Source organism: Carassius auratus, unplaced genomic scaffold (assembly GCF_003368295.1).
Source record: "Carassius auratus strain Wakin unplaced genomic scaffold, ASM336829v1 scaf_tig00020199, whole genome shotgun sequence".
NCBI lineage: Eukaryota > Metazoa > Chordata > Actinopteri > Cypriniformes > Cyprinidae > Carassius > Carassius auratus.
In genome coordinates, this window is record NW_020525010.1 from 85614 (window position 1) to 150278 (window position 64665).

General features: G+C 35.4%; 4 protein-coding genes and 2 long non-coding RNA genes across 8 annotated transcripts in view; 2 read left to right on the forward strand and 4 right to left on the reverse strand.

The window, feature by feature from the left end:
• LOC113076370 (BRCA1-associated protein-like) overlaps positions 1-9053 on the forward strand; it is an 11915-nt gene extending 2862 nt beyond the window's left edge. Inside the window, exons 4-12 of the mRNA XM_026249015.1 lie at positions 750-939; positions 1245-1358; positions 1695-1843; positions 4290-4365; positions 5714-5852; positions 6969-7078; positions 7174-7263; positions 7373-7476; positions 8289-9053. Of these exons, the coding sequence (XP_026104800.1) occupies positions 750-939; positions 1245-1358; positions 1695-1843; positions 4290-4365; positions 5714-5852; positions 6969-7078; positions 7174-7263; positions 7373-7476; positions 8289-8658 (1342 nt within the window). The 3' untranslated portion in view covers positions 8659-9053. The remainder of the gene's footprint in view (positions 1-749; positions 940-1244; positions 1359-1694; positions 1844-4289; positions 4366-5713; positions 5853-6968; positions 7079-7173; positions 7264-7372; positions 7477-8288) is intronic.
• Positions 9054-10652: 1599 nt separating this feature from the next.
• Positions 10653-26980, reverse strand: LOC113076372 (N-alpha-acetyltransferase 25, NatB auxiliary subunit-like). The gene is made up of 24 exons (XM_026249018.1): positions 26923-26980; positions 24570-24655; positions 24173-24311; positions 23900-24018; positions 22834-22908; positions 22625-22732; positions 22467-22545; positions 21692-21803; positions 21471-21560; positions 21114-21286; positions 20915-21027; positions 19876-20083; positions 19316-19405; positions 19054-19234; positions 17692-17791; positions 17454-17605; positions 17247-17372; positions 16923-17166; positions 15324-15453; positions 14598-14663; positions 14168-14265; positions 13972-14082; positions 13702-13848; positions 10653-12762 (listed from the first exon to the last, which is right to left on the reverse strand). The coding sequence occupies exons 1-24, from the start codon at positions 26978-26980 to the stop codon at positions 12640-12642; spliced, it is 2928 nt and encodes a 975-aa protein (XP_026104803.1). The 3' UTR covers positions 10653-12639.
• A 1055-nt stretch (positions 26981-28035) lies between these two features.
• Positions 28036-30368, reverse strand: LOC113076365 (uncharacterized). The gene is made up of 4 exons (XR_003281165.1): positions 29974-30368; positions 29779-29892; positions 28492-28596; positions 28036-28330 (listed from the first exon to the last, which is right to left on the reverse strand). It is a non-coding gene; the product is annotated as an uncharacterized LOC113076365 (long non-coding RNA).
• Positions 30369-36289: 5921 nt separating this feature from the next.
• Positions 36290-40880, reverse strand: LOC113076373 (transmembrane emp24 domain-containing protein 2). Of its 2 annotated transcripts, XM_026249019.1 has the most exons (5): positions 40574-40880; positions 39568-39760; positions 38722-38742; positions 38141-38248; positions 36290-37209 (listed from the first exon to the last, which is right to left on the reverse strand). In XM_026249019.1, the coding sequence occupies exons 1-5, from the start codon at positions 40751-40753 to the stop codon at positions 37085-37087; spliced, it is 627 nt and encodes a 208-aa protein (XP_026104804.1). In that variant the 5' UTR covers positions 40754-40880; the 3' UTR covers positions 36290-37084. The 2 variants fall into 2 exon arrangements, with proteins under 2 accessions (XP_026104804.1, XP_026104805.1); XM_026249020.1 differs by lacking the exon at positions 38722-38742 and having other exon boundaries at positions 40574-40879.
• A 1042-nt stretch (positions 40881-41922) lies between these two features.
• LOC113076374 (tyrosine-protein phosphatase non-receptor type 11-like) lies at positions 41923-52554 on the forward strand. Of its 2 annotated transcripts, XR_003281166.1 has the most exons (17): positions 41923-42161; positions 43544-43666; positions 44338-44532; positions 44654-44846; positions 45311-45430; positions 45837-45950; positions 46071-46167; positions 46282-46361; positions 46438-46596; positions 47585-47716; positions 47797-47951; positions 48682-48749; positions 48826-48977; positions 49951-50063; positions 50771-50855; positions 51210-51271; positions 51397-52554. XR_003281166.1 is itself a non-coding variant. In XM_026249021.1 (16 exons), exons 1-15 carry the CDS (start codon positions 42148-42150, stop codon positions 50838-50840), a joined length of 1785 nt encoding a protein of 594 aa, XP_026104806.1. In that variant the 5' UTR covers positions 41923-42147; the 3' UTR covers positions 50841-50855; positions 51397-52554. The 2 variants fall into 2 exon arrangements, 1 of the variants encoding a protein (XP_026104806.1); XM_026249021.1 differs by lacking the exon at positions 51210-51271.
• Positions 52555-52937: 383 nt separating this feature from the next.
• LOC113076375 (uncharacterized) lies at positions 52938-55430 on the reverse strand. Its single transcript, XR_003281167.1, has 2 exons — positions 55177-55430; positions 52938-54500 (listed from the first exon to the last, which is right to left on the reverse strand). It is a non-coding gene; the product is annotated as an uncharacterized LOC113076375 (long non-coding RNA).
• Positions 55431-64665: the final 9235 nt, after the last annotated feature.

Here is a 64665-nt window from a genome sequence, read left to right on the forward strand (position 1 = left end):
TCCTTCACAAACTAAATTTTCTCTGCAATAAGCAGCAATGATACCTTCAAATGCAGACAGCCATGCAATAAGCTTGGCATGTGATGGAAAAAAAAGTTTGCACACTAGTTTTCCAATAGATTACTACTCTGCTACTATTTTATTCTTTTCATTTAATTTATTTTACGAACACAACTTTTGTGATATTTCAAAATGTACTGAAATACTTGGGGAAGTTGTTGCCACTCACACACTCTGCTCAGGACATTGTGTCCGTTATTAAGGAAGTTTACAATTCTATTGCTTAAAATACTGCTAGAACAATTTTTGTTCGCACAAAAGCCTTTGAAATTATTAGGGTCAAATTCATCTCCACTCTTGTGAACTGTGACTCCATGAAAACAGCCTGAACTTGGTACAAGGTTGAATCATTAGAGCATAGCTGCTGAAACACAGAGAATGCTGTCAGAGCCGCTAGATTTGTGACATTCTTGGCTTTTAAATTTGTTGTTGTTGTTGTTTTCTTTTGTCAATTTTCCTACGTAATTGGGAAACGAAGTTGGCTTTGATTATTTGTAAGGGTGTTTTTGTAAGCTTACAGACTTTGTCATCAGAGATCATATTTGTCACCGAGTTGGTTTGCTGGGATTTATTTATATGAATTTTCAAAATGTTATTGTGTCAAAAAAACTGAATTTGTGGAATTAGAACAACAGATGCTTTGTTGCATGGTTGATTGGAGCCGTTGGTCTTGTTTTGTGTGTTGACAGTAAGATGACGTCGCTCACAGAGGACGTGCGGCGGAGCGCGATGCTGTGCATCCTCACCGTTCCAACCACCATGACCAGCCACGACCTCATGAAGTTTGTGGCTCCCTTCAACGACGTCATGGAGCACATGAAGGTCATCCGGGACTCCATGCCCAACCAGTACATGGTGCTGGTCAAGTTCAGGCGTCAGGTTAGTGATTTGGACAGAAACAAGAACAATAACAATGCATGAAGTGAAATCTGATTGGGCAGGATCTAAAAAGTCCCCAGTCTATCTAATCCTCACTAATTTGGTTTATATCACAATCCTCCAGAAAAAAAACGTTCATGCATTTTCTGGTGCTGCCTGCATATAAACTTCACAAGAAGTTGATCTGCCTCCGATTCTGACCGTAGACACATTTTGCCATGTGATTTGCAAAATAAACTCATAGTTTTTTTTGATGTTCAGCATTTTATGAATGGATGGTCATTGTGTTTTTTTATTTTCTTTAGGCCGATGCTGACAGCTTCTACACGGCATGTAACGGCCGTCAGTTCAACTCCATTGAGGATGCTGTCTGCCAGTTAGTGTATGTGGAGAGAGCAGAAGTCATCAAATCTGAAGAAGTAAGGCTCTGGAGCATTAGTTAGTAGTGTTTACTAAAGCAAATCTAGCGGCTCTAGATTGAATTATTAACTAGAAGTTCTAAAATGAATAATGAATCATATTATCATCATTAATGAAGCAAGCAGCTACTACGATTTGAACAAATGACACAAAGTTATACAATTCTTGGCAACGTAACACTATTTTAGACCGATGCATTGCTCGAGTGACCAGGATTGACCTGTTTTGTTGCTGACTAGCTGTTTTTGTTTAAACACAGCACTGGTTTTCATGCATATCAATAGCTGCAGTGTTCTGGAATGTGTGAATGATCTCAAACTCTTCATTATAAACAGGGGGCCAGTTTACCTGTGATGGATCTGACGGAGCTGCCCAAGTGCACCGTGTGTTTGGAGCGCATGGACGAGTCGGTCAATGGCGTGCTGACCACCCTGTGCAACCACAGCTTTCACAGCCAGTGTCTGCAGAGATGGGAGGATGCAACGTGAGTGCTGTCGTTCACAACCAAAGCCTGAAGATTCAACATGCAATCAAGATGACTCACTTTTTTAATCATTTTGAAAACAAAACATAGTTTTATATATATATATATAATTACATTTTGTTTTCAAAATGATTAGAAAGTGTATATATATATACATATGTTAGTTTGGTGGTGATATATCCAAGGCTGTGTGGGCTAGCAAAATATATATTAAATAGTAATACTAATTTGAATCATGCTGGAATGTCTGACCCTACCCTGGTTGTAATATAGTTATTATTGACTTTATTATATTATAACTTGATATTTAAATAATTTGTTCTACATTTAATTATAAACAATAAGTTATAAGTGTGTGTGTGCATATATATGTGTGTGTGTGTGTGACCCTGGACCACAAAACCAGTCTAAATGTATACATCTAAGCAAAATAAATAAGCTTTCCATTGATGTATGGTTTATAATTAGGACCTGACAATATTTGGCTGAGATACAACTATTTGAAAATCTGGAATCTGAGGGAGCAAAAAATCTAAATACTTAGGAAAATCATCTTTAAAATTGTTCAAATTAATTCTTAGCAATGCATATTACTAATTGAAAATAACGTTTTTTTTTTACTTGATATCCTAATGATTTTTGGAATAAAAGAAAAATCTATAGTTTTGGCTATTGCTCCATATATATATATATATATATATATATATATATATATATATATATATATAAAAGTAATGCATTACAATATTGCATTACTACCCTTAAACTCACATTTAGTCTAGAACTACATCATGTTCACACAGCACACAAAGCCTCTGCATTTCCAACTTTTCAGTCAATAAATAGGAAAGCAAAGTAACTGGTATTACTTTTTTGTAAAAGTAATTCAGATATTTTCTTGTAAATTAAAAAGTAATGCGTTACTTTACTAGTTACTTGAAAAAAGTAATCTGAATATATAACTTGCATTACTTGTAATGCGTTACCCCCCAACACTGTATATTTATGTGTGTGTGTGTGTGTGTGTGTGTATTATATTAATTTCTTTAGTTCATGCTTGGCAAATTTCATCCACACCCTGGTGTCACATTCTTCTCTCATGACGCATCAGAGCTTGACTGTGTTTGTGCTCATATTTTGCTCTCATATGTTATTTACGTGCGTCACTTTTAACCTTTTTGTCCTGATTCTTCATTGACGTGATACAGGTTTCATCGTTCTCTATTCTTGTTGCTGTGTTTGTGTTTAATTGTCATATTTGACCCCTGACCTGTGAGATGAACGTCACAGTGTCATGTTTCATGCGCACAATAGGAGTGCAGAAGGTTTCAGGTTTAAGTGTTTTGTTGCATGATTTGTTGGCACGTGTGATGTGTTTTGGTGACATATTTCTGAGTAAACCGATATTCAGTGGGAAATTAATGTAGGGTGGGACTTTATTTTATTCATCAGGATTTGATTGGACATGAAAAATAGGTCATGATATAATTAGTGAAGTTTGCTAATACATGCATCACTATTACTAACGCTAATACTATGAGCTAGTGATTTTAACAGACTACAAACTCAAGCTTTGACTCATAAGTATTAACTTTAGACTGAAGATGGGACATTTATAAAGAAAGTGAATGGTATTTTTGACATCACATTGTCTTTAAAGCAGTAGTTTCCTCCAAAATGAACAGAAAATGTACCCACCCTCAGGCCATCCAAGATCTAGATGAATTAAAAAAAAAAAAAATTGTATCATATTTGGAGAAATGTAGCATTGCATCACTTGCTCATGTTCTGCAGTGAATGGGTGCCGTCAGAATGAGAGTCCAAACAGAATTTAAAAACATCACAATAATCCACACCACTCCAGTCCATCTGTTAATGTCTTGTGAAGACAAAAACTGCATCTTTGTAAGAAAACAACTCCATCATTAAAATGTTTTTAACTTTAAACATTGTTTCAGGCTAAAATATAAGTCCTCTATCCATAATAATACTTCCTCAAGTGCATCTTGTCTGAATCTGGAAATAAATCTGCACAGATCAAGCACCGTTTAGTCCAAAATAGCTCTAAACAAATATGTGGCTGGATTTTGATGTGAGAGACAACATGAGATGGACTTTTTCAACAGAGGAAGTGTTATTATGGATTGTGATGATGCATTTGTTTCCTACAAACATGCGAGTTTTTGTCTTCTCAAGACATCACATTAACAGATGAACTGGAGTGGTGTGGATTACTTTATTTATTTTTATCCGCTGTTTTGGCTCTAATTTTGGTGGCACCCATTCACTACAGATCATCCACTGGTGAGCAAGTGATGCAATGCTACATTTCTCCAAATCTGATGAGGAAACCAACTCATTTACATCTTGAGGATGAGTTACATATTCAACAAATGTTCACTATTCCTTTAAGAGCACTAACAGCATGCACTTTTTCTCCCCGCAGGTGTCCCGTGTGCAGATACTGTCAGACTCCTGAACCAGTGGAGGAGAACAAGTGTTTTGAGTGTGGGGTCCAAGAGGTAAACAACTAATCCATTAAATCAATGAAAAAGAAGCTTTGGAGAAAACACATCTGAAAAATAGAACAGGACACAGTGATCTGCTGCCAGACAGGCACATGAACCAGGTTATACACTCACCTAAAGGATTGTTAGGAACACCTGTTCAATTTCTCATTAATGCAATTATCTAATCAACCAATCACAATGTAGTTGCTTCAATGCATTTAGGGATGTGGTCCTGGTCAAGACAATCTCCTGAACTCCAAACTGAATGTCAGAATGGGAAAGAAAAGTGATTTAAGCAATTTTGAGCGTGGCATGGTTGTTGGTGCCAGACGGGCCGGTCTGAGTATTTCACAATCTGCTCAGTCACTGGGATTTTCACGCGTTTACAAAGAATGGTGTGAAAAGGGAAAAACATCCAGTATGCTGCAGTCCTGTGGGAAAAAATGCCTTGTTGATGCTGGAGGTCAGAGGATAATGGGCCGACTGATTCAAGCTGATAGAAGAGAACCTTTAACTGAAATAACCACTTGTTACAACCGAGGTATGCAGCAAAGCATTTGTGAAGCCACGACATGTACAACCTTGAGGAGGATGGGCTACAACCACAGAAGACCCCACCGGGTACCACTCATCTCCACTACAAATAGGAAAAAGAGGCTACAGTTTGAATGAGCTCACCAAAATTGGACAGTTGGAAGACTGGAAAAATGTTGCCTGATCTGATGAGTCTCTGAAGATTTCTGTTGAGACATTCAGATGGTAGAGTCAGAATTTGGCGTAAACAGAATGAGAACATTGATCCATCATGCCTTGTTCCCGTTGTGCAGCCTGGTGGTGGTGTAATGGTGTGGGGGATGTTTTCTTGGCACACTTTAGCCTCTTAGTACCAGTTGGGCATCGTTTAAATGCCACGGCCTTCCTGAGCATTGTTTCTGACCATGTCCATCCCTTTATGACCACCATGTGACCATCCTCTGATGGCTACTTCCAGCAGGATAATGCACCATGTCACAAAGCTTGAATCATTTCAAACTGATTTCTTGAACATGAGTTCACTGTACTAAAGTGGCCCCCACAGTCACCAGATCTCAGCACCTTGTTGAATCAATGCCATGTCGAATTAAGGCAGTTCTGAAGGCGAAAGGGGGTCAAACACAGTATTAGTATGCTGTTCCTAATAATCCTTTAGGTGAGAGTATGTATATATGCAATATAATTATTTATAATGTAATATGAATAATAAATTTTTGCACATCATGTATAACATATATCCTACAAAGATGTATTTTTCAGTTTGTACACTTTATGGATTCAGTAACTTGCATGACCTTATATTTGAGACGCGTGTTATGTGTCACAGAATCTGTGGATCTGTCTCATCTGCGGTCACATCGGCTGCGGACGCTATGTTAGCCGTCATGCCTACAAGCACTTTGAGGAAACGCAGCACACGTACGCCATGCAGCTGACCAATCACAGGGTCTGGGACTACGCTGGAGGTGAGTGACCTCATAGAAATGCAGAGGTGCTAAAAAAACAAAATAATGACTGGGAAAATAATAATCTAGGATACAGTTGATGTGATTTTCAGTCACATGCTTGAAAATAACAGTTAAATATTTACTTCTCTGATAAATAATTACAAATATTACTATAAAATCCTGACATTTAGTGATTTAGCAGATGCTTTTATTCAAAGTGAGTTACAAATGAGGACAATGGAAGTGATCAGAATCAACAGAAGAGCAATGATACGCAAGTGATTTACCAACTCTCAGTTAGCTTATGCTGGGTACACACCAAAAGATAATCGGGCTGATTTTGAGCCGTGCTGTCTTTTTCACATCATTGTACACCACACACTATTGGAGCAAAACAGTTAAATCTACAATTTTTTATCCTCATGTTTGTGGTCTATCACATTTTGAAAATCTCATAATTATCTAAAAAATATTTTGGTGTCTACCCAGCATTAACACAGCACACAAAGCAAGTTAATTAAAAAAAAAATAAAAAATTATTTAATAGATAAAAATAAAACTGATAGAGAAAGCTAGTGTTATAGGTCCTTTAAAAAAATAATTGATATTTAATAAAAAAAAAAATGTTTATTGATGATTATTCATATTAACATTTCACTAATATATATGGATCACGGTCATGTTTTACATCTTTAAACACTTGTCCAATTCAGTGTTAAGTATTATTAATATAGTTTTTATTAATGTTTTTAGATTAGTTTTTATTTTTAGATTTTTGGTTTTCATTTAAATTTTAGGTAATTTTTTTTGTGTGCTTTTGGCATTTTTATTTTAATTAATTAATTTATTTTTTAATTAGACTATCTATTTTTTCAGTTTTATTTCTAAGTTGTTTAGTTTATCTTTTTTGTTACCTTAAAATGTTACACACACACACATACACACACATATATATATATATATATATATATAAATTTTACTGGATAAAATCAAGTTTTCCCCTAAAATATTTATTTTTGAATAATCCTGTTAATATTTCACTTCAAACATAATGCAGGTTACATGCATTGAATGTTTTAATAAAAAAAAAATTTGTTTGTAACAATTTTGACTCTTTGCCTTTATATTGATCAGATAACTACGTTCATCGACTTGTTGCCAGTAAAAACGACGGGAAGATGGTGCAGTACGAGTGTGAGGGTGACACGTGTCAGGATGAGAAGATCGATGCGCTGCAGCTCGAGGTGTGTGTGTGTGTGTGTGTGTGTGTTTGTGTGTGTAAATTTGCTCTGTGTTAGATACTCTGCCATCTCTGCTTTAACAAATCTATCTTCTACAGTATTCATATTTATTAACCAGCCAGCTGGATTCTCAGCGCATTTACTGGGAGAATAAAATAGCTCATCTGGAGAAAGACACAGCAGAGGAAGTGAGAACCGAACAAATCCATAACAGCATTACGTTTAAGATCATAATAATCCGCTATGTCTTATATAAACATCAGTGATCCAGCTTCTTTATGTTCGTGTGGGTTTCAGATCAACAACATGAAGGCCAAATTCAAGGAGACGATTGACAAGTGTGACAGTTTGGAGCGGAAACTCAACGAACTCACCAAAGAAAAACAATCCATTGAAAAAAAGTAAAAATAACATTATCTTTCACATGAATTTTTCATCATCATCAAATGAGACATTTGGGAGACCCTCTTAGCAATATCTGTTAACTATAGGCCAGATAACATTACTACTTATTACACTTAACTAAAATTATACAATTATTAATATCCTCCAGCAATCCCACGCATCTGTAATAAATGAGAAGGGTGTGGAAACCACAGAAATATCTCAGTACAAAGAGTGACCGTGTATAACTTACTAAAAATAAATGGGTGGATGTGTTAGAGAGTTATTTCAGCTAGTAGACGAGGCAACATTTCTCATTTTCATTATTTAGTTTATTAAAATAATGTACTAAGATATTAAAATTAATATAAATTGTACAGACATTAAAAAATGTGCTAAAATAACTTGAATTAAAATAATAAATTATTATTTTTTTCTTTTTTTTTTTGGCTATAATGTATTAAGAATCAAAACTTTTTATAATCTTGGCAACAAACATATAATTGGAAAGGTCTGAGACTCGGGATCTATTTTGAGATAGAAGTAAACTTCACAGAAAAATCTAGAGAAAAATTAGGCAAAATTCAAAGTAGTTTTGATGGCTCCCAGTGGCTGTTTGTGGTATGACACCCTAAATAAAATCTCACAGGAACATAAATTTTTTTTCATATCAAATTCAAATTTGGAACATAACTTTAGACACAAGACTTTAATTTTATACCAATTTTAGAGTAATTGGTAATGCCAATTTTAGAAATTACTTTTTTGAAAGGTGTAGATGCTTATTAAAATGTCAACATTCAGTCTTTTGTGCTGTTTTTTTCTGCAGATGTTCACAGCTGAACAACAAAGTGCTGAAGCTCGGTCAAGAGCTGCGGGAGGAGCAGGAGATGAACCGATGTCTGCGAGCCAATCAGACGCAGCTCCAGGCGCAGTTGCAGGAGGAGGAGAGGCGGGGTCTCGAGATGGCAGCCAATAAAGACGTCCAGATCGCCGATCTGCAGGAGCAGCTGCGAGACGTCATGTTCTACCTGGAGACACAGCAGCAGATCGACCGCATGCCGGCGGACGCCCGACAAGAAATCCAAGAGGGTCAGATCAACATCGCTTCGGCCCCCGCCGCCCCACAGCCCGGGCCCTCGGCCCATGGCCCCGGCAGACTGAGCGGCCGCAAGGGACGATCCAAGAGGGGAAAGTAGCGAAAGACGTGTTTAGTTATATTCAATGCTTAACGGATGGCAGAAGTGTTGCACAGGAAATCAGGAAGTTTGAATAATCACGCTTCCTCATGTTAGAAGCTCAAATATATCCCGAATTTGTTCACTAATGTCTCGCACGAGGACACCAGTTCTGCTTAGAAATGTAGCTCAACCTGTTTTGTATGGAAACAAAGTGCTGTTCTTGTCGCACAATTTTATTTTCGTATATTTTTAGAGTCTTCATAGCTGGAAGATGTCAGTTTTTGATTTATTTTGTTTGTGGAAGTGACTGGATATTGCTTTCGGCAACTCTTAAAGAAGAATCCCACAAAAAAAAACATGTTTGTTTCATGTAAAAAAAAAAAAAAAGACAAATTATATTTTGCTCTAATGCATCTGGGTGTGTATTTTTTATTTATTTTATTTTTTTTTAATCTTTTTTATTTTTATTTTATATATATATTAAAAAACGAATTTATTTAAGCCAATTTCTGGCATGGAAAAACTTTAACTTTTTTTCTCTCTCTCATAAATCATCTTTTTTCTTTCTTTTTTTTTTTTTTACCCCACCATGGATTAAAAAAAATAAGTAATAAAAGAAAAGGTCAAAATTGCAAGGTATTCACTTGCAGTTCTGAGAAAATTCAGAATTGCAAGATATGAACACATTTTTCTATAAGTTCAGGGTTTACTATGCCTCTTGCAATTTTTTCAATATCCATAAATCATATATAAATTATTGAATTGGGCTTCCATACTAATAAGTACAATAAATAATACTAAATACATTTAAACTACTGAAATATTATACCATATTTGCATTATAGTACTTAAAAAAACTTAGATTTGGAGTGATGTATGTAACTTTCGATATAAAATAGGTTGCATATTCTTTCTTTTTTTTTTTTTTTTTTGCATTAGGCTAAAATTAGACATTTTTGATGAGCTTGACCTCATTGTTAGCAGTATTATGATCACAAAGAGGCTTTGATGGTGAAAGGGCTCGTCTTCTTGATGTCATTTGGTTAATAGACGCACACAGCACAGAATCGTGTGGCTCTTGTTTCTCTCCACCCAATTATTTTTAGTAAGTTATACACAGTCACTCTTTGTATTGAGACATTTCTCTGGTTTCCACACCCTTCTCATCGGTTACAGATTGCTGGAAGCTATTATTGCTAACTTTTGACAAGAAAATGCATGTAATAAACCGCAATCACTACACGTTACACCCTTAAAATGTGTGATTGTCAAACTGTTAAAGTTTCAATTAACATTATTCTGTGGCAGCTTCACTAGCAAAGAGCTAACGTTAACGTTATTAGGGAAAGTAACGAAGCAAGAAAGGCGCGAAGGTTTAAAAACATACGGGCATTTTTAACGTTACTCACTTTTATCACGTTCGGTTAAAACACCAGGACGTTACCGTCTTCGTGTCGCCGAATAAATTACTTTTGTGAGAAAAAAAAAAACCGTTTCAATGATTAATAAACTGCCAAACTGTCCGTTAATGGGAGTGAGCTATATTTGGGGGAAAAAAACCGTCACTGAGGATTCATAAAAATCAGAAAGCGGCTGAATCAGGTAAGCATAAATTATATAATACTAATAATGTTATATATTAATATATAATACAACTATACACTTTTAAATGTATTTTCTTAAATATTATACATATATTTGTTTTAAGAAATTACATCAAAGCAATTATATTACGTGATTATATTTAAATTATGTACATTTGTATACAATATACAATTTTAATCATTGAATAAATTCATGTCAACGTCCTGTAGCATATTAAACAAAATACAAAAGCAATATTTTAAGATCAAATAATTTTTAAAGGTAAACCTAAAATAATGCAATGTTAAATCATTCACAATGAAACCATCAAAATGTTTAAAGTAGCCAAAAATCTTTTGATTTCATGTTAACTTTAGAGATAAAGATGTGCAAATGCAAAATAAATAAATTCAAAAGCAGACACAGCATATGGAACAATTACTTTTTATTTAAAAAAACTCCTTTTCACATTCCAGTGTTTTTGTTTATTTTCTCCATTTCCCTAACAAAAGAGTTGATAAGCCAACACAGTTCCAACCAGCTCTTGACCTCCTCAGTCTTTGTGAGGGTGAGGACACCAAATGAGCCCTTCAGTCCCGGAGCGACACAAGAACATCAAAATAAAAAAGAGAAAAGCGTCTTTCCATCCTCCCCGAGCAGATATAAAGCGGTGAAAGCCTGTAGTAGATTGTAGCACACCGGACTACACATGCTAGAAACATGATTCAAACGGTGCTTGAAAACATTGTAAACAAGTTGCACTTCCCGGTAGACATCAACAAATCAGTCGTATAAAAACCTACCTTCGACTCTACTGCGAGGTTAAGGGATTATTTCACCCCAAAATGAAAATTCAGTCAATTTACTCACCATTTCAGTCCAAACCCGTAAGAAATTGGTTTATAACACAAATTAAGATATTTTAAATCAAGTCTGAGATGTTTCCGTCCATCCTTGAAACTCTGTTCACCCAAAACGTTCGTAAAATAAATTCATACAATTTGATCGACTTTAATCCAAGTCTTTTGAAGATTAACACATTTATTTTAGGCTTTTATTCACATTCAGCGACAAAGAAGGTTTATTTTTGGTAATGACGACCCAAGCATGCCTGCTTAAACCAATGAAAATTCACAAGTATGCATATATCAAGCAAGTAAACTTGTGCTTCTGTTTTAAGTGAATAAAAGCAACAATTAAATCAGTTCAGCACATAAAATGATCGTGTTTATTCAGAAACTTGGATTACACTGCTAAATCTCTTTACAAATGTTTTAAATCATCAGTGTTTTTGGGCGAAAGACTTTTTAAATGGAGGGACCGAAGTCTCTCACAGTCGATTAATATTATTTGTGTTCCGAAGATGAACGAATTTCCAATGGTTTTGGAATTACATGAGGGTGAATCTGAATAAGTGTCAGATTTTTTATTTTGGGGTAAACCAACCCTTTAACGCAAAGGCTAATTTTGACATTTTTTGGTATGCAACAACATTAAAACCTCATCATTTAAGGGACATCATCAGTGCAATCGACAATTTTTCAAAAAGTAAACAACGTTTCCCCAACCAATTGATTCAGTTATTCATAAAATTAATTCCAAACATGACTAAATAAATGTCTTTTACCATCAATCAAAAGATAACAAACAAACACACACTTACCCAAACCTCGAGTAGCACTAAATGCTATTTGTCTTCACATGTGGCAATTCCAAACAAACAATCGGGAAAGCTACATTTCGTACGCTTGCGGCTCAAGTAAAGTCATTTGTAACATACAAACAAATATCGCAATAGAAGCACCCAAAGCATCTGGATACTCGTGCCACCCTGACGAAAAGTTTGCGTGAAATCTCCTCGGGACGAAGCGTAGCTCTTGGCTGGTTGTGCATCGCGAACGGCTACGTAAACACGTCGCAGATTGCATCAGTCTGGAAGTTGGCTACTTGCGATACGGAGCGGCACTATTTTGCTTTGGAGTGTCGTCTGAAAATGAACCGTCAATCGTGAGGTTTACGGCTGGGAAGTGAGAGAGACGATAACGCAAGACATCGACAAAAGGACAAAGCAGTTCACTTTAATTCGCCAAGGAGTTCTCGTTGATATTCTTTATCTTCAAACTATGTACAATAATTTATAGCAGTACTTCTAAAATTGCTTATTTTCGTTTTGCTAGGGATATGAATGTTATGTTTCCACTTAAAAGTGCTGCGCAGAGCACCGTTGATGTTTGTGCTGAAGCCGTTGTTGAACTTTACAGTGTGCCTGTGTCTGTACGTGAGTAATGAGACGGATAAATAGGAAAAGGAGACGAGACCAGCTGAGTTCACAGACTGAGACGGGAGGATTGCGTTAGGGGCCGAGGACTCTGTCGCGTGGAGCAATGCGGGTCGGGGACCGGATCGATGGAGCGCTCAGATTTTGAAGGATTTTAACGTGTCCGCTCTCTTCTTTAACAGTTCCCCGATCTCCTGCAGCGAACGCAGGTAGCTGCTATGCACCTTATCCATGGCAGTCTTCGTGAAGGTCTCTTCTGCCTGAATGAAGCGAGAAAACAGTGGTCAAAAATTGAGAAACGCTTTCTCTGAAGCATCATGACCTAGTTTCAACCTGATTGCACACATACACATTTTATGAGACCAGATAAAAATAAAAAAAATTAACACATTTAATAAGCCTGGAAAAATTCAATTAATTTTAATTAAAAAACATTTTTTATATATAAAACATTTAATTTGAAAGAACCCAAAAAATGTATTAAATTATGATTAAATCTATAAATATCAAGTGTGAGTAGATTGTCAAGATGTATCAATATAAAATCAAGATGATTCTTCTCAAGATTTTAAAGTTTTGTTACTTAAAAGGTATTTTTGGAACCTCTTTCCTTAAATTATAATTAAACAAAACTCAATTATATGATTAAAAAATAAAAAATATATAATTAATTACATTTTAATACTTAAAAAAAAAAAAAAATAGAATAACAAAAAAAAAAGTAAAAAAAAAAATGTAAGATTTAAAATGCTGAATAAATCTTTCCATTGATGTATGGTTTATTAGGATCAGACAATATTTCAGACAACTATTTGAAAATCTGGAATCTGAGAGTACAAAAATCTAAATATTGAGAAAATCACCTTTAAAGTTGTCCAAATGAATTTTTTAGCAATGCATATTACTAATCACAAATTAAGTTTTGATATATTTACAAAATATCTTCATGGAACATGATCTTTACTTAATATCCTAATGATTTTTGGCATAAAAGAAAGATCAATGATTTTAACCCATACCATGTTTTTCTGGCTATTGATACAAATATTCCCCAGAGACTTAAGACTGCTCTTGTGCTCCAGGGTCACATATATACATACAAAACTATTAAAATGAGAAATATAAAAATAAACACTAATTCAAAATAAAAGTGAATACACTGGACCAGACTGGATGCTGCTAATGTTTTAGAGACGCACCTCAGACAGGGTTTGTCCCTCCAGACTGAGGGCTTCCAGCTTCAGTGCTGTCAGGCTGATCTCTTGGCTCTTGATGTGCTCCAGCGCCTGATTGAGGAGACTCTGCAAGCTGCTGCTGAACTCCTGATAGGCCGAGAGCACCGGCGGCTGTGTGCGAGACACAAATCAGTTCATAAACAAAACTGACCCACATTCCCTGCAACCCTACACTGCATGAATATTGACTCGAGAGAGAGAGAGAGGTTCAACAAAAATCAGAGCTGTTACTACCGTTACAGTGCTGGCTTCTTTTTTCTTTTTCTTCTTCTTCTGTAAACTGGACTTTAAGGGCCGGAGGACACTTCCACAGTAATTAGACACCCATAGGACGATACAAATGGACTGGAACCATCAGATAAAAATAATAATTATTTTTATTTTCTCAACAGAGTCATGTATTGTGTATCAGTGATGGAGAGAAACTCACTTCAACAAAGTAGACTAGATTCTCCAGTAAAAATGGTTGCGGCTTGCTTTGACCGTCTTTAACTTCTAATAGGTCACCTTTACATTTTTCCAACATATCTGGAAAAGCATGCAGAATTTTTTTTTAATTTAACCCAACTACAACATTTAACTTTTGTAATGTGTATTATTTTCATCAGGCTTTGACTGGATAATGAAAGTGGGCTGAATAATAATAATAATAATAATAATAATAATTATGTTCCGTGCTCACGTGGACTTGGTTACATCCACAGAAAACAAATAATTTCAGGAACACACAGAGTTTGGAATTATTTTCATCAGGATTTGATTGGATAGTGAAAGTGGGTTGCATTATTATTACTAATTCTACTATTTTTGTGCTCGCATAGACTTATTTACACAAATATGTACAAAAATGTTAAACATACCTTGAAGTTGTACTGCTAAAGACTTGAAAAGATTAGATATTTGTGTTTGGAGCTCTGCTGAGTCATCTGAAAATACAAGGAGATACAATTAATGTACAATCATAAGTCCAATTAAATTTAAGGATTAAAGAGCTAATAAAAAATATTGTACATAATGTAACAATGCAATATACCATGTAATAAACTGTATAACTGAATTTATATATATATATGTGTGTGTGTGTGTGTGTGTGTGTGACCCTGGAGCACAAAAGCAGTCTCTGAGGTATATTTTGTAGTAATAGCCAAAAATACATGGTATGGGTCAAAATTATAGATTTTTCTTTTATGCCAAAAAAATTTAAAGATCATGTTCCATGAAGATATTTTGCAAATGTCCTACTGTAAATATATCAAAACAATTTTTGTTTAGTAATATGGTTTGCTAAGAACTTTATTTGAACAACTTTAAAATATGATTTTCTCAGTATTTTGATTTTTTGCACCCTCAGATTCCAGATTTTCAAATAGTTTTATCTCGACCAAATATTGTCCTCCTAACAAACCATACAGCAATGGAAAGATTCTTTATTCAGCTTTCATATGATGTATATATCTTTTTCAGGCCAGAAAAATAGACTTACAATTGTAAAAAAAATAAAATAAAAAAAATCATTCCAATATTTGTCAAAATCAAACAGGATTAGGTGATGGACGCTGTACATAAGGAGGTGTGAAGTAACGAACCCAGGCCGGTGGTCTGGAGCTCCTGGAGGTGCAGAGGGATCTGTAGAGAGGAGAGCTGACACTGACAGCAGCCGCTGGACAGAGCCTGAGCCAGACGAGACGCCACGGGACCCACGAACGGGTACTGATGCTGAGAACCACAACACACACACACAATCAGCTGACTCAACTCACGATATCATATCCAATATAGGTTCTGAAAATTGTGTACAACTACACAAGGTAATCAAAAAATTGTTTATTGAGGTTATTTATTTTGTGAGTGTTTAGCACTGTAAATGAAAAATCAAAATAAAACAAGATATTTTTTTTTTTCATTTATTGGGACTAAAACTATTAAGAAGCACTTTTGTATACAAAACAATTTTTTTGCCTTGGCAACTAACGGAAATCTAAAACCAATCTAAGTATAACAATTACTTACATTAAAACTAAAACTGAATAAAGCGCAATAGAAAAGAAAAACATCTAATAAAATCAACAAAATCATATCACAATATTACTGAAACAATTAGATTAAATGGAAAAACTAAAATGACAAATGTTAACCTAAACAAATCAAGTACTAAAATGACCAAAACTGAAATAAAAAAAATCTAAATAGAAATATAAAATATAATCATTACACAAAAGAAAAAAAATTACTAAAAACATCACATTACGGAAATTTAAGCGACCATGCATAATTTTTTTTTTCTTGCTTTCTCGTTATCGCGACATAACAAAAGTTGTTTTCTCGTTATAACGACTTAATACTTAATAACTTAAAGTAGATAATGTACAACACCCCAGAGAAAATTAAGTCTTTATAACTAGAAAACAACTTTTGTTATGAAGAGATAACGAGAAAACATGAAGGAAAAAAATAATGCATGGCCGCTTAGAACTTCCGTACAACATGACAAGTTAAACAAAAATTCAAAATGTGTGTAAACAAAGCTTATTCAAAATATTAGGGGTGCTCCGATCACGATCAGCCGATCGTTATGCGCATCTCGTCAGTAAAGCCGGTTCTCTAATCAGCGGTTAATTCCATCAGGTGCGTGATTTCACATAGAGCAGCTGTTACTACACAGAGCCATTGTTAATAGAGAAGATGCGCAAATCCACTTCAATTTCAGCGTTTATTGGTGTATCTTCTCAGTTAACAACGGCTCTGTGTAGTAACAGCTGCTCTATGTGAAATCACGCACCTGATGGAATTAACCGCTGATTAGAGAACCGGCTTTACTGACGAGATGCGCATAACGATCGGCCGATCGTGATCGGAGCACCACTACAAAATATTAATTAATACTATAGTAGTGTATATATATATATATATATATATATATATATATATATATATATATATATATATATATATATAAAATAATATTCTTCACCCACATCCTGGTTACAACAGAAAAAAAACAGGTGAAGGTAACGGCTATTATTTTTAAAAGCACACAAATTTGGGTTTATTTTCACACAAAAAAAAAGTTATTTAAATTGCACATTATATGCAAGTAATATGTCGCCATAAAACTTACATGATGCATATGCAGTTATGTGGAGCAAGATTTTAGATAAAACCCACAGGTCTGTAAGGGTTCTGACCTGTGTTTGTTTTTCCGTGAGCTGCGTGGCTTGGTTTAGTGTGTTTTCTAGCTGTGAGAGCAGCGACTGTAGAGAAGACGGTTTGGCCGCCACTCCGTTTTCAGTCGTCTTCTCAGAGTTGCGTGATGCCGGTGGATGAGCGAGCGCAGAGACGCAGCCAATCAGACGCAGCGTGAGCGACCTCAACCTCAGCCACAGGGTGTCTTCCTCTAGAGAGCGCTGCTTGTGCTCCTCGTTCAGCTGCCTGCGGTTTGTGAGCATTATTAGAACAAACCAATGCTTAAAACGTGTGATAGGTCAGGAGGATGGTCTCTTCGTTCGTACCGGTCCTTAGGGTCCCAGCTGACGAGGACAGTCAGGTCCCGGTTATCTCTTAAGCTGTCCCAAGGGATGTCGTCCTCTTCCGGACATAGAGACATTGATTTTACACTCTCCTCTAGAGACGACGATCTGTGCGATGAAAAGACAACGATCAACAAAATCACTTTTGACTTGTAAAATGCAGAAAATACGACAGGTAAAGCGACTAACATGTCGGCTTCCAGGAAGAGGTCCAGCAGCATCCTCTCCGTGCGCACCTGGGCGAAGTGCAGCGAGTGATTGAGTCGGTTCCTGAAGGCGATGAACTCAGGGATTTTCTCAAAAGCCCCGTACTTATATGCTTGAATAATGTATTCTGAGGTCTGCAGGAAACAAACAACTTAAGCATGAGTATATGATGACAGAAAGGTCGTCTTTGGGAGATTCGTTAATCAGAATGATAACGTACATCTTTCTGGTTCGAGTGGAAAAACCTGAGGGAGAAGTTACAAGACTGGGAAGCAGCAGCAAACTGGCCCAAAGACTCTGCATAGCGGGTCAATAAATACCTGGATGAAGACAAAACCAAGAGATCGGTGTTAATATGAGACATGCTCAGTACATTTAACCTAACATGAAACACTGTGATGCATTGATGTGATTTAATCCCTAAACTTTCTTCTTTTAATCTACTTTACCTTCAATCATTATGACCTTCAATCAATTAAAAGTGTATTACTTTTATTATTGTTTTGTACTATGAATTGGTACACATGGCAATCAACTTTTATTTATGGTGCATGTAAACAAAAAAACTTTCTTCAACAGTGATAGTTTGAAACTGAACTGAAAATATAAAAATAGCTAAAAAAATAAATTAAAATAATTCAAAATATTATACATAAAATATATGCACATATAAAATGTATATTTTAATAAATGTGGAAATGCACCATAAGAGTCTGTGAAAAGTTTCCATTAAAAATAGATTTTGTTAAATATAAATATTTAAATTAAAAATACTAATAAATATTAATATTTTAAAATCTAAATATTGTAAGATTTAACAAAATAAATACATTTAAATGAAAATTAGAAATGTTGCCTCAGCAGCTAACTGAAATTAAATAGGTTTTCATACTAAAATTACTAAAACCGAACAGAATTAAAGATAAACAGAAATATTAAATATTATAAAAATTTAAATAAAAAAAGCACATCACACTACAACTTAAACTAAAATATATGAATATAATAGTACAAAATATATTTAAAATTTAAAAAATTATAAATGGTACTAAAATAACACTGTTCCTCACTTACTCACAGTGGGAACATTTGTGACCCTGGAGCACAAAAGCAGACTTAAATCATACTCAGTCAATACTCTGGGTATACTTGTAACAATAGCCAAAAAAAACATAGTACGGGTCAAAACTATAGATTTTTCTTTTATGCCAAAAATCATTAGGACATTAATTAAAGATCATGTTTCATGAAGATATTTTGTAAATGTCCCATCATAAATATATCAAAACTTAATTTATGATCAGTAATGTGCATTGCTAAGAACTTTATTTGGACTTTAAAGAGGATTTTCTCAATATTTGATTTGTTTGCACCCTCAGATTTTCAAATAGTTGTATCTCAGCCAAAATACTGTCAGATCCTAATAATGGAAAGATTATTTATTCAACTTTCAAGATGATGTATAAAGCTAAATTTCGAAAAATGTACACTTAAGACTGGTTTTGTGCTCCAGGGTGACATACATTCATTCACAAATAATTCAATGTTACCTTTAATATATTAATAAAAGACACGTTCGTACCCTATGGTGTCGTGCTGGACGTGTTTGGCGTCCAGGCTGGAGTAAAGATCAACCACCGGCTCAAAAGCCCCCAGACGGCAGTACAGAAGCAAAAGCAGCAGTTTGAACTGAGCATTAGAGGAACTGTGGGAGAGACCTTCCTCTAACAGCCCCAGACACTGCCACAACATGTTCTGATCACCTGCAGCACAGACACAGCACATTCACATCAAAACATGAACACTTTCAATCAAGCTGACTGTCAGAATGAGCTCAGACTCACCCGTCTCCAGCCACAGGTCTATAAAGACATGAGCCGCCATCAGACAGTACATATCAGAGAACTGCAGCTCGGTTTTTAAACAGGACTTCCCTACAACAGAAAGAAAACCAGTACTGAACATTATTAGTCAAATAGAAATAAATGTACAAAGTATGATAGAAAGTGACATAAATGTTAGACACTGGTATTATTGAGTGCTGTCAAGTGATTAACTGCATCCAAAATAAGTGTTTGTGTGTGTACTGTGTATATTTATTAATTATACAAACACACAAAGAATAAATTCTGAAAATAGTTACATGTATATAAATTCATATAACTTACATTATATATAAATATATGCAATATAGAAAAAAAAATCTTAAGTACAGTATATACATGCATGTTTGTGTATTTATATAAATATGAATACATTTACACAGTACACACACATTTTATGTAAACAAAAGCTTTTAGTTTAGATTAAATCTAATCGTTTGACAGCACTGGTTTCATCATAAAAAAAAAAAAAAAAAGAGGAAGAAATCTTCAGAGTTCAACCTGCCTAGTCATCTGCTTACCGAACTGTAAGCCGTGCTGGTAATGTGCCTTCAGTTGTTTGATGAGGCTCAGTTTGCCCTCGGTGTTGAGCGCGTGCTGCTGACCCAGACTGCGGCTCAGCTGGGTCACACACAGATGTCTCTGAAGAGCTCGAGTGTCTCCTGGAAGAGCAACACCATCCTCTCCTGGAGCGCACAGAGGCACGGCCTCCATTAGCCTGTTGATGAACTGAGACAGTCACAACAAATTTACTATATGTTTAACACATTCATTTATTTAGTTATAAAAAACTAAACAAAAAAAAGTTCATTATTAATACACCCATCCCACCCCAGACCTGCTTCACTCACTTCATTTGTGATGAATATTTTTTATATGTTGAAGCATTCACACTGGGCTTGTCAAAATGGCTGAAAAACTAAATTCAAATTTTGTACTATCAATATGCAAACTATATTCAAATTCAACAGGCATCATTTTAGTCAAAGAGGGAAAAAAAGCTTTTGGCTTTTCTCCAGAGACCACAAGAGGGCGCATCAGGCAAAATATTACTACTGCATACTATCTTTGAAATAACGTTTCTAAACCAAATATAATTCATTAAATTGCTCCAAGTCTGTCCCTGTTGCTCTAGGGTTGTTTTTGACCTCATCAAGCATTAAACATTGTGCTTTAGCAGAGATCTTGGATGGGCGCCCACTCTTATGTTCAGCACTATATCTTGTTCATTTATAGACAATTTGTGGACTGTCTCCATAAACCAACTGAAGATCAAATCAAATTTCATGACCAGAAAAATCAGAAAACTGACAATGGTTCACTTGTTTTTCTGGCAAGCGTTTACGCACATGTATAAAATAGATTTTCTTATTTGGTGCAAGTGATGCACTGATCCTTAAATGTATGCATTTAGCAGACACTTATCCAAAGTGACTTACAGTGCATTCAGGCTAACAGTTTTTACCTAACATGTGTTCCCTGGGATTCGAACCCTCAACCTTGCGCTGCTAATGCAATGCTCTACCCCTGAGCCACAGGAACGCTTCTCATCGAGATTACCTGCACATGTTGGTCAGGTGAGAGAAGATCCAGAAAGATCTTCAGGTCGGTGATGCAACATGGCTTGTCTCCAAACTTCACAAAGAACTGGAACATGAGCTCAAGAGGTTCACCTGCATCGTGGCAGGAAAACACGTCAGAAACATACAACAAACACGCAGCCTGTGTTGTGTTTAAAGAGTCCTAACCCATTGTGTACCTAGCTGCTGTGCTTCAGGACAGCTGCGCTCTCGGAGCCGTCTGATGAGCTCCAGACGGGCCAGGTACGGCCCTCTCAGATGCTTGGACTCCTTCGCTTCTTCTGTGGCTATTCGGTCCTTCATGAAGCTGATGGCCTGGGCTGTGGAGGCATGCACCTCCCCTTCTGCAGAACTGAAGAAGTGAGAGAAACAACACAGCATGCATGAAACTGAGAGAACAAAATGTGTTCGGAATAGATTTGCTATACCTTTTAGTATGCAATCTGTGCTAAATATGCATGGGATTTCCAATAACATCCAGCAATCATGTGTGGAAAAACTCTTTCCCAGTTAAATACTGTGAAATTTCTACTTACTGAGCTCCTTCTTGTGGAGGTGCCCAGCTCTGATCAATAAGGTGGAACAAAGAGTCAAAGTACAATATGTAGAACTGCCAGTCGTCAGGGCTGCGGAGAGACACAAAAACATCTTACATACTGAAAATGCATTGCTCAGATGGAACGATTTCTATCCAAAATTGCTCTTTATGTTAAATCACTTCCAAGAAACATAGAAAACGTCTCAATGGTGGACTCACTTTTTCAGGAGCAGCTTGCAGGACAGAGCGTTGCACTCGGCCCAGCGCTCCAGACGGCGGTACAGCATCATGCATTTGTTCTCACGGCTCTGCAGTTCACTGGTCAGCTTCTCTGAGGGAGAAAACACCAGGCAAAATGACCAAATGTATAGACAAAAAAATAAAAATACTCCATGCAAATGGTTGCACATTATTTGCAATTATATATCTGGTATAATTATACGAACACAAAAGAAGATACTTTGAAGAACACATCTCAACTACACAGCTGATGGGTGTACTTCCATAGTAAGGTAAAAAAATATATTTTTATTACGTTACATTATCAGTATATTTTATGTTGAACAGAAAAAAGAAATTACTACAGGATTGGAACAACTTGTGGGTGTGTAAACAATGACAACATTTTCTTTTTGGGTGAACTGTTCCTTTAAATCAGACAGTCCAGCGTGAACAACTGAAATGCCTCTCTGCGAACGGTGCGTTCATGATTAGTTACTGGACAGACACATTGATAACTTTTTGGTGTTGGTGTTTTGAAAGCAAACTCAGTGTCATTGCGCATCTGGTTAAAAACGAAGCTCAGAATCAAAATGAGAATCGCGATGCATCGATTTTTATCTCTTATACGGAGACAAACCCCCATGAGTTGCTGTTCTTGTTTACCTGCTTCTCATCTCTTGTAACTGGCAGCACGTCACACATGCAACACAAAGATATTCAACTGGAAATAACCCAGAATATTCTTTTGAAGAACACCGTGTTTTCACCTCACCTCCAAGTGGCCCCTGAACCACATCCAGTGCCTCCACATATTTGCCCAAACGCTCCAGGATCATGAAGTACAGCTGGACCTGGAGCGGCAGATGGAAAATACATCATAAACTCCATACGGCTGAAATCAGAAACAGATTATTGATACTGAAGTCCTACCTCAGCTTCTGCCTCTATTTTCTCCTCCTTGACCATTTTTTCCACCATACGCTCAGCCAGCGGCAGGAACATGGTCTGAGAGAGCTTCTCGTCTTGTGCTGAGATGGCCTGAAACACAAATTGCATTGATGATGTTGTTTTATTTTGTTCTGCATGAGTTCATCTCTGATATGCACAGTTTATGTAAGTGAGAAAAAACATCACTGTACCTGCATCACCAAGCTCATCACTGACCAGAAGTAATAAGGGTTTTTTGGGACAATTTTATACAGCGCCATTCCAGCCTGTCAGAATTGAAAGACAAAAGTCAGTCTTTAAACACAAACATATATTTTAGAGATTCATGATTAACTATGCAACCCTACTAAAACTACAATCGATTCTAATGTGCATTTGGGAACAACCAACATCCGAAAATTAAATGCAAATTGAAATGGCTGTTGTCAACAAAAAGAGAAGCTTTAAGGGCCTGTGGTTTACCAACAAAATAGAAGCTACATGGTATAACATTTGCAAATGCATAAATGAAGCAAAAAAGAAAAGAAAAAAACTTCAACTTAAAAATAACTACAATATTTTTCCATAAATACTTGATATATAATTATACTTTAGAGTGGATATTGATCTTCATTTGGTTTAATATTTTTGCAATAATAATAAGGGTTCCCTGTGCTTTTCTACTAAAATCCACTTAAAAACTTTTCATTTGATGTTTGAAAATGCAAAAAAAAAGCCAAAAAAATTAATAATAATAAAAAGTATTATAGTATTAGTAATAGTATTTATTTTTTAATAATTGTAATAATTTTGCAATTAAAAATAATAAATGAATAAAAAATAACAACAATAATGATAATAATAATGGCTCCCTCTGGTTTTCCGGCAAAATTAAAGTTCAATTGTTTAATATTTAAGACATCCATAAATAATATTATTATTTTTATATTTTAAAGAGTATAAGTAGCAATATATCTTAATTCCTATTTTGTTGATTTTTTTAATAGTAATAAACAACAATAACAACAATGCTAATTATTATTATTATTACTATTATTATTATTACAGTGATACTGATATATAGTCTATTAGTTTTGTGCAGAATTTTGCAGCCCTACAAACAACCACAGCAAACCTGGAGCTTTTATTTTATTATTTTTTTTACTGAATTTTAAATAAATTTTTATCAAAAAAAAAATGTCCTCATATTATGCAGCCCTGATATTTTTTTTTTAAACAGGATGCAAACACTGATCACAGAGAGGACACAAACAAAACCTGTTGCATTTTCTTGTACTCCCCGACCCGGGCGTAGGCCATGAAGAGGTGAGAGTGGTACTCCTCGCTCGCTGGAACTTTCCGGACTGCAGCTTCATAAAGCTTGGTCACCAACTCGGCTGTAGAGAGCAAGTTTTTGGGTTTGTGCTCCATGTCAATTTGCATATTAAAAGCAAACATACTCTGAATGGCATTTCGGTTCCAGTGAGGACAGAAAAATTAAATTCATAGTTTGTTAGCATGAGGTTCTGTGTCTGTTCTTTCAACACTCACGCCGGTGCATTTCTCTGTAGAGGATGGTCAGTGCTTGCAAAGAGTTGTCATCTGTGGGTTCGAGAACGGCCACTTCCTGCGCCAATGTGAAGGCTTCATCCTGTCTGCCGGTGCGCTGCAGACCGATCGCCTTCAAGACCTGCCAAACAAGAGCAAAGCATGAGTCTGGAGCTAAATCATTGATCTAGAGGATCAAATTCATGATGTTTTTTCTTTCTTAAACAAAACAGCCTTTTGTGTTGACCACGGCCCACAGTATCATGTGAAGAATGAAGTGAATCCATCAGTTCTGCTAATTCTTTGTAATTCTTTGCCCTAGTGTTTCCTATTAATATGACAAGCTGGTCATGGATTTCTGGAGTAAAAAATAAATAAATTAAAAAAAACATTCACACACCTTTGCGCAGTGCTGATCTTTGTGTTTCTTGAGCAGTTTGTCAGCCTGCTGGATTGCCATCTTGTTGTTGCCATTGTCCAGGTAATCTAGAAGACAAAAACATGTTCAATACAACAAAACAGCACTGGGGAGGAAGTTACTAACATCTTTGACAATTACCAAAGACAATAACCATGTGTTTCCATCATTAAAGTGTAAAATAAGACTGATAAACCTTATGCCACTAAACTGCCAGTCTCACATCACTAGGCCAATACATCATTAGAATTTAAAGTACGCATGCAGGTACAAATCAGTTTCTTTATGGTCAATAGAAAACTAAATGCCACAAGAAACCTCGAGTAACATTATAGGTGAAGAAAATGCTACAAAAAAGAGAAATATGACCCATTCAAAATAGGTATTATGGGGAATTTGTCCATCCAGTATACTAAACCACAAGTTAGGGTATAAGAGCATTGGTGATCAGGACCAGACGGCTGCAGAAACACACACAGACCCCTGACTGTGAGAACGTTCTCTCACCGGCTGCTCGATGCAATCCGGAGTGCATGAGCCCCCTCCCCTCCCATAAGTCTCTGCTAAAAGAACACAGGGCCATGTCTGACGACAGCTGAATGCCAAATTTAACCAGGCCAGACTGTAGTTTAAGTCTTTCGACAAGAGAACACTTCCACGTGTCTGCCTGTTAATGCATCTTTCCTGATAACTCTTATATTCCTTATCAATCCCCCAAACAAATACAGATCGATCACACAACAGGACGGTAAGACAAAGCACCAGAATAAAGGGTCATTGATCTATTGATTGTGATAAACCTCACATGCACAGAGTGGCATCTCTAGTGTAGCAGAACAATAGCGAATCATTAATCATTAAAAAATAACAGTAGTATTATAAAATCTGCTGTTTAAGTCAATGCAATTTGATGCACATATCTGCAGAGTCTGAACTTAAGAACCTGGAATTATGTTTAAAAAAACTGCAATGATTAATTCTGTCCCTGGTTGCTATTAAAATATTATATAACGAATTGAATAATATAATTAAATATAAATGTATTTAATAATCTAATATGATATAAAAGAATTTATTAAAAGTTGTGTCTTAAATGTTTATACAGTGGGTTAACTGTTTTAAGTCAATAAGGCAGAATCATATCATGCAATAACCATGCATCTTTACTGACAAGATGCATTGGAAATGCTTATCTTTGTGTTAAATTAGAACAATTATAGACTAAAATATAAATTAATTAATCTCTCTTTCTATCATTTACCTAGCAGGTCTAAGGGAATGCTAGACGGACTTCATTTCTACATGCAAATTGTTTAGTCTTGACCAAGTTCATCAATCTGTTCTTGTTTTTCTGTATGGAAAACAATGAAAAATAAATGGAAAAATGAAATGATTTAAACCAAAATATAATATTAAATGAACTTAACGCAAAGCTAAATGTTTCATTACCTTTCCACATTAAAGTGTATTAAGGAAAACTAATGTACAAGTATATGACTCTGTACACCAATAATTCATATTTTAATGAGTTTGTGAAGTAAACAGCATAACATACGCATTAATATTTTGTTAAATGCACAAGCACTGACATACATACACTCAGACATACAGTAAGATATCATATGTTGGAAGATAAAACACAAATGTCAGTGGTGTCCCACAAGGCTATGCACTAAAACCAACAAAGTTTTAGGGTTCAGGCATTTAAAGCCATTTAAAGGGCATTTCTGCACAGCTTTGGAGTAAATTTCCCAAATTAAAACGCAATACCTCAAAATAATATTAACAAAGAGGCTTACAATTAATCTCTGGAAGACAATAAGCGGGTCTATCTTCAGATCATTTAGCCACAAAGCTCAGCTTTATGCATCTATAATGTAACCACTCAAGTTATTACAGCATTAATAAATTATTAAGCATGTAAAGCATCTGTCTGAGACTCTATACAAATAACAACCCATAGAAAAAACGAAAAATAAACCACAAATGGCTCATATTGAGCCTGTTAATCTCTTTAACCTTTCAAGAAGGTAATGGGCTGGTTGATCAAATGAAATCAATGATATCTGGATATTTAAACAGTATTTCAGTGTTTAGATGGGCTATAAACAGGCTTTATTTTACCGATTGAAACTTCAGCGTGTGACCGCGTGAGGACGCACTGTCATCCGGCGCCGCAGCCGAACCGACACCGCGGCTTCAGCTCCACAGGCCTCACCGGCACTCCACAGCTCCTGCAGCCCTTTACTACTCTCTAAAACGCACAGGGCGGTCCTAAAGCACTAGTCAGACCAGCTAGGTTTGTATAAACTCAGGAGTGTGATGTGAATCTTACCGTAAATGGGTCGCAGTCTCCTGTCGTTAGGGTCTTGCACATGGCCCCTCGCCGCCATGATGGAGCTGAGCAGGATTAATTGGTGCGCATGCGCAGAGCGAGCACTCCGGAAAGACTTTAACTGGAGCCTAGAGTCGTGTGTGTCAATGTAAAAGACATATCTGTAATTTTTTGTTTAAGTTTATTTGTATTGCGCTACAAATTTTACGATAAAATCATTACAAAACAACTTTACAGAAAATTACGTTTCTACAATAATTAGTAGTAGCTTATAAGTGATGACTGTCAATTTGTTCGCATATGACAGGATTTTTCAGAAAAAATAATACGGGACATAGTCAGACAGACGATGAACATTATAAGCAGCAATTATTATATCTTGCAATCACACGTGTAGCAATATTTGTTAGTTCTGTTTGTTGATTCAGGGTTAGCATCATCTGGTGTCTTCTGAGGGGTCTTGCAAAAACAATTAGGAAGTACTATGGTGTTTATGGGGTCAGACACCAATGGGGCAGAAAGGGAGTGTGAAAATGTAATTAAATCGATAAATATAGTAAAATAAAATAAAAATAAATAGACAAATAAAATATTTTATTTAAAAATAAATTCAAATAGATAACAATAGACTAAAAATAAAATTCAATAAAAATTGAGTTAAACAACACATAAATAAAAATAGATTATAATAATCATAATAAACAACTAAAATATAATAAAGTTAGAAATTCATAAATATTACATCTACCAGTTGTTATTTGAGTAGAAAATGTAACAATACAATTAATTATATAATAATACAATTTCCAAAGAATATTGAGACTGATTTATAATATAATATTTTTTTTATATTTTTGTATCTGGGCCAAATGATATATTTTGTATTATTTATTATATATATATATATATATATATATATATATATATATATATATATATATATATATTATATCTTTTCCATGTATTGTATATATGCACTGTTGCTAACAGGAAATATATTATAGATCATATATTTATAGAAATAGACCATATATTTCAAATAGAGACCCTTGCCTTGAAAACACTTTTCCAATAGAAATGTTTATTGATCATATTTGGACGTTGATGATTAATACAGAAGCGCATTTGTTAAGAATGTATTCTCTTGTACACTACAGAATGAAATGAAAATGAAGTCAAATGACAATTTTAATCTAAATGTCAATTTAGGTGCATAAAGTTACAGAAATAACTGTCATTCTCCATCTCCATCAGAACTGTTTGCATCTGCTCGTTTGGGACGAGAGCTGCCCGCTGAACTCATGTGCTTGTCAAAGTCCTCTTCACTGATCTTTCCTTTCTTGAGTTTCTTCAGCAGATGAGTGTCATTTAAAAGCTTCTTTACGTCTTGGTCGTCAAAATCTGATTCCTGTGACCACACAGATATAGCGTTGAGACTTTATAGAATAGTCCATTCGCTACATTTACAGCTGAGTTTTCTATTGTTATACATGTATTTTATATATTTAGTAAAAAAATGAAAACAGGCAGTTTGGGGATTTTAAAGGAAAGTTTACCCAATTTACTCACCCTCAAACCATCCAAGAGTTTTTTTCTTCTTCCACTTTGGAGAAATGTAGCATTGCATCACTTGCTCACAAATAGATGCTTTCTAGTGAATGGGTGTCCAAAAAGCTGATAAAAAAATCACAGTAATCCATCAGTTAATGTCTCGTGGAGCCAAACAAATCAAAACAAATCCTCCATTAAGTCATTTTAAACTTCAAACCATTGTTTCTCGCCAAAAGACCTCTATCCATAATATTGCTTGTAACAGTAAAAAAAAAAGTAATCTTGTCTGAATCAGGAGAGAAATCTGCACGGATCAAGAACTGTTTACAAGCCAAAACCGTTCTAAATCAATATGTGGGGGGATTCTGATGTGAGAGACAACAGGAGATGGACTCATATTTTGCCCAGAGGTGACAGTTTAAAGTTAAAGACGTCTTAATGATGGATTTGTTTCTAACAAGCACACAGCTTTTCACTTCTCAAGACATTAACTGATAGACCGGAGTGCTGTGGATTACTTGCAATGTTTTTATCAGCTGTTTGGACTCTCATTCTGAGAGAATTAGCTTTTATTTTTATATTTCCATTGTAACTTTAGTCATTTTGTTACGTGCTTTTCATTTTAGTTTTTTTCTTTAGTATTTCTATACTACTATAATTTATTTTGTTTTCAGTTTTAGTAATCTCACTTTAAACTTTTTATTTCAGCGTCAATGTTTTAACGAGTATTCATATTTTGATTTATTTGAGCTTTATTTCAATTCGTGAGCATTATTTTTAATAGCTTTAGTAAACAATAAAAACACTGCTTTGAAATGCATTGATTAAAACTAATTGTTGATACTTAGAAAAATGCATTAATACCTTACAAATTTAAATAAAGCAGTACATGACATTAGGCATTTTGTAATTATGTTTGAGTTATAAGCATTTCTAATTAATTTTAATAAATTGTGTTATTTCCTCTATCAGTATGTTGCCAGAGTTGCGAGTGAGCTTAATTTTTTTTTTTTTTTTTTTTAAATCTGTGTAATTATGTATGTATATTATATTCATAATGTAGGGCTGGTGGAGTGTTTTTTTTTTTTTTAAGCAACTCCTTTTTAGGTTCCTGTGAATTAGCATATATAATATACTCTGTATATGGTTTCTATGCACAATACATATTTGATCTAAACACACCAATAAATAAATGAATATGCTGAAGTTTAATATTTAATGTTAGGTGTTGGTTCAAATCATTAGGTATGAGAAATAATAAACTATTCCAAGCTTTTGTGAATGTAAAGACTCAAGAGTACACACTTGTGAGCTCAAGTTGATGAATGTCCTGGTAACCTTGCACTGCTCAGTGGGTCGTACTGAAGCACTCAGTTCACTTCTGGTATGGCCATGACGTCTGTGCACACGAGAATCCCACTGCACACATTCATAATGCATTTATTCTTGGTCTATATCTTCCTCTCTGTAAACAGCTAGAAAGGCATCACACTGCATTACCTCTTCAGCGCCCGGAAATCTGCAAAGATCTTGTTTCGTTTATGCTTCCTCTTACCATGGATGCATTGGATGCTGACATTCTTGATCAAGACTTCCAGAGCTTTACCAAAGTACTCCACACAGGCACAGGTGCTGTGGATACAGAGATTAGGATGATGTTAAGATGGCTGAACAATATTAATTACATTACAAAAAATGAGAATAATTAAGCTTTTTTTAAAGTATAAAAAAGCACTCTTGAAAATGCATGCATGTGCATTAGTGAATCAGTCCCTGCTTGTATTTGATAGAGTAAATACTACATAATTATGAGTATCTGATACAGCAATATTGTGAAATATTATTACAGTTTACAATAGCTGTTTTCTATTTGAATACATGTTCAAATATAATTTATTTCTGTGATGCCCAGCTGTATTTTCAGCGTCATTACTGCAGTCTTCAGTGTCACATGAGCTTCAGAAATCATTCAGATACGCGGATTTGCAACGTCTGCAGTTGCTGATATAAGTGTCATGAAATATATTTTATGACTCAAATGATTCGCGAACCCGCTCCGAACTCCCGAACTGATTCAAATGATTCGCGAACCTGTTCCGAACTCCCGAACTGATTCAAATGATTCGCGATCCCCAAACTGACTCAAATGATTCGCGATCCCGCTCCGAACTCCCAAACTGACACAAATGATTCGCGAACCCGTTTTAAACTCCCGAACTGATTCAAATGATTCACGATCCCCAAACTGACTCAAATAATTCGCGAAACCGCTCCGAAATCCCGAACTGACTCAAATGATTCGCGCTCCGAACTCCCAAACTGACTCAAATGATTCACGCTCCGAACTCCCAAACTGACTCAAATGATTCGCTAACCCCCTCCGAACTCCCGAACTGATTCAAATGATTCGCGATCCCCATACTGACTCAAATGATTCGCGATCCCGCTCCCGGCTCCCGAACTGATTAAGGCCCGGTTCCCCAAAACGTTCTTATCGCTTTGTAGTTCTTAACCTATTCCTTAACCTCTCTCTTAACCTTATGGCACGATTCCCGACATGTTCGTACGCTATCTTCTATAGGCTACACTTTCGTAAGGTTGGTCCGGACCATTCGTAAGCTTTCTCTTAGCGTTGTTTGAGCTCAAGACGCTACTGTACAGCAGTCTTTCGAAATCAGCGCAGCGAAGTACAAGTCAAACTATGGTATGTTGACAATGTTGTGGCTCAACAATGATTTTATGTTATTTTTTAAGACTCATAATAAATTATGTTCGCAATGGATACAGGCCTATTTATGAAGTTTTTTCTATTTCAGAACTAATATGGTGGTAATTAGCCTAGGATTTTTCGTAATGTATAATTAAAGCGAATTGACAATCAATTTTTGGATAATTAAAATCTGGCAAACAATTTGGCTCTAAATGGGTAAGATCTATAAATGGGCAAGCATGGTGGTGTCCAGTAGGCGACCAACTATGGCAGCGATCCAACGTGTCCTTGTACTGAATCAAAGACGGAGCCGGACGCAGAGCCGTTTAGTCCATGTAAATTTTTTTATTCGGCAAAACTTAAGCCCTTTTGACATTTTTTCTGACGTGGCTATATTAAAAAAAATTCGCCTCCCAAGACAGCTCATTATGGAGCTGCAGGACCTTCTCAGACCTGCGCTTGACAGGCAAACGTGGCGGAATTTTGTTTTAAGCCCTGAAGCCCAGCGCTACTTTTTTTTTTCTTTCTTTCTTTTTTATTATTTTTTTTTTTTTGCTACAGAGAGCTTCATCGAGGTCGTGGGAGAGGGCTACGGCCTAATCAAGAGATGCGTCCACACTGTCACCAACGCCCTTCTGCGCCATGCAGGGGATCGCATCCTGGTAGATGGCACATATCCCAATCGCCAATCCATCAGTGATTGATAAGGCGACGGCGTACATATCGCGAAAGGGATACGCGGCCATAAACGTGCAGGTTATAGTGGACCATAGGGGTGTGATATCTGACCTCATGGCAAGGTCCAGCAAAACTTCAACTTCCTCTGACGAGAGGCTTGGTGCCCTTTTTTACGTTGCTTCCCCGGCATATTTTGTATCTATCTCTCTCTTTCTCTCTCTGTTCATTGTAGATAGGTTGCTTTTTATTAAAAACATAAACCAATTGCAATAAACCAATTGCAATCAAAATCAAATTTTACCGCATTAAACATAAGTAACTGCAGCTGCTTGCCAATCAATTCTGATTGTAAAGTACCTTACCATTAATATAAAAGTGTGTTATATAATTTTTATAAGTCGTTAAACCCATGTCAAGAAGCAGCGCAAGTGGCACAACGGGATAAGGAGAGTGGATGATTAACGAGGGATCTCCGGTTAGTCTAACCGTCACAACATATGTGAACATATTACTGACCATTTGATAATTAAATTTATAGTCTATATTCTTCTGATAACTTAAATAATGTAAAATAAATGTAACTATAATAATTTGAGGAATATTTCATTTGCATGGAACGTGTTGTCTTTCCTAACGCTGTATTGCACCATCGCGTGAAGTGGAAAATCGATTCATGAGCAATCGATGCCAACTAATTCAGCACCCTCACTTTGGACAGCGCTCTTGTTACGTCGGACATAAGAGGCAGCGTGCTAAGAAGCTTCGTAAGGGACACTTCGGGGAACACACTTAGGAACATAAACAACTTTGGTAAGATATATCTTTCGAGGTCTTCTTAGCACGCTAAGAGTGAGCGTTATCGGGAAACCGGGCCTAAAATGATTCACGCTCCGAACTCCCGAACTGACTCAAATGATTCGCGATCCCCAAACTGACTCAAATGATTCGCGAAACCGCTCCGAAATCCCGAATTGACTCAAATGATTCGCGATCCCCGAACTGACTCAAATGATTCGCGATCCCGCTCCGGGCTCCCGAACTGATTAAAATTATTCACGCTCCAAACTCCTGACCGGACTCAAATGATGCGCGAACTGCTCTGAACTCCCGGACTGACTCAAATGATTTGCGAACCCGCTACAAACTCCCGAACTGACTTAAATGATTCGCGAACCACAACTGACTCAAATGATTCGCAATCCCGCTCCGAGCTCCTCAACTGATTAAAATGATCCACGCTCAGAATCAAAAACTAAAGTGGGTTCTGCATCATAAAAGCTGTTGTGTTGAGCCCTTAAAAATTTTCCTTTCACAGCTTAAGTATGAAAACTATCAACAATGGACAACATAAAACATTTTGAAATAAATAAATGAAAGCAATCTGAATTATTCAGAATCAATTTCGAGAAACATACATACATACACTGTAAAAAATTTCTTGTTGTTTTTACAAAAACTTTTTGGCAGCTGTGGTTGCCAGAATAATTTTGTAAAAATACAGAAAACTGTAAACACATTTACGTCAAAAACTGTTAATTTTACAATATAAAGCTGTAATTTACAAACAAGAAAATGTGAATATAAACCAGTAAATTCAACAACACACAAAATTAAATCTGTTTTGTACCTTGAAAATACTGACAACCACCATAATAATAAAGATGGTACTGTATAAGAGAAAGCCACATGAAGTATCAAAGCTCATCACAAGTAGCTTCACCACAAGCAGAAGTATATATTAACATATAGAAGGTGCACATTTATGGAAACACAAAACACCATCATGGTAACACACGTGATACTTAAATAATGCAAAAAACTTTCATTAAGCAACAGAAGATGTAACATAAAGCTCAAATGTACATAACTGATAACAAGAACTATTTAAAAACATGATTATTTAAACAAAATACTTTCAAACGTGGAGTGTCACGCAGGGAATTCTGGGAATATCAGTTTACAGTTTTAGACTGTAAATTATACATTGATTTGTTCTTTTTTTACTTCTAAAAGCTGTATAATTAACAGAATTTTACTGTAAATTTACATTAAATGCTTTGTTAGATCTTTTACAGTTTTTCCCTGTATATAGTACGGGAACTTACTGTTAACCTATTATCAGTTTTTTTCCGTAGCGTTTTTACAAAATTTTACAGTTAAAATTACACTTATTTTTTACAGTGTACATACATACACACACACACACACACACACACACACACATATATATATATATATATATATATATATATATATATATATATATATATATAAATGCTGTTTAAAAATGAAATCTATGTTATCATGCTAAGGAGCTGACTGAAAGCCGGCGACTCCACAGTAGAGACAGGCTGCATGTTTTCAACAGTTTCACCTGTATGAGAAAAACATACAGAGAATCACTTAAGACACTTTGCTGTAGACCCATTCCACATAATAATATTCATTAAAACTGTATGTTAACACGTAGGAGCTTGCTGCATGAATCCGTGAGTAGGCTACAGTTTACAAATCCATGGGAACGGATTGAGAAAGTGTGCATGCAGATTGTGAATTCTCGGGTACACATTTAAAAACCGAGGGTACGGTTTACAAAATCTGAGCACACGGAATGGAAATTCCCACAGCGCGTCTTCGTGTTTACAGTGGTTGGCATCCACCAATCCTACAATGCGTCGCTGCTGCAAATAGGTTAGGCTGCACTTCAGTCAAAATGAATTACATTTTTTTTAAAGTAATGGACAATGCACCATATGGTAACGGTAACAAGAGTTAATTTATTTAAAAAGTAATGTGTTACTAATAATGCGTTACTGCCCAACACTGTTAACATACATGGAAAATAAACCACTGTTTCAAAATGTGTGTGTTTTCTGCATGAGTGTGTGTAATGTGCATTATAGAACAAAATGTCAAGCATCGTCAAGTTTTTTACATTATTTGACTCATTAATTGAATAAAATAGAAAAACTTGAGGGAAGCGGCGGGGAATTAATCTTTATTAGTCAGGTTTTGTCTTCACAACTAAACCACTCTATTCCCAGAGAAAGACAGAACTGAAAACTTAAATAACGTGTTTCTTGAGCTGAGATTGATTCAGAGGATTTTCTATTTTATATATATGTGTGTGTGTGTGTGTGTGTAAATGTATATATTATACTTAAGAAGCTCATTAAACAAAATTTGGAACTCATGTCCACAATTCTTTTTTGTGTTGTGTCATTAGTTGTGTCTTAATTTTATTAATAATTATTACACAAATAGTATTTTAAAATTACATTTCAAATTTTTTAATTTTTCTCTTTAATTTACTATTAATTTATTTTTCATTTTTGTCTATTCTGTATTATTACACCCTTTATATTACATATTCTTCTTGATATTATTAACCTATTGTTGTTCAGTTATGGTATTATGGTATTATTCATATTATACATATAATTTTATTCTATTATAAATCTATTATATCACATACCGGTATGTTATTGTACCGTTGTACTCGCTTTTTTCACTTTACTTTAAGCTGTACTACATATACTTTTTAATATAACATATCACTTTTACTATATTTCTACTGTGCACTGTATCGGTGCATATTTTCATTTTCACTGGATCCATAGCCTCATCAGTTACATGTGTTATTATTTGTTGTGGAGTTCATCTGTAGGCTATAGTGCAATCAAAATAAAAAGCAGACTACAAGTATGTCACTTTTTGATTTGTATTTACTTGTTTTATTACATTTTCTCAACGATAGTAAATTATTAGTATTTAAAGATGTATTATTTAGATTTTATCCCAGTATTTCAAAGGGAATGAGCTGTGTTCTGACCTGAGACACAAGAAAGAGAGAAAAAAAGAAAGAAAAATGTTGGGATTGAACACAGAGAAAGCAATAAAACAACTACATATCAAGTAATGTACATTCAAATTACATTACATGAATATGTCAAAGTTATACTAAATTAACAGATTTGTAAACCGAAAAAAATTAACAAGTGAGACAAATGTGAGCTTTCAATTAATATTTTTGCAATAAGTTTTTTTTAACTGCACGTAGATCACAAACCTCTGAAATCGGTTAATAAATGTGAACGTTATTGTGTTTTTATTCACTAAAAAAAGCAGCCCCGCCGTTTACTTTAATTTGTTTTAAGGCAGTCTTGCCCTCACCAACATGGCGGACGCGTTGACGTATGGCGGCAACGGCTCAAAGCGGCCAATGAGGCGTCTAGGTATCAGCGCTGAGAAAAGAAACGGCTTCCACGTGACAACGTCATCTATATTATATTCACACAGCGGCCTCGACAATACATGAAAAAAAAGATGTAAATACATAATTATCAAATACGTCAGTTTGACTTACATTTTATCTGCGAGTTTCCATGTTGTTCATTCCAATCTACACAAACAATAAAAAGGGAGACATTTTAAGAACGTTTCATGTTTATTAAATCAAATCCATATTTGACATACATATTCGTTGAACTTATGAGCTTTACAGTTTTATCATCAGTTCACCAGTAGTCTTAGCCAAATTATTTAGCATTTTCTTTAATTTAAGAGTTGGTTTAGACAACAAAAACAGTACAAAACTACATAAAGTACTTCCTGTGTGAAGAGACTAAAAACGAATTGGACCTAAACGTTTAAAAAAACACACCAGAAAATCTGCAAAAGTAACCAAGCAGTCATTTTACCGCTTCACCAGCATCAGGTTTAAATATGAGCCATGGAGGTTGTTGTAGGCATAACTAAATCTGATAATGAGCAGTGAAAATACATGAAATGTGCTCGCGGTGATATTTCATGACACTTATATCAGCGACCGCAGACGTCCCATTCGCTCACAGCATTGTTCATGTTATGGTTTAATTACATCATGCTATTTCCATTTTCTTGTATCGGGGCAATACCACATCATCACCTTTACTTCATTCTCAGAGTAATGTGCAATTGTAACAGTACTGGAGAAGAAACAGAAAGCAAAAAAAAAAAAACAAGTCAGGCTAAAACAAACTCAGTTAATTCATTCAAAATCACACCCTTTACCAAAACAAACAATGAAGAGAACTACAACTGGGGCAAAGAAAAACCAACACACAAACTGGTGGACTAGCGGACAACCAAGTTCTTTCCATCTCTGTTGAATTGGACATCCAGTTCATACAACTGGTAAATCTTGGACTCGATGCGTTTATGTTGTGGAACACAGACAGGGTTTTATACGACTCTCCGCACTTCAAAGAATCTCTTCAGGTAGTAAATCTGTCCGAGGGTCATGGCCACCAGCACCAGAGCCTCAAAGAAGGACCACAGCACCACCCTGCTGTTCGTGTTGTCATTGACTAGAGGACACAGACACAATCAGACAGCAAGGTCAAAATGGATCAATTAATGAATAAAACAGTAATAATTCAAGGTCAATTTAAATATGCATTTTAGCTGTTTGTCATGCCAAATAAAAATTATTAAATAATTCCAATGTCCATGTAAACACAAATGCGTCCAATAAATAAATAAATGAAACAAATGGCCATTTCAACAATTATATTTTTGCTGGGTTCACGTCATGTCGAAATAATTTTAACCATTTAAACATGCATATTATAGATGGACTCATGTACAGCCATAATAAAATACTACTAATAATTATTATTTTTAAAAAGCCATTTAAAACATGCAAAACTGAAGTTAAAATAATAATAATATTTTAAAAAGACATATAAACATACATATGGCAGGGTTAATGTCAGGTAAAAATTACAACAATAATAATAATAATAATAATAATAATAATTCAAAGGGCATTTAAACATGCATCTTATAGCTGGATTAATGTACTGCCAAAATAAAATAATACTATTAATAATTATTATTTTCAAAAAGCCATTTAAAACATGCAAAACATCATAGCTGGGTTCATGTAGCATTAAAATTAAAATAATAATAATATTTCAAAGACTATATAAACATTCATATGGCTGGGTTCATGTCAGGTAAAAATTACAACAACAATAATAATAATTCAAAGGGCATTTAAACATGCATCTTATAGCTGGGTTAATGTACTGCCAAAAAAAATAAGCCATTTAAACATGCACAACGTTATAGCTGGGTTCATGTAGCATTACAATTAAAATAACAATAATAATAATAATTCAAAGTGCATTTAAACTTGCATATTTTTCATGGGTTCAAAACCCTGCAAATAATGATTGCTTAACATCATGAGTCATGACAGTGACTGTGGTCACGTGGTTAGTGCGGATGTCTTACTTGCGCGGTGTATTCTCTCTCGGACCTCCATGTATTCCTGCTCGTGTTTGACTGCGGTCATGGCCACCGCCAGCTCATTGATCATCTCCTCCAGCTTATTCTGATGAGCTGGAAATAAATTAATAGCAATTTACTCGTGATGACTGTATCAACATGCACGCAGCATGCAAACACAAAGCCTCCAATTTTCATAAACCGTATAAAAGTGTGCACGCCTCATGCATGAGTTTACAGGTAATAAACAGCGGATAACATTCATAAAAACACTTACATATAGAGAATAAAAGATAAATACCAGAATGGCATACAGTTAAAATTCAAACAGGCATTGAGACCTTCAAATAAACCTCTACTATGGTAAAACACAACCATTCGTGTTATAGCTGTAAAACAAAATCCACACTGTTCTGTCTTTAGGCTTCAACAGCAGTTTTAGGAGCTCATCAGTGAGTGAAATGTTCAGATCGTTCCTCACACAGTCTTTATACACACAGGTGCCAATGTAAGTGCAGATGCTGTTAGATTTCAGTAATAAAACTCAACAAATGTTATCTATACAGATCTGTATGGTCTATTCCTACCATCCCAGCTGTCACCACCTCCTGAACAGGGAAGAAAGCCACGTTAGAGGCAAAAAAACCCATGTTAAAACATAAATTCAGCACTGTAGAAGTACAAAATAATATATTAAAATTAGTGCATATTCATTATGTATATATAAATAAAAAACATGCAATTTATGCATAAGAAAAATACGTTTTTTATATATTTACAATATTATAAATGTTTAATATTTCAAAAACATATAGTGTATGTGTGCATTTAAATATACATAAATACAGACACCCACACATATGTATAATTAAACAAAAACTTATTTTGGATTTTTGCAATTAGTTTTGAGATTTCAGAGAATTTTATTTTAGAATTTTCATTTTCGTTAAAGTAATTTTTTATATGTCAATATCGTTTTTGTTCACATTCATGCCTTGAGATTGAAATAATTTACTCGATTACATCACATTTTCATTTTAAACTTTTAGGATTATTTTTGTTGATCATTTTATTTTCGTTTTAAAATTTTAGTTATTTTTAGTTTGTCAAATCACACTAAAATAAAAATAGAAATAACTAGCTAAAATGAAATGTTTTTTGACATTCGATTTGCAGTTACTTTCATATAATTTCTTTTTTTTTGTCAACTATAATAATCCTAATATAGGCCTATAGAAATCAATTTCAAGGCAACTGAAATATTGTAGAACTGGGTAGAAAACCTAACATTCATAATAGAGGTTTCCACAAATACTTTATTTTCCATGACTTTTCCAGTTGCCCGAAAGCTCCCAGATTTTCTGTGACCGTGAGAACTCTGCCATATGGAGCAAAAGAGAGAAAGAAAGCCCTGCATCAGTCCATGTGCTCACCCTCTGTCTCCATGTCCTGTCCTTTGGGTGCCTCGCCGATGTCGATGGTGAACATCACAATCTTCGGGGTCATGGTGGACATCTTGTTGCTGAAGCAGAACTTGTAGGTTCCGTCCATATGAGCGGCTACAGAATACTTCCCGCTGGACTCGCGGTCTCCTTTATAGATCTGCTTCCCGTCCGGACCCGTTATCTGTTCAGGACAAACAACACATGAGGCATTGACAGGTGCTCACAACTTCACAAAAAACCCACATATAGACACTATTAACAGTTAACAATATCCATGTGTGCATATACACTGCTGGCCAAAATGAATAAAACACTAATATTTCCAACAGCTACAAACGGTCTTGTAGATGTAGCCACAGTTCTTCTGGATTGAGTCTGTCTCAGTTTGTTCTGTTTCTTCATGTTATTCCAGACAGACTGATGATGATCAGATCAGATCTCTGTGTGGAGCACTGGCTGCTGTCAGACAGAAATCTCACTAGATTATTACAATGCATGGCAAAAATTTATATTTAGGAATGCAATCTGATATTTCCTAATGACACAATACAGCAAAAGATCTGACTTAAAATCAATTTTAGCGGCTGGAAATAGTAGTGTTCTCATCATTTTGGCCATCACTGTATATATGGCGCTTTAAAAATAACTAAAAAAACTTTTGGATTACAAATGGTACAAAACTAAAATCATGGTAATAGCGCAGTCATGTTATTTGTGTTTAACAACCATCTGGTGGACGCAAAATAATGACCAAACAAAACCAGAGTACTCTTTCTTTCACCTTTACCCTTCTAAACGTTATCAACAAATATCAACAATAACCAACGTTAAGACTGTATAAAATCTAGTTTGTATGCAATAATAATCACTAATTCACTTCCGGCTTCATCCACCATCTGGCGCGCGCAGAGAGCGACACCTGCAATCTCCATTATGGCTTATCGTTAATCATCAATGACATTTATCAATACAACAAGTACATTTTGATGCTCACCTCCACGTCGATGTCCAGAAATCCTCCCTCGGCGACCTCAAACATTAGGCCCATTTTGGTGCCCGAGTTCACGCGCTCGTAGAAACACTCCTCCGCGTGAGCGTCGATGCTCACAAAATAGCCGCTCGCCGTGTAAGACAGCGCGCAGAGGATCACGACGAGTTCCGAGAACGTAAACATGTTTGGTGCGCTGTATTAGTGGAGGATAAAACCCATAAAAGAGACTTTACGCCGCGCTGGACCGATAAAGGCGGAGACTGACAAGCGCTAGCTGCGCTGCTGACGATGCCACGTCAAGATTTAGACGAGTCGTCCGAACGGACAAAAAGGCGACAACGCCGGATGCAGTTCGCGTTTGCAAAAAACGAGAGCGCGGACACCGAATATATTTTGTAAAACTTTTTTTGTCTTTATTATTTTAGGTATACTGTATTAATGTTTTGATGTTTGTATTGTTTAATGTTATATACATACATACATTTTTTTTTTGTAAAACAGACGATACATACATTGACTAGAATTGTCAGTATTGTAACTAAGTACAGAAACTATTTATTTTATTATATCTATACAGAATTATTTCGGGGCGATTTGGCTTTTTTGTTAAAAAAGAACACAAAAACAACACAAAGTACAAAAAGTTTATTTTTCTTTGATAATGGTGGTTAAAATGTATTTTAATTTGAATTAAATCTAATATATCAATGTAATATTATTAAAAAAGTAGCCTATATATTACTACAATAGAGATAATTGTTTATCCACAAAGGTAAAAATAGAATAAATAAAATAGAAATAGAAATATGACACTACCTTCATTATTTTACTAGAAATAGCGAAACAAAAACACTGTAAAATATTACAAAGCCTTAAATCTATCCTTTAATTGATTTGTATATTTTTCGTTCTCTGTTAATATTATTGCAATATGTTTATCGTAGTATTTGATTTTCAATTATTGTTGTTTTTATGGTTGCATTTGATTAGGTGTTCAAAATGTTGCAATAATAAAAATGAAAGGGGCAGTGATATGCTTTAGTGATATCCCTTTATTTGATATGTTTAAAACTATTTTTTTTATGACAACACTTCTTATGTTTATTCTGTTATATTCACTATACCGATCGTTATATGGTATATACTATTTTGACCTTTATATTTAATGTTTACAAAATAATTTTATTTTATACTTCACATAATTGCTTTAAAATGTTATTTAACCTAAAATCATGATAATGACAAAAAAATAAATAAATACAATTAAAATCTAATAACATTTTTTTGTTCTGTTGTTCTGGGCTCCGCCTCTAGAGGGCGCGTCAGTGAGGCGCGTCGCGCGCTGTGTGTCGCAGCTTTGGTGACGTTTTTCCAATCGACTCCAGAAACTCTCCGCCGCCGCGGCCTAGCGTTCCCGCTCCCTTTTCCCGTTATTTTCTTCACTCATGTCCGACTGTCCGAACCCAAACCGAGCGAAACCCGCTGCCTTATGACGCGCTGACCACGGGACGGTCGATTTAAACGCAGTTTTTTACCCGGAAAGCGAGTGAAATAACAGTAAACAGACTGAGGGAGCGATGACATCCCGAAGGTGAGGAACAAGCCAAAACAAACCTGATATTCTGTCAATTTCTCATTTATTTTACATGTATTATCACTGTCAGACATCCTATTTTTATGATAAATCAAACAAATGTTTGTTTTTACGTGTTTCAAGTGTGTACAATTCGAAAATAACGTGTTTAATTGAAGTTTTAATGATTTAAACCCAACAGGGCGAGACTAAACATGTTTGAGTCTAAAAGACGAGCTACTTTGAAATCACTGATTTTAGGATATTGAAATCTGTTTAATGATCTTGTTTCATATCTGCTGATAATGATTGGCAGGCCATATTGTAGATTTAACCACAAATAGGGATGTTCAACTGGAAAATGACATGACTGGAAAATGACATGACAGATGTGTGGTTTGAATTTGTTTCTTTTTGTAAGTTAGTTATTGGGGTCATCTGCAATGTAATCTGCATTATAGATAAAAAAAGAGGAATAGATGTCGGCATAATTCATCATATAAGCAAAACGAAATACACATTTAAAACTGGCTTAATGTCATAGCAATAGAAAAAAACTGTTGAAGCAAACTTTACTTTACAAAACATTTGACAACATATGATTTGTGTAGCATTTGTGACTTGCAATCGTTTTGTTGTCACTGTACTGTATTGCACAATAATGTCTAGGGTTATTATAGATAAAAAAATAAAATGAAATAAAATAAAACACAAAATACTTTTTTTCAGCTGGTTGCAGATGCTACATTTATTATTTTAGTTTAGTTTAACTTGATGTACAAAAATAACTAAAACTAAAACGGGAATAAAAATTAATAAAATATATATAAAAAAATGCATAAAAATGATTAAAACTCTTACAAATTACAATAAAAACAGAAAATATAAAAATTAATCTAATTCAAAATATAAAAAAACCCCAAAACTGCTTAAATGACAAAAACACAACCAAATTACTAAAACTATTTAAAAAATAAAACCAAAAATGACTAAAGCTGTAACGAAAATGACAATAAAATATAAAAATTAATCTAATTCAAAATATTGTTAAAAACAAAAAACTACTTAAAAGACAAAAACACAACAGAATTACTAAAACTGTAACTAAAATAGAATATATAAAAATGCAATAAATTCAAAATATTATTAAAAACAAACAAACAAAATTAGTAACAAAATTACTTCACAGATCTCTCCATATTTAATGTGCTATTATGATTTTATTTTTGAGCTGCATCTCTGGCATTTGATTCTGAATGATCTTTTTTTTCATATGATGGATTCTATTATTTAAGTAAATTTCTGCAGAGGTATTGCTTGTTGTCTAAAGTGTTAATGCCCACACATAGTATCTGATGTGATGAAGTGTTGACTGTGTAGTGTTTGTGTTGTGTCTGTAGATGGTTTCACCCCAACATCACAGGAGTGGAGGCGGAGAACCTTCTCCTCACTCGTGGTGTGGACGGCAGTTTCTTGGCCCGTCCCAGCAAAAGCAACCCTGGAGACTTTACGCTGTCTGTCAGGTAAGAGGTGACGGATAAATCGGGATTTAGACTGGGAATGTTAATACAAAATATCATGTTTTATGCACTTGACTGCATTGTAAAATAACCTGTTGAATTTAAATGTTAAAAAGTAAATAAAAAAGGGCAGAAATTTGTCGTAAAATACTGACAGTGTTTCCGTTTTCCTATTATGTGCCTGTATATTTAACAACTGTATATCTTTAAGTGATATAATGTTAATATACCTCTCTACGTGAATTTCAATCTAAACGTTTTACCTTATAAAGTATTGATATCCATCATAAAATGACAGTACTGTGTGGTTATGTCAGTGTTTAGGTGTTTATGAGACTTGGTAGCTTAATATATCCACGTGACTCTTTCAGTTTTGATCCCCTTAAATGAAAACCCTTTACCGTTGATTACTCAGTTCTAAAGTCAAAATTAAAAGTTTTTATGATTTATAGCCAGTGGACAAATATACATTTATTGTGGAGCCCTTCTATAAGTTATATAACAATTCATAATTTTTACTTGCAAAACCATAATTTTTCAACCTCTAATATAATTTTCACTGTAGATGACAAGGCAATTTAGTCATGTAAATATTTTGCATGTACATTTAGTGACACATTTTACACTAATCTGAAGTTTTAAGCAGACTGAAGTGAAGCTCTTCTCTTCACTAGGCGAAATGGAGCCGTCACCCACATTAAGATCCAAAACACGGGAGACTATTATGACCTGTACGGAGGAGAGAAGTTTGCCACCCTTGCTGAGCTGGTGCAGTATTACATGGAACATCACGGACAGCTGAAAGAAAAAAACGGAGACGTCATTGAGCTCAAATACCCGCTCAACTGTGCCGATCCCACTTCTGAGAGGTGAGTGCGAGCCTAGCTCATTATCTGTCTGTGCTTTCATGATATTGTGTTTTATAGGCCTTTTTATTGGCGTCTGAACCCGAACAGACTCCTCAGACATTGTCCTTTATTTTTCTGCAAGGTGGTTTCATGGTCACCTCTCTGGTCGTGAGGCCGAGAAGCTGTTGACAGAGAAGGGCAAGAATGGAAGTTTCCTGGTGAGAGAAAGTCAGAGTCACCCAGGAGATTTTGTGCTTTCCGTACGGACCGGGGACGACAAGACGGACACCAGCGACGGCAAACCCAAAGTCACACATGTCATGATACGCTGCCAGGTAAAGTTCACTTACACTTTTGACTTGAATGTCAAATGGGTTTTTTATTTTTTATTAAAAAAGGGGCAAGGAGGGTTAACTAAGTGTTGGGAACAAACTAGTTATTTAGTGGCCTCAGGTACTATAGATTAAAAAAATATAAATGGAAAATTTGTTAAATGAAAAGATGCAACTTATGTGATATACTCTTTGTGATTTAAAGTAGTAGTTGTTTCTACATTCATCTGCTCTTAAACCAACCATCACTGTTAAATAAACAAAGATATACATGCATACCTATTTATGCATGTATTTATTGATCAGCAATGCTTTAGACAATAAGGCTAAAATGCATTCTTATGTTTATTATGTGTTATTTAATTTTTGTTCTCGGTCTATATTGGAAACTTGTTTGAATTGGTTGATTTAGTTGTTTAACTGTTTTGTGTTATGTAATTGGGCTATAATTATTATTATTTTTTCAGCATGATCTGAAGTATGATGTTGGAGGTGGGGAGAAATTCGACTCCCTCACAGATCTGGTGGAGCATTACAAGAAAAACCCTATGGTGGAAACACTGGGGACAGTCCTGCAGCTCAAACAGGTGTGCGATTGACCATTTAAGTAAAGATGCATTTAGAAATGTATTTGTGAATCACAAAATTGTATGCTCAAATGAATACACTTACGCGCAATAGATTTGGGTCAGTTTTTTTTTTTTTTTTTTTAAGAAATTAATACTTTTTTATTCAGAAATGATGCTTTAAAATTCAGCGTTGCATCACAAGAATACATTTTTTTTAAATACATATTCAAATAGAAATTAGTTATTTGAATTGATAATAATATTTCACAATATTACTGTTTTTATTGTATTTTTGATAAAAAAAATGCAGTCTTGGTGAACAGGAGACTCTTCTTTCACTACACATTTTTGAACACTTACTTGAGAATTGAACAAGATTCTTCCTGACATGAGTTTTTCAGATGCAGTGTTATGTTTCTTGCAGCCTCTGAACACAACCCGCATCAATGCAGCAGAGATCGAAATTCGGGTTCGAGAGCTCAGCAAGCTGGCAGAGACCACAGATAAGGTCAAGCAGGGATTCTGGGAGGAGTTTGAGGTGAGAACCAATCAGCACCCAGTTTAGTGCCAGATTCAGCAGTGATCTGATTAACTGATCAATCAATGTATTCAGAAAAGGGTGGAGTTCTGACGATCATTTTTAATACTGTGTCCACAGACGCTTCAGCAGCAGGAGTGTAAACTGCTGTACAGTCGCAAAGATGGCCAGCGGCCAGAAAACAAAAACAAGAACAGATATAAAAACATTCTTCCCTGTGAGTGAACACCATCATCATCATCATCATCATGCAGGACTCTGAGTCACATGTACCACATGAGCCATCAATATCAGTAATACTGTTTTCTCTGTGTCTCCTCCTCTTCCTCAGTCGACCACACGCGAGTCGTGCTGACCGACGGTGACACGAACGAACCGGGCTTGGACTACATCAATGCCAACATCATCATGGTAATAAAGGTGCCTTCAAGTCCTATCAGAGCGATTGAAAGTTTGTGTAGTAACTTTTTCTCTGTTTGTTCCCCAGCCTGAAATCGAGACTAAGAGCAACAACTCCAAGCTGAAGAGGAGCTACATCGCCACACAGGGCTGCCTGCAAAACACCATCAGTGACTTCTGGAGGATGGTGTTTCAGGAGAACTCCCGAGTCATCGTTATGACCACGAAAGAAGTGGAACGGGGAAAGGTGAGGTGTTTCCCAAAATCTGGACCAGTTACAGACATTTTCCTTCTGGTTCATGCACTGATTTTTGTGTTGCTGAAAGAAATATCTAATCATGCAGACTTTGACCCAATTTAAACACATCTCGAATGGTACTAAAATGAATATTTCTGAACTTAAAATGAGTTGCCAAAAGTAGAGCCGGAAAATTTGGACAAAAATCTATTGCTAATTTATTTAGTAGTTCTTTATATATGATTCAAATTGAGATTTTAAAACAATAAAACATGACTTAAATAAATTTTTTTATAAAACATTATTTTGGCTAGTTTATTAATTTAATTATGTAGTTTATTTAGTTCTTAATGAACTAAAATACCTAAACTAAAATAAAAATGCATAAAACTAGGCATTAAAAAAGATTAATACTAATGACAATATGCACAACAAATAACTAAAGCTATAATATCTGTGATGGTTTGTAGGGATGCAAAATTTGCCTTATATTTGAATATGATTTAAATATCAATACAATAATGGTAATAAATAATAACAATAACAACAACAACTAAAGAGTTTATACAAAATGGCAAAATTTCACTGTAAAATAAAAAAGTCTAGTTATAGAAATACTTTTCATTTTACAGAAAAACATTAAAATTACTATACTAATATTTATAGCTGTCTTAACTTTCAAACCTTGTTATTTATTAAAGACTTTAAAGTTCATTTGCTGACGACTAGTGTTTCAGAGGGGTGGAAAAATTCCAGTAAATTTCTAAAACTTTCTGAAAGTTTCAAAACATTCTGGAAATTTACTAGAAATCTTCCACTGAAATTTAGAGAGCTGGTTGGCACATATTTTTCATTCTGAAATATCTAGCGCATGTATTTGTTGAAATAAATCACAGCCTTAGTTGATTTGATAGTTGCACGAAGCCATATCCAGGATTGTATTAATAGTTCATTGCTTGCTGAAATATTCTGAGATGAATAGTGTTTTTCTTCACAGAGTAAGTGTGTGAAGTATTGGCCTGACGTGTCTGCGCTGAAGGAGTATGGAGCCATGCGTGTGCGGAACGTGAAGGAAACAGTGGCGCACGATTACACCCTGCGAGAGCTGAAGCTGTCGAAAGTTGGACAGGTAAAGTCAACTGAAATGCTAACATCAACACAGAATGCAGGAGTCTTTCTCTAACACCTGGGCTCTGTCTGATCTTTTAGGGTAATACTGAGCGTACAGTGTGGCAGTATCATTTCCGCGCCTGGCCTGACCACGGTGTGCCCGGAGACCCTGGAGGCGTGCTGGACTTCCTGGAAGAGGTCAAAATGAAGCAGGAGAGCATAACCGGGGCTGGAGCCATCGTGGTGCACTGCAGGTTATGAGAACACAATCTAAAACTAAGGGTTCTGTGGGTCTTCAAATGGCTTAATGCACCCTTGCACAAATTAAGGCCATGAATAAATACATAAAGTCTTAAATTCACGGTTGCATGCACTGCAAAAAAATGAAAACTCTCCAATGTATTTTTGTATTTTTTACAATAACAATATCTAAACATCCTTAAATTAAACTACATTTGCTTAAGTTTTGATGTCTAGTATTCTGAGAAACTGAAGAAAATGAAGCATGTTTATGGTTAAAACAAAACAAAAAAAGTCTATGAAGAATTAATGTTTTCCCTTTGAATCAAGTTGATTTTTCCGAGCCCACTGGTGGATATTTGCTCTAGTTTTAACCATAAACTCAATGCATTTTGATCGGTTTCACTTGTCTCAAGACTTGGATGCTGTATTTTCAAACTTTGAATTGTTTCTAATTCAGCTCATTGTGTGCTTCCTATACACTGGCATTAAGAAAACATATTCCCTTCAATGTGTTCCTTCAGTTTCTTTAATTAGGTCTTAAATTTAACTTTAAACTCTGCACAAACCAAGACTTGCATGGGCTGATGTTTAAGATTTAAAAAAATGAAAACCGTTGTGGCATTTAATTCTTTTAGTTAGACATTAAGTTCGACTTTTAGTTTGAAACATTAGTACAAGTACTTTCATCATCAGGCGAGTGTGTGTGTTTGTTCTAAACTTGTGTTTCTGATTCTCCTGCAGTGCTGGGATTGGACGGACAGGAACTTTTATCGTGATTGATATTTTAATAGACATCATCAGAGAAAAGGGTAAAGTTTCTTATATGTTGATGCCACAGTAGCATCTTTATGTATAGTTCGATCTGACCTGCAGTCTGTTGTGCAGGAGTGGACTGTGATATCGACGTGCCCAAGACTATCCAGATGGTGCGATCTCAGCGTTCAGGAATGGTGCAGACAGAGGCCCAGTATCGCTTCATCTACATGGCTGTGCAGCATTATATTGAGACCCTACAGCGCCGCATAGAGGAGGAGCAGGTGTGCGACGCTTATATTCACAGAGGAGAGACATTTCACTCTATTGATATTATAGAGCTGCTGCAAACTGGGCTTTTTTTCATTTGATTTTAGATTAATAAGCCTGTGAAATGACGATAGTTATTCTTTTTATAATGATTATTACTGTTACCAAAACGTTTTTACAAAGTAAAACGAATCGAGATATAACGTTTGTAATATTACTATTACACATTAATATTACACTGTAAAAAAAAAAGTATTTAAGAAAAAAATCTTATGTGCATAAAATACGAAATAATATTTATTTTTACAAAACAAAAATGTAAATGTAGTATAAAATGATAATTTAAATGTTATTTTACAGAATAGCAAAAATATTATAATATTTTGGCTGTCTTAATTTATTCATTTTTTCTAAACTTTAAACCATATAGCTGTGATACTTGGAAGCTTAACAGATTTATTAATAGAGGAGCAAAACGGTGTAGATATGCCATGTTAAAAACATGAATTAGACTCATGGACGGTTTTAATTGAATAATAATAAAGTTTTTTTGTATTTTTTTTATTTGCTCCATGTTTGCTGTGGTTATTTGTAGGGCTGCACAATTTTATTTTATAGCAATATCACTGTAAAACAATAATACTAAATATTGTTTAATTATGATTGTTATTATTATTATTATTTCTACTGCTACGTTAGAAAATTACAAAATATAATAAAAAAAATTGAAATATAATTTTTGTGTAGTATTAATACTATTTAACTGTAAAATATAAATGGCATAATAATATAAAGTAATAATAATGGTATTTTATAGAACAACGTGTCTTAATCTATTCATATCCAAACAATAACTCTTTTATTTTGTAGGAAAATTCGTGGGAGACTTTAAAGCTTCTCTTTTGTTGACAACAGATTAACGAAAAGAGGAGCAAAATGGTGCAGGTTTGCAGTGTTCCCAAAATGACTGTTTGTTTTGACTTTCAGAAAAGTAAAATTAAAGGACGCGAGTACACCAACATCAAATATTCTCTCTCTGACCTGACCGGAGGAGATCAGAGCCCTCTGCCACCGTGCACGCCAACACCAACCTGTGCCGAGTGAGAACACACCTGACCTTTGCTCTCCACAACACACTATTTCATTCATTTCATAGAGAAATAGTGTCTGAGAAATAAATGGCAAATGAAGCAATAGATATTTAAATACCTTTTTTTCCTATGTTTTGTTTTAATTGTATAAAATATTTCCAAATCTAAATTTTGATTTGGAAACATCACATGTTATTTAAATACAAGGATTATGTATTATTATCATATTAAATATGCACTCATTTGCATACATTTTCAGAACAAATCTGAAAACTGGATAAAACCAGATGCAAAGTTCTTTAATCTGGTGAATTTTACAGCTTTTTATAGAACTTGGATTTATGTTTTCATTACTCCATAAAAAAATAATGTTAACAGGCTGAAAAAAAAACATATTTTCACCATGTTTTAGTTATATAAACCAGGTGAATGTTATATGAACAATCCTTTCTGTAAAAACAGAATATGATATATATATAGGTAGTAATACAACTGTGTGTATAAGTGGATTGTAATCACAATCTATAAACGCAAACCGATAAAAGTAAACTGAAAATGAACATTTAATAGTTTGTTTGTGCACAGATGAATAGTTTACAGTAAGACCAGCAACATGCATTAGAAAAATAGGGTCAGTTGTGATTTCATGCCAGCTATAATAAGTTGTGAAGTTGTCCCATGCTGTCTGGTTAAGATGTAAATCTGTGTGTTTTCAGCATGAGGGACGACAGCTCTCGAGTCTATGAGAATGTGGGTCTCATGCAACAGCAGAAGAGTCACAGATGAGACTTAAACTCACAGGTACGACGACTCACTCTTGGCCACAAAACATCACAGTATGTTCACTTCCAGATTCAACTGTTTCTTTAGTATTTTGACACATTTAAATTTGTTTTTAGATATTTTAGAGGCCCATTGACATAAAAAACGTATTAACACTTACTGTGTCTTTTTGACTCGGAGACGAATTGCCTAGTTAATGTTATTGCATTGGACTAAAACTTACTGAGTTTTACTGAGTCTCACTGAGTTTTCCTCACAGTTAACTGTAAACCTTTTTTTACATTTCTGAGTAGGAACGCTGACTTTTTAGCACAATACAAGGGTCAAAATGACATTATTCACCCAAAAGTCATTTCTGCTTGGATACTATAGATTTGATGTTGCTTGTACATGAAGACACAATAGTAACAGCTCTACGTCCATCTGCAATGCAGGTTTCCAAACGTTCACCTTTGTAAATAAAAGTGTTCAGTCATTGAATAGGCTTTTAAGTGTCTGTTTTGGCTCATTTCAGTCCAGTAATGATGTGTATCTTTCTTTCTTTTTTTTTTATTCACAGAATAAATGGTTTTTGTTGTTGCCAGACGCTCCTGAACACCTAAGAAGTGATCATGACTAAACCGAGAGATGACAAAAAAAAGACGAAAAAAAAAAAAACCATTCCAGAGACCGGTCAACACGAGCTCAGAGACATGTGGATGGAGTGAATCTCATTTCTCCTTCCAGCTACGTAGCCTTTTAACCCCACACTAAGAAACCACTGTGACGATCATGAAGCCTTATACAGAATAAACCCAAAACAGCCCCTGCGAAATCATGTTTTTTTTTTTTTTAGCTGTGGAGTTTTCTGAAATCGATTCAGGCTACTTTTAGCGAGTGTGGGAAAAGCTTATGCTCTTACATTGTCATTTCTTTTTCCATTTCTCCTAAACAAAGCAAGAACGCTTTCTGGAACACATCGAGTGTGATATTCAAACTGAAAATGGACACTATCATCACATACGCCTTTGCTAAAATAATTGGTAGCCGAAGAGAAGTGAAAAAAGAATGAGGTGCATCCCTTTCCTCGGCAAGTGAAAGAGATGCACCTCATTTTTTCCAATACAGTTCATTCATGTTATAATCTGTAAAAATGTCCTGTTTGTGCCATTCTAGTGCTAGTGCTAAATTCAGATCAGAGGATCCGAATCATTCTAGTCCACTTTCACAGCCTCTGCCTTCAGTTTAAGCCCAGCGTCCTTAAGACTTTGCTCCAAACGGCAGGAGAACTTCAGCACACCCTCGGTTTGCCTTTTTCACCCCCCTCAAGAGTGACGTCCTGACTCTTCCGTGGGACAAAACGTCCGTGTCACTGGCTTGTTTGTGTTAATGAATTATTGTTCTGTTGCATCAGGCCACCCAGCAGCTGCTTTGGCTTGACTGCAAAATCTGTTTCTTATTATTTTTTAATGATTTTGCTGTCTTTTAAAAAATATATATATATTTACGTCAAAGCAGCGTATGAACTTAATTTCCAAATCACTGTTTTAAGAATGACTGCACATTCGTAACCCTGGGGGATTTCTGCTTGTAAAGAGCTGTGGATATATTTATGGGTTTTAAAGTGTTATTCAGGCCCTCTATGATGGACAAACTTGACTTTTGGATTTGTTTTGCCAGGTCACATGCCTTTGTTTTCTTGCGATGCTAACTTTTTGGCTTTTGTAGATTTTGCAAGCTTCACTAAACCAAGCTTTTCTCGTGTTCAGCATCAGCAGTATTTCATTAATGGTTTGTTTAATGTTTTCGCAAGTGCTTCTTCCTTCATAACCATCTGTCTTAAGATCACCGTTACGTTCTTATTATCTGGCTTTGACTTTCTTGCTTTCTTCATCTTGATAGTTGATTCCTTGCATGTTTATAACATTGGTTTTCTGGCAGACGACGAGCTCAGCCCATCATGTATTCGGCGTACTGTAGTGTGTTTATCGTCCTGAAGTGCGTGAGCGTGTTTGTGTCTTGCAAACAAAACCGCTGTTTGTTTGCTTTCTCAAGTCCGGTCTTCTGTTTCTGCCATGTTTTTTGTTTCTTGTAAACATGACACACGTTCCTGTATGTCGGTGACCAGTTATCTTCCTTTACTTTCTTTTGAAACCAACAAAAAATGTCACGGTCCTCTTCGCTACATGGAAAGCATTACGATCCAAAGCAACTAATGTGAATTTTTGTCATCGTGAAGAGAACGAAACGGTTGTGGAACTCAATGCAAACTATATTTTTAAAACTTGTATATTGTACATGAATATCTTGTAGAGGAGAATGTACTTACTAAACATATGTAATTGCCATTAAGATATACTGTATGTTTAACCCAGCAGCATTTCTTCTCGTGCCAGACGGTGAGCCTTACAGAAGCTAATAGGGTTGATCGTGTTGTTCAGCTAGCAATGCAATTAACCAACATGAACTCCTTGATAACAATAAACAAGAAGCTCACCTCTTCATCGAGTCCTGTTTATTCACTGTAATCTGTGATTGACTTTGATTGGTGCATGGATGAATCTAAAGGAACGAAAATTTGCTAAAAATGTTCTCTCCCTCAGGTCATCTAAGACGTAGATGAATTTGTTTCTTCATCAGATTTGGAGAAATGTAGCATTCACCAAAGGATACTCTGCAGTGAATGGGTGCTGTCAGAATGAGAGTCCAAACTGACAGGGTTTCCGCGGGGTCTTAAAAAGTCTAAAATTTCCAAATCACAATTTAAGGCCTTAAAAAGTCTTAAATTTGCTGGAGTATTGTGTTCTAGGTCTTAAATCATTTTAAACAGGTCTTAATTTTCCTACGTCCATGTAAATCTCATTGAAACGCTCCCGCAGCGCTTTGGAATGTTTTTTTTTTATTTAATCCGTGGTGTTGTAGTTCCTTATTTCGCTAGTCCAAATATAATTGGCTGTATTACGACTACAAAATAGACCAATATGCAACCACCAATCAGCTTTGAGCTTTCATGTTATTGGCGCGAGTCTCTTGGATACCACAGACAGATGTAAAACGGATTTTTTATTCAGCTATGGGGAAGTGTAAGTTTAGCGATACTTGGCTTGAGAAACCTGAATTTAGTGCTTGGTTAAAGTCAGTTGCAAACAATGTATTTGAAGCCTACTGCATCTTATGCAAGAAAGCAATTAAATTGGTAACGTTGGGTGTACGGGCGCTGGAGTCTCATGCAAAAAGTTATAAACATCTAACTGCTGTGAAGGGTCTCCAGCAAACGACAGCCATCAGCCATTTCTTGCAAGTATCTGACGGCTCCAGCAATACTTCTACACTGCCTAGGCGAGGCCCACACAGTAGCTCCGCAACTCCCGCAATCGACCTCCTTGTCGCTTTTGGTCAGAGCCAACACTAAAAGCGGAGGTGCTCTGGGTTCTCCAAACGGTGACTAGACAACAGTCCTACAGTGCGAATGAGGAAATCGGGGAATTGTTTCAAACGATGTTTCCGGACTCTGAGATCGCTAAATCCTTCAGGTGCGGGAAAGATAAAACGTCATACATTACGCGCTTTGGAATAGCGGATTTTATAAAAAGAGAACTAATTTCCAAAATCACGGGACCGTTCGTGCTGATGTTCGACGAAAGTCTGAATCGCACCACCAAAACGAAACAGCTGGACCTGCACCTCAGTGTTGCCAACTCCTTTCAATGGAAAGTAGCTAAACCCTGCCTGAAAAGTCGCTAAATGTCGCTAGATGACGTAATATGCTAATTAGCATATTCATGACGTAAGTGCGTCATATTATCTTGCCCTTTCTGTGCTCATGTACTGCATTTTAAGGCAGCCAAAATTCTCAATAAAAGTTTTATTATTATATTTGAATGTTTCTGTTGTCCAACAACTGAATTAATATTATAATGACTGAAACGCGCCTATTAAGAATACATAACCAGCTCTCAAAGATGTTAATCTCTGCACTAAAATCCTATTTACGACATTTTCTAATGAAATCACATACACATAAGATTAAGATAATGATTGTACTGTGATTTCGGCTATACTTGTATGTAAAATAGAGTTAGAAGCAACAGAATATATTTTTTTAACTGAAAGTGCTGCTCCTCTCTGCTCGTTGAACATAGCAGATGCAGAGAGAGTGAGGCGTGTGCGCACGCTGGGAGAAATAGAGAGAGAGAGAGCTCGTGCGGCAGTACCGGAGAGTCTCAGAGACTAAATAAGGTCTGTCAAAAAAAGTCGCTAGATTTGTCGCTAGTCGCTTTTTTGGAAAAAAGTCGCTATGGGGGTCTGAAAAGTCGCTAAATCTAGCGACAAAGTCGCTAAGTTGGCAACACTGCTGCACCTACGTTTTTGGGAGGGCGGGGAGGTGCAGTCAAGATACCTGGGATCCCAGTTCATGGGGCATGCAACAGCTGTCTTCAGTACTATGTTCAGTTTGAATAAATTAATTTAGTTTGCAAGTAATTTTGAGACTGCGTTTCCTTTGTACGTTTTTTTTATGTCGTGATATAGGTCTTAAATTTCATTCATAATGGTCTTAAAAAGGTCTTAAAAAGTCTTAAATTTGACTTTGTGAAACCTGCAGAAACCCTGCAAACAGCTGATAAAAACATCACAATAATCCACATTGTTGGTTTGGGAATTATCAAATAACAGGTAATTTTCTGCAAAACAATATTATTTTTGTTTCATGGCCACTTTGACAAATCTCACATTAAATGCAATAAGAAGGCAAAAAGCAATGGGCCGAAGCTAGTTGATTTTGATGCGCTGGACTCTAATTTGATGTTGTGCAGCCGTTTCACTGCAGGCCCGTGAATTAAACTCTCAGAACTGCAGATCTGGATTTTCCTGGGAAGCTGCAAGTTCTCGAGGTGAACCTGCTTGCTATAAGCAAAGTAAAAGCTCAATGTGAAAAACCACAGGGTTTTCAATTGTTTCATATACAAGCCAGAATTTTTGGCTGAAGCCTGGAGCTTCTCGGATGTTTCTCCTGAGAAAAAGACGTCAATCCTCTGCTTCAGAAGAGATATTAAATTCTTAAACTGCTCAGATATGCAAATATACAAAATTCTGCAATCTCAGAATTTTAGTATCATTGTTATATTATAGTTTAATATTTAGATTTTATTTTTCTGTAAAGTTTTAGTAATTTCGTTGCATGTTTTTGTCATTTTTATTGTTTTCAAGTTTTAATATATATTTTAGTTAAATTTTTCATTTTTAGTTTTGACTTTTTTGTAGTTTAGTTGAATTTAGTGACTGTTGGGTTTTCGTCATGTTTTTAAGTTTAACGTTTTAGTTTTTCTTTGTGTGTGTGTTTTTGAAGTTTTTTCATTTAAAGTATTGGTAGTTTTGTTGTGTGTTAGTTTAGTAATTTTATTTTTAGTTATTAGTTTGTAGTAGTCATGTTAAACTACATGAAAATGAAAAATAAAATAGCTAAAATATAATAAGTTTTGTTTTAGTTCATGTTTATTTTATGCTTTTTTGAAATTATTTTACTATTTATATTTATATGATTTTAATCATAATGACCATGTCTCAGTATGGACTTAAAATATTTATCATTAAGATCAAATCATCTGTGCTTCTCCACATTTATTTTATAGCCATAAAACTCTTACTTTATGAACTATTGAATTATTAGTGCCCTTTTTGTTTTTTGGAGTGAAATGAAACGTTACTAAATACTGTATTAATTCTCATGAGTTTTGAAAACAAAATCTGGGTTATAATTAAAACAACATGAGTGTTAATTATTAATGCAACGTTGTCCACATGTTGGTGCATTTCATTACATCCAACTTTTATGGTTTAAATCACAAAATAAAGATTTAGATTCAGTTGCTTTTATCTATTTTTACACCAAACCTAATAGTAGAAAAAAATATAATATTTTGATGTTTTTTTGGGGGGTGGTGGGCGTTTTTAGAAATTATTTTGTACTTGAGAATAATCACCTGCTAGTTATCTTTGAGGTTTAATTATGGCAGAACCTTTAGATCCTAACACATGAGATATTCAGAGCAGACGAGGACACGGACCCTGAGGAGCCACAAGATGTTATTGACTGGCGTCTTGATAAAGCAGGAAAAGGTTAATCTGCCGTCTGTCTAGAGATGCAGTCCTGTGTTTGACAGTGAAGAGCGGCTCTACTTAAACAGCATGTGGAGATTCAGGACCAGATGAAGGACACAGAGTGTCACTGGTACAAATAATACATACATACATAAGGAGTTGTGTAGCATGTTCCGAAAGAAAGGGATTGATCTTCTTGATGCTGAATAAAGCCAATATGCAAGATCGGACCGTTTTAGCAATGTGGTCTGAGAAAATAAACCGATCATCAATCATAACTCCAGGTTTCTGGCTGTTTTGGAAGGAGTAATGGTTTATGTGCCTAACTGGATGGTGAAATTGTGAAGAAATAATGGAAGCACAAGCAGTTGTCTTGTCTTGGCAAGGTTGAGTTGAAGGTGATGGTCATTCTTCCAGCAAGAAATGTCTGTTAGACATGCTGAGATGTGAGCAGCTTCCATCGGATCATCAGGATGGAATGAGAGGTAGAGTTGAGTGTCATCAGCATAGCAGTGGTATGAAAAGTCAAATTTCTGAATGACAGAACCTATTGAAACTATGTAGACCGAGAAGAGAAGTGGTCCAAGAACTGAGCCCTGAGGCACCCCAGTAGTTATTGCGACGTGGACAACTCACTTCTCCCAGATACTTTGAAGGACCTATCTGATAGGTGAGATTTAAACCATTGAAGTGTCGTTCCTGAGATGCCCTTTGGTGCCAGTAGGGTTGAGAGGAGGATCTGGGGGTTAACCGTGTCAAAAGCAGTGGACAGATCGAGCAAGATAAATATTGAAGATTTGGAAACTGCTGTTGCCAGTCTTAGGGCTTCAAAAACTGAGAGCAAGGCAGTCTCAGTTGAATGTAAACATGTAAATAAAATAAGAATTAGGAACAGCAGTAGTGAAGAGTCAGACAGCAAGCAGATCACTCTGTCGCTGTCATTTTTTTGTCTCTTGTTCAGTCAGTGTCTTCATTCTTCTCCTGCTCAGCGATGTGAGGCTGTTAACTCTCTCGTGTCTCTTGAGACGCTTTTGATTCATGTGAAGCATTTTCTCATTCTGCTCACTCTCATCTTCCACTTTCATTTCACTTGACCCCTGAACAGCAGATCTCTGACCTGAGATCAGCGCCTGAATGAAAGAGTTACAGAGTGAATGCCATGTCAAGAGGAACCTGAACCATGATGGGCATGTTTTTAAACAGCAGCAGGCAAGGTACAGTCACAAGTGATCACACTTTCAGTATATGTGAAATAAAATAAACGTATACAATCTAAGCAAATTTTCAGTATTTCTTATTTTAATTAAGTTTAACTTGATGTTTTAAAATTAACTAAACAAAAGCCATATGTGTGTATGTATGTATATATATATATGTATATATATGTATATGTGTGTGTGTGTGTGTGTGCAAAAAATATATAAAAGAAAATGATTTAAACGCTAACAAAATAACACCAAAATTATTTTAGTTTTAGTCATTTTTAAAGGTGCTTTTGTCATTTTATTTATATTTGTATTAAGTATTCATATTTTATTTTCCATATTATATTTTTCAATTTCTGTGTAAAAATTTGAATGTGCTTTTGTCATTCTTGGCATTTAAAATGTTATCATTATATCTTATTTCTTATTTTAATTTTAGTAATTATTTGTATTTTATTTTTGTATGTAAATTAACCTTTTAGGCAGTTTTTTTCCCTTTAACGTTCTTTAGATTATTATTTCAATTTGTGTTCTACTAATTTTAGTACAACTTTTTAAATCTAATATTTAGATTGTATTGTATTTTAAAAAAATTTCAACGATTGAAAAAAGTTTTCATTAGTTTTAGTTGTAGTTACCAAAAACACATTTTTTGTTTATTTTATGGTGTTTTTTCTTATATTATTTGTCTGTAATTCTAGGGTAATTCGCTTCAAAACCATTCACAAGGGGGCAGTAGATTCACATAAGGGCACACAGTCACTGACAACTAATTTTGCTCAGTATTATTTCTAATTCTGACAAATTACAGCATAATTGGTCATTTCACTCACACAGAGGTGATTGTGACCTTTTAAAACTAATGAGCCGTGGTGAAAGATGGTGATTTGTAAAAGAAGAGAGTTCATGTGAGAACCAAACTGGATAACAAGATGCATATAACAGATTTTCTATATGTGTGTGTACAGATAACAGCCGTGATTTAAAATGAGTTATGATATACAGGCCTATAGGAAGAAATGCAGGCAGAGGGGTGGATATAACAAATAATTGAATCATCATCATCATCGTCTTCATCAGGTATGTGCTGTGTAAATGAATTGTGCTGTTTCTTTCTCATTGGATGGCGGCACGGCTCGGTCAGACAGGAGGGGGTGGGGGTTTGGCTTTTCTTCTCCCTAAAGACAGTATTAAAGCATCATTCCTGCATCACTGTGGAGGAGAAAGAGAGAGACACACATCTTCATCTGTGCTGCTGCTGCTGCTGAGTGCAGGAGGTGAGCGGTGAGTGACTTCACATCACTGACAGCTTGCATCAACTCTCATAATGCAACAGAGCTGATATTGAATGATTAAATGTGCTTGCATTTCAAGCATTTAGGGCAGGAATGCATTGGGTTAGGAGGTGCTTTATGGTTGTTGTGCATGTCTTTAAAATCTTGGACTGGTCATGGAAGCAGCTCTATTATTAGACATAGGCATTGCAAAAAGAAAACAACACAGATGGCAGAGACATTCATGCATGTTGTGCAATTAATGTGGCATGACTGCAATTGATCTTCAGTTTGTGCCACTCTTCTTTGGTGGAGTTAGGTCTGCTGGCATGACTTTAAATGCACAGTCTTTCTGAGCATTAAGTTTCACATGAATTGCATTGGGTTTTAGTTGCATAGATTGAAATCTGCTTAGCTCTGAATGAGACAGCTCATCAAATAGTTGTGAACAGCTCTGAGGGGCTTTTGAACAACATCTCAAAAGGCTGCTGATGAGTGTGCGTTATGTAATGGGAAGTTGCGTCTTTTCTCTTTGGGCCGTGCTTTTGTGTGCGAGACGGGGATCTGACGGCATTCAGAGGCAATAAATGTTGCTTGACAGACACATCTAGAAGTTTTTGAGCTTAAAAATAACCCTTTTGCTTTTGCATTTCAAAGCTTTGCAACATTTCAGATCATAGAAGAGCAAAGTCAGTCGCAGGAAATTGTTATGGCTCGGGGCGCCAATGAAGAATAGGTCACGATTGCATCCCATCCAGGTTTCTTGAAGTCATAGTCTAAACTCCAGCATTCTTTCAGCTCAGATCTTTCTCTAATTCCTCAACGCTTGACTGGCTGTGTGTGCGATTAGTGGGTTTCTTTGCTCTCAGCTATCGGATCTGAAAATACAAAGCTTACAGAGCATGGCTGTTGACACTTTACAAGACTTAATGGAAGCTTCTACTTCCTCAAGACAGGATGCTGAAAATTAAATGTACTCTACAGTTAAACTGATCACTGGTAGTAAGTATTAACCCTGTGGAGCCTGACACATTGCAACAATAGTCCAAAAATCATTTTATTTTAAATGGAACAGTATATTGGACCTTTAAGCATAAAATCTTTAAAAAAAAAAAACTGCATGTGTTTTTTGTTGAGCATCGTATTTGTTACATCAGACATTAATGGCTCATAATAGTGTGTTATAGAGAAAATATAGAGGAAAAAAATCTCAGAGGCCCAAATTTAGCAACAATATGGTTTGAAATTTGGTGCAGATGTTGATAATTATATGAACAAAAAAGTGAGATGACATTCTGATGCTTGTAAGGTAAATCATTTAAAGCTTTATAACAGCAGATGCTTACATAAAATAATATAAATATCAGTCACCACTCCATAGCTCCAATAATGTCTCAGTAATTGTTAGTTTTATGACCAAAACATATAATGCAATGCAATACAATGACAGTTGAGATATGAACAAACAAACCTTACCCAAAAGCCTGATGATCATATTTGAGACTCATTTGAACATGATATTCCTAAAAAAAATCAAGTAAACATAAATTGCTGTGTTCGTCTTGAAATATTACTAACAATATTAAAGTTATTCCTATGTTTACTTTATAAAAATCAGTAATGATTTCACGAGTCATGAGCTGAAGGTGGATGTTTGTACAATTATACTAAAAGACCTTTTACATATTTGCGTATCATATATGATACAGTAGACTTTATAGGGTTAATAATGCCCATGTTTGGTGGAAAAGAAATGATTTTTTTTTGCAGTAATAGTGATGCATCTTTTTGGCATCTAGCTCTTGTTTTCTTTCAGCTGTTGTTTTCTCTCAGTGGTAAAATGAAGGCTTTGGTAAATCCTCTCTGGACGCCGTCTTCATATAAGAGATGTGGTGGGCTATAGCATTAACGAAATACTGAAGAAGCAGCTGTGTGCTTTCCTACCACAGACAGATGGCCAGGACATCACACACCTGGGTATATAAAGCTCCTGTGCAGTGATTGTAAGCATTAAAACATGTTGGCATGAAATCATGGTTAAAATATGGCTAACTGTGAAACAAGTTATATTAGTTAAAATGTATGAGATTGAAACTAATTGGATTTATTGATGCTACATATATAAACCTGGTTATTACATATTTAAGTTACATTGTTTATTAGTACTATTACAGTACGTCAGTACGTCAGTATGTATGACTGACAAATATGCATCAAATGACGTTTTTATCTTTATCATCAGTTAAAACTGTGTAATCCAAATGGATAGAAGTGTTATAATATTTTTGCAATTCAAAAACATTAATCTTAACTGCAGGCCTAAATATATTAGAACGTCTCTAAATCATTTACAAAAAGACCAGAAACATGTATTTAGAAGGTAAAAGGGGTCTATTTTGATTTCTTTTGACATTAACGTTCTCCTCTTCCTCTCTAATCACAACAGCAAATGGCCTAAAACCAAGCCTTGAGGTACACCGCTCACTTTTCTGAGGGCTGCATGGAAAATATCTCACGCATAGAATTCATTGGGTCTTTAAAGGGATGTAAAAATAAGGGTAACCCTGTTTGACAGTCCACAGTCAGCTCTGCATCTCCTTGGTGTCACACGGCCATGGATTTAACACTGTTCTGCCTCTGTTAACTCAAAGGGAGACTCATCAAAATGGTGGTAAAGGGATAAACTTGTTGGGGTTCTCAGTAAGCCGGTAAGCCGCTTCTTACCAGTGAAGCTCTTGACGTCTAGAGTAGGTGGATGATTTTATGTGTGCTGCTGCTGATGTTGTGTTAGTGTGTATTCTGTGAGAAGAGAAATGGCCAAGCGTTTGTTACAGGAATACATTAAGTAGGTCAGATACAGTGTATCAAGGCTTTTTAAAATTGTATGCCTGCACTTTCTGTGACAGCATCACGGTAGTGACGTATCAGAAATGTCCCATGCAACAACCATTCTTGTTGTCTTGCTGCAGAGTTTGCATTAAATGCTTTTATAAATCAAACATTAACCCTGTAAAGCCTGACATATGAAATAGTAGTTGGAGGAATCCAATTATTTGAAATGAAATGACAGTTTATTGAACCTTTAAGTTTATAAAAAAGTATTTAAAGGAGGGAAAAACTCCTTGGTTTTATTCTAAGGGCCCAAATGAGCAAAAATGTTAATGCAATGATTATTGAGAGATGAACAAATAAACCTTACTCAGATGCCCGTTTAATCATATTTGAGACTATTTGAACATGGACATGAAAAAGCAGTGAGTTATAAATAATCATGTAAACCAAAGTTGCTTCAATCAGTAATTGTTCATCTTGAAATATTACTAACAATATCAAGTTATCTTCACATTTACTATATAAAATCTGATTTCACCAAAAAGACGTAAGCTGAAAGTAAAGTTTTTACAGTTATACTATAACACATTTTAATAGCTAAAAAGAATTGAACTATCTACCAGGCTACAGAAGTTTTGTTCAGGAAAGTTTTACTTGCGATAAAGACCTTAGAAATGTGCATAACAAATATGATACAATAGGCTTTATTAGGTTAAGTGGTGTGTATGCACAATATTCATTGAGATAATTGACATAGCCTTCCTTCTTTGTCCTCCTAAAGTTAGAACAGTCTTATCACCTCTGTTTCCTTTCTTTTTTTGGCTTTGTTGGAATCCATTTTTCCAGGTCGTTGGGTCTTTTGCACTGGACAAGCAGACAGACACACACTCGCACGTGCTGTAAAATGCATTCGAGGAGCACATTGCATTGTGGAGCTAAAACGCCTCGGTTTCTTTTCTTCACGTCAATTTGTGGAGTGTTTCCGTGGGCTAGTGATGCTTCCCGTGCTCAGCAGCTGCTGATGAATTCCAAGTGACATGGGTTTTTCTCTTGGCAGCGCGGCGAGGCAAACCTGGCATTGCTGTTTTCCGGAGCCGCTTGCTGAGCGCGCCTTTGCTTTCCTGTTATGAAAGCTTCCTAACACCTGATTTATTGTTCGCAGAAGAATCAATATACATTTTGTAAATAAGTTTTTTTTTGGCCATTTTATTGAAAGCAAAGAGATGACAAATGAGAAATGATTTGGAGAAAGGGGTGGAAATTCAAGTTGGGATATGAATCCTCATCTCCCATATGAGTAACACGGCTTAATGTGTCTGGAGCTTAATGCCAATGCACACTACAAGAATGAAGCATGCCAGCCTGTGATGTTTTAAAAACAGCAGTGTTATTTTAGTGTTTTTGATATACTATTATAGTTAATATTTTTGAAGATTTTTATATATATATATATATATTATATATATATATATATGTATATGTATATATATATATGTATATGTGTATATACAGATTTAATTAAGCAGTTTTTTTTGTGCTTCAATTTAAAGCGAATGAAAATAAGAAATGCTGCACTGCTAGCAACATTGTAAAATAAAAATAAATTGACAAATGGGATAACTGCACTATAATTGCGATATAGCTTAGTGCCATGTATTTTTTGCTAATTACACATTTAGTTTTACAACTTTTGGTACTTTTTAGTCATTTGCAATAGTGACTGTAATTTATTACAGTAATATTTCTGTCTTTATTTTTTATTTAAAAAAAAAAACAAGTTAAAACACTTCTAATTAATAGTATTATAATGAATTTTATTATTCACTGTCAAAGAAATGAACATGCAAATGTGTTGTTAAATTACTGAAACATTAACTTAAATCTCAGTGGGAACTTCTGTGTCAAAATTTTGTTTATGGTTTTGGCTGATAAAAAAGATTGGAAACCCTATTTTACAGGAGCAATAAATTTGTTCAGGAACAGCTCTGGAGCAACATGAGGGTGGGCAATAATGAGCAACATAATGGTGGGCAAGTCATTTTGAACAGGATCAGAGTTGGCAAATATACACACAATGTGTCCAAATTACACAAAGATGCAAACAACAGCACTTTACATGATTACCATGTGTAAAACTTCTTTTGGTCCACTAATTCGTCTTTGATGTGATAACACTGACGTGTTTGTGTAAAGACCGTGCTTTAATGAGTTTACACCAGCACTCAACCACCCACTCAACAAATAACAGCCCCAATTAATCCTAGCATCTCATTATCCCTCTTCTCATTAACCTGCATTCTGCTTGAAGTGAGATTACCTTCCTGATGTATTTAAGTACTGTATTCTGGAAGCTTGTGGCTGGTTTGTGAACAAATGGAGCAGGGGTGGAGGAGAGCAGGTGGTTTTGCTAGAGGCGGTCGTTGGTTGCAGGTCTACAAG

What these genes read in the sequence shown, in the direction of transcription:
- LOC113076373 (XM_026249019.1), bottom strand. Translation starts at nt 40,753, where the DNA reads ATGTTTACGTTCTCGGAACTCGTCGTGATCCTCTGCGCGCTGTCTTAC. An exon ending in TTCTGGACATCGACGTGGAG is followed by an intron (nt 39,761 to 40,573) that starts GTGAGCATCAAA and finishes TGTCCTGAACAG; the next exon opens with ATAACGGGTCCGGACGGGAA. An exon ending in AGAGAGAATACACCGCGCAA is followed by an intron (nt 37,210 to 38,140) that starts GTAAGACATCCG and finishes TGTGTCCTCTAG; the next exon opens with TCAATGACAACACGAACAGC.
- LOC113076374 (XM_026249021.1), top strand. An exon ending in GCCGATCCCACTTCTGAGAG is followed by an intron (nt 44,533 to 44,653) that starts GTGAGTGCGAGC and finishes TTTTTCTGCAAG; the next exon opens with GTGGTTTCATGGTCACCTCT. An exon ending in AGACATCATCAGAGAAAAGG is followed by an intron (nt 48,750 to 48,825) that starts GTAAAGTTTCTT and finishes TCTGTTGTGCAG; the next exon opens with GAGTGGACTGTGATATCGAC.
- LOC113076372 (XM_026249018.1), bottom strand. Translation starts at nt 26,980, where the DNA reads ATGGCGGCGAGGGGCCATGTGCAAGACCCTAACGACAGGAGACTGCGA. An exon ending in AAATAGAGGCAGAAGCTGAG is followed by an intron (nt 22,546 to 22,624) that starts GTAGGACTTCAG and finishes CTGCCGCTCCAG; the next exon opens with GTCCAGCTGTACTTCATGAT. An exon ending in AAGAAGCCAGCACTGTAACG is followed by an intron (nt 13,849 to 13,971) that starts GTAGTAACAGCT and finishes TCTCGCACACAG; the next exon opens with CCGCCGGTGCTCTCGGCCTA.